This window comes from Ascaphus truei, chromosome 4 (genome assembly GCF_040206685.1).
Source record: "Ascaphus truei isolate aAscTru1 chromosome 4, aAscTru1.hap1, whole genome shotgun sequence".
NCBI lineage: Eukaryota > Metazoa > Chordata > Amphibia > Anura > Ascaphidae > Ascaphus > Ascaphus truei.
In genome coordinates, this window is record NC_134486.1 from 392,378,803 (window position 1) to 392,450,891 (window position 72,089).

Here is a 72,089-nt window from a genome sequence, read left to right on the forward strand (position 1 = left end):
CCTGAGCAGAGCCAACGTCGTTGGGGAGGTAGTTCACTCTGTTTTCAGCCCCAAATTGAGAGTGTTAGAACTTACCTTGGCAGTCTGCATAGGATCCCGGACTCTCAACGCTGCAGACGGCATTCTAGTGTCAGGGTCCAAGGCTACAATGTGAGTGTTATATGTCTTGTACTTTTTAATAAATTAATGTCCTTTTGGTATTGTGCAATGTGCATTTGTTTATTGCATGGGCACTGATTGATTTGGAGGATCACTCTGACTACCAGGTGTGGGTACATCATCCGATCAAGACAAAGGATACCAATTGAGGCATTATTTCTTTTATTTGCTGTAAGTAGGCACTCTCAAGGGATTGTCAAACATTCTGAATTTAAGAAGTAACTGCGCTATGGTCTCCTCTTTTTCTTCACTTACGGAGGCGCCAGCCTTTATTCTAAAACCTCGCCCGGCATACCGCTCTGAATACCGGGTCATGACGCTCTATCTTCTCCAACCGTATAGCAATTGACTCGGGTTTCTATCGGGCGCAGAAAATTACCATTTTAGTGTTGTCTGCAATACCGTCTAGAAACTCAAGTGGGAGATCGCGAGCTGTTGTCTTAAAAGTTCAATAGCAATTCTACCTACTATACAGCCATACAGTTCTGCAAGTCTGTGCGTGTGTGTGTGCAGTAATTGTAATTTGAAGATTTATATTTGAAGCAGAGATTAACGTTACGAGTTAAAACTGTATATAGTAGTCTGAGGCTCCTTAGCCATACACATAAAAAAATATGAGGACACATACTGTACTGTATACAGGATAATAAAGGGAAAATAATTACAGTATTACAAAAATATAACGTCGCGTCCGAGTACAAAATATTTTTTCCGCTCATGCGGATTGGAACCTTGCTAAAACGCATACTGTATGCGTGTCACATTGCTATATGTATTATTTATTAATCAATAATTTTTCTAGACTTGCTCTTCTTTTCATACTGTTTTTATTTAATGCGCATGCGTGTATGTCTCATTGTAACCTTGTTGAAACGCATATGCATGTTATCACATTTATGCGCATGTGTGTATGTCTCATTGGAACCTTGTTGAAACGCATATGCGTGTCATCGTATTTAGGCGTAATTTGAAGTCTGAAAAAAAAAAGAAAAAAAACTTTTTTTGTTTTGTTTCTCGACATGGGCTTGCATAACAATTTTTGCTATTCTGGGAATCAATCACTAGCTTTTAAATTCTACACAAGTCATGCACTCTATACTGTACTTTATGAGGTGGGTGGCATACTGTGATTTGTATTTGGGGGTGTGGGGTTCAAAACATTATGAAGACCTGTTGAAAATATTTTTTTGAACTAATAATCCAGCATACAGCCCTCTCCCCCTTCCCCTCACCCCCCCCCCTACACACACACACAAGGCTAAAGTATTTCTACTTCTTATCGACACCTCCCCCAAACCATTCATTTGTAATGGGTGGCTTTGTGGTTTAGTTTAATCTATAATTTTTATCCTTGTGAATTACATCAGATTTTATTTAGCATACATTTTTAAATCTGTAAGGATTTGTCACCTTCACACTTTCAGCAGTCACTATACAAATAGTGTTGTATCATTGTTTTATTGGCCTATTAAGGAAAAAATCAGGTTAACCCAGTTGATCTCACATGAGACAGAGAAAAGTAGGTATTTTTGAAAATTAAAGTTAACCCCTTTGTTGCATTTTTTTTTACCACAACTGAATAGGTTAAAAAATTAACATCACAATACAGTTTAATTTTAACAGTTTAATTTTATAAGCACATATTCAATAATTTTGTCAGTAATCTATCTGTGTCAAATACTTAATTTTATTCATCCACTTAGTATGAAGCAAAGTAAAATGTGCTAGTCAATATAATCTTCATACGATCTTCGTTTGTTGATCACGGTTTTGAATTTACACCTGCATGATGCTCTAAAAAAAAAGGACATAATTACCATGATTGTTATTATTATGGTCTCAAATATATTCCTTGTTTTACAATATATTATATACAAAAACTTGCACTTTTTCATATATATATTTGATCAGTACATGCAATTTGATCTAGGGTTCTGGTCAGTATATGCTTTTATCTGTTAACATGTAAAAGCAGTCAAACCAAATGCTTAATCTGCAGTCTCCTGGATAATTTATGTCAAGATAGAATGCAGTCTTAATTTTCAATGCAGGTACATTGAAAGCTTTGGGGGCAATAACATTGTACAGTATGTAGATATGGATGACTACTGTATGTTACATTTGTTTAATCTGTCACTCAATATGGTCAAATATAGATTCATTCAAACTTTTGAATTTGTTAGAAAATGAAAGCAAAATGTGTGCTAGAAACTTTTAGCTGAACAAGTTTAATAAAAATTGCAACGTCGAAGCGGAATTCTACATTTTTAATTATAATTGAACCAGAATTGAAATATGGGCTTCGCTCTCTCACGCTTCCTCTCCAGCAAAACCCACATTTCAGGCTGTGGTTATAGTTACAGGGCAAACGCCTTGCAAACGTTACAAAAATGTACATTTTTCAGAGTTCAAAAATGACAGCACATTTCACCAGATTCGCAAAGTTCTTTAGCCTGGACTCATTTTGAATGCTCCATACACCCTCAGAAGTACATACCAACCATCACGCTTTCATGTTTCTTGCACTTGTATTATTATTATACATCCTCATCCTTCTCTGCCTATTGAAGCGTTCTTCTTCCATTTTCTACAGCAGGGGTGCACAATCTATTTCCCCTGCGCCCCCGGCTGGCTCTCTCCCCCCCTTCCTCACGCCCCCCTCCTTATCTTGGCTCAGGCGTTCTGACATCACAATGTTACGTTGTCATGGCAACGTGTGTCACATGAAACGGCGACATCATTTGACTCTGCATTGCCATGCATTTCCAGAAGCCGTCTCAGCAAAGGTAAGTGAAGTAAAGGTAAGTGAAGTTTACAGAAACCTTCCCTGCTCCCCCAGCATTTAATTGAAATGCCTTAGGGAAGCGCGCGGGGCATCTCTAAACCCTGCAGGCCCTAAAGAGAATCTCGACCCCCCTGGAGGGTGTGCCCCCCAGTTTCCACACCCCTGTATCTACTACATTGTAATCTGCTATACCAATAAGAGTCCTATTTTAATGGAGCCCCAAGTGACTTATGTACCTTCTCAAACACACCTTTAAAACATGTCGAGAGATACCTGTGCACAAAACAGAACACATTTGAAATATCTGGAAAATACTTTATACTAATTGGGATATGCATACTGTATATCCCAGGTATCTCAGGTGTGTTCAGTTTTGTGCACAGGTATCTCTCCATGTGTTGTTTAAAGCATATTTCAGGAGTTATATGTCACGTGAGACCACTAGGTATGACTTAAATAATGCCTGTCTTAACTTTAATGGACAATTGGGAATATGCTTTGTTATGGGGAATGGCTCTTTTGCATATCATTAGCACTAACATCCATTATACTGTAGTTAAAGCCCTTTTTCAGATGAAAATATGACTTCATCTAACTTTATTGAGTGCTTAAGCACTTACAGTAGATACTCACCATTTACTTTTTTTATTACAAATATTTTTATTGTTTTTTTGGTGATAGCAGCATTGAGACTGAACAATAACTGAGAGCATCTAATATACATTGAACTTTATACAATATAGCCAAGAACTTCCAAATTTTCACACAGTTTCCTGATCACTAGGGCTCCCTTATATTCAAGTGCTTCTCCTTAAAAGTTGGGTCTTTTCATAGTCTCTAACACACCTTGTTTTAAATCGGGGAAGAAGATAGAGATAGGGAGAGTAAGGAAAGGTGAGGGGGTAGGTGGGGGGTGGTTGGGTATGGGGGGTGGCAGATAGGGTGTGTCCATCCTTCTTCTCCACAGCCACCCCTCCCTCCAGACCTTTCTCAGCTAGGGAATATATACTTTATTAGTAAATCTTAAAGGTGGATCTTTGGGTCTGATTCAACAGGGCCCATGCCATGCATCCCAAACCTTATAATGTTGCTCCAGTTTTTGGTTGAGGAGGCCTGACAGGTGTTGCATAAGTTTGACCTCGTTAACTCTGCGGATTACCATTTGTTTAGATGTGGTTTTTATTTTTTTCCAAGCCGCTGCTATCGAGCAGTGTGCTCCTGTAAGAATGAAAGAGGCTAATTTCCTTAGAGGGGTTGGGCTATCCATGATAGGTTTAGCAAATAAAAAGGACATAAGGTCCATCTGCACCTCCACTCCAGTAACCTCCTGAATCAGAGTCCAGATCATCTTCCAGATTATCTGAATCTGGGGACAAGACCACCAGATATGGACCAGGTCTCCTCTCTGGCCTCAGCCTCTCCAGCAAAGATCTGGTAGGCCAGGGAAGATGTGGCTCAGCCTACTCGGGGTTAAGTATCAGTGAAATAGAATTTTGTACATATTTTCTTTTATAGTTGTGCAAATTGATGTTTTAGAAACTGATTCCCACATGTCCTCCCAGTCCTCTCTATCTATTTCTATGTTGAGGTCTTCAGACCATTTTATCATATAACTGTGGTTGATGGCTATTGCTGACCGTGATATCCCCGAATAAATCTCAGAGATCAGACTTCTTTGATGTGTCCCTATTTCACTCAGCTTTTCAAAATTTGTTAGTCTTGAGAACTTTGATGTTTGCGAGATTGTTGCTAGGAAGTGTCTGATCTGGGGAAAGCTAAATAGTGGGAACTGTTGCGGGTGAAATTTTGTTTGTATATCATGGAATACAGTATCACTCCTTTTTCCATAAGATCTTTCACCATTTTTATATTGACCTCTTTGAATTGTTTGAAATCTTTAGGGTCGCAGCCAGGAGGGAAATCCAGGTTGCCAAATATTGGAGTAAGAAGGGAAGGAGAGGATGTTAGATTATATTTTTCTCTAGTCTTGGACCATATCTTCCAGATGCATCTCATAGCTCCTAGACTTGTCTTACTTGAAGCCATCTCCTCTCCTATCACCATTTACTTTTAAGGCTTGAAGATGTATAAATATATTTTATTCACCACTCTAACTAATCTATCATTAACCGTGATATTTCTGAAAGCAACAGTAAGCAGAAACCGAATTCTATTAGACGACTGGGCATTACTAGGATAGTATTTGCAAAGATGTGTGCTGAGCAATTAAACAGGGTTTTAAAGGGTTTATTTGTTGCCAACCCTGCATAGTATTATAATAGCTCGTTTAGCACAGTATTACCCTGAGTGTATCAATATACCCCTTTTTAAGAGTAACTGTGAACTAACAACAGGCTCCCCAAAACCATTCCAGTTAATTTTGAAATAAACCAATATTATGCAATATTACCAAGATATACCCTTTCCTCTGTTGCCCGACTGCTAAAACTCTGACTCATGCCCTCATTCTCTCCTATCTCATCTACTGTAACCTCCTGCTAACCAGCCTTCCTGCCTGTGACAGAGTGAAGTCAACTCCTATCAGTTACGCCTGGGAGACATATGTCTGAGTGCTTCATCCAGCACTCATAAGGGTTAACTCAGGTGGAAGTTAGGTAGTCAGGAATTAAGCTGACACCTAAGAGCCAGCAAGGTAGATAAGGATCTTGTGACTAGCAGTAGCTGGCTCTCTCAGACCAGACCACATGGATATATGTGCTGCTAGCCAGACAGATACAGCACAATACTTACTGCAGCCAAAGTAAGATTTGTTTCATTTGTTTGCATGACTGCTTAAAAGACTCTTAAGGTTTGGTTATGGTTTAGCCAGCCAGCCTGCTAGATAGGTCTGCTGTGTTAGTCAGTTTCTCCCACTGTGGAGCAGGATTTGATTTGTTTAAAGGGACAGTGTACCCGCATGTTATTTTGCTGTGGAGAAATAAAGCCACTGAACGTTTTCATTTACCCTGAAACTACACGTGTGGACTGTTCCCTGACCTCAGCAACAGGCCGTCCTGTGACAGGTGGTGTCAGAAGTGGGATGACGGACGGCCCCTGTATCTGAAGGGCCACACAAAAAAAAATTAGAGAAATGTTTTCCTCAGTTCCTTGAGCAACAGCTAGCAGTGAAGCAGTGAAACAAGCTGAGCAACAGGCCCAGCAAATAGAATGGCAGGCCAAGCAAGCAGAGCAACAAGCCCAGCAAGATGAGCAACAGGCCCGGCGAGAGGAAAAGCTACTCCAACTGCTGGTCGAAGGCCGAGCCCCAGGCAGACCAGAGATTCCAAATAACCCACCAGTAATGCTGCATAAAATTAAGCCAACCGAAGACTCAGAGGCATTCCTCCTCACTTTTGAAAAGGTAGCCACGGCCCATGGCTGGACAGTTGATCGCTGGGTAACGACTCTGGCTCCACTCCTCATAGGAGAAGCTCAGGCAGCCTACCAGGCTCTTCCAGCAGACGAGGTCATGGACTAACAGCAACTAAAGGCTGCTATTCTGGATCGCCTAGGCCTTACTCCAGATGCCTACCGTCAGCGGTTCCGGACAGTCAAATATACAAACCGAGACAGACCCCGGGTCGTAGCCAACCACTTAGTAGACTTATGTACCAGGTGGATACAACCGGAGAAGCATACCCAGGCAGAGATCCTTGAACAGTTTGTGCTCGAGCAGTTCATACAGATACTGCCCCCCTCCTCCCGGTCCTGGGTAAAAAGACACGCTGCATTTTCCCTGGATTCAGCGGGAACGGTCTGTGCAAACACCAGTTGCTTCAGGTGATGCTAGAGGCAGGAGAGCAGACAATCGAGGGGTCTACAACCCGCCAGCTCAGGAGATCCAGTCAACCCGATCGGAAGACCCTTTCCCATCTCGGAGGGTTCCTGGTACAAACTCCCGCAGAGACGCCCGTCCCGGTTCCGAGGCCATTGGATCACTCAAGGGAGGCCGCCACCCACAGTATTCCCCGAGAACCTGGACTCCTGTCACCCAATATTATAATATTACAATATTACTCTGACAATCTCCACCAAAATACATCAAACCCAGCTAACTTCTGGAAGGTTATCAACAATATATTCCAGCCTCCTAACCATCAACAACCAAGTAATATCACTAAGGGGGATATTACTCTGACAAACCCCACTGACATTGCAAATGCATTCAATGATTACTTTGTGGGGTGTGCCACTAACTTATTAGCGAAACGCAGCACAAACCCCAAACATGAATCTCATCCTGGGAGTATCCCTACAGTCCCACCCCCTCCCAACACTGCCCACAATTTTTCAATTTAGCCCAGTATCTGAAGAGGAGATTACACAAGCGCTCCTCAAACTAAAACTAAGCAGCCAATGTGGACCCGACTTACTACAATCTAGGTTCCTACGACTTGGTGCCCCAGCCATTGCCAAACCAATTGCGTCCATAGTCAACTCTTTCCTGTCTGCAGGCCATATCCCTAAGACCTGGAAAACTGCCAGAGTTGTCCCAATCTTCAAAGGTGGGGACAAAAACACTGTCTCAAACTACAGGCCAATCTCACGTCTCCCAATTCTATCCAAAGTTATGGAAAAATGTGTCCACTCCCAATTAAGCGATTTCTACACCAAGACAAATTTTCCTAGCCAATTCCAGTCTGGGTTTCGTCCCAAACACTCCACCGTAACTACCCTGCTAAACGTTTGCAATGAAATCCAGTGTGGAATGGAACGGGGACAACTCACTGGTGCAGTATTCCTAGATTTTGCAAAGGCTTTTGACACAGTTGATCATGTTATCCTGCTTAACAAACTCCAGAGCTCTGGAATAGGGAAACATGCTTTAAACTGGTTTCAGTCCTACCTATCAGGAAGATCCCAACATGTGTCCATCTCAGGCTCTAACTCCAACCCCCTGGATATCACCTGTGGTGTCCCGCAAGGCTCTGTTCTGGGGCCCTTACTCTTCTCAGTGTTCATTAATGATCTTCCCACAGCTTGTAAGGAAGCCTCAATACACATGTATGCAGATGACACAATCATGTATGCACACAGCCATAGCCTCTCTGACCTTCAACACATACTTCAGTCTGACTTTTTGAGACTCGAAAACTGGATTTCCCAAAACAAACTGTTTTTAAACACTGACAAGACTGTAACAATGGTATTTGGGACCAAGACTAAATTTGTAAAGCTTCCAGTGACTGAGCTCCTGATTAGAACCAACGCTAACACCACCCTAACACCTGTCACTAGTTTTAAATACCTGGGCTTATGGTTTGACTCCCACTTAACATTCGGGATGCACATTGATACCCTGACAACCAAGACCTATGCCAAACTAGGGGTACTTTACAGGAACAAATCCTCCCTAAGTCTCCTGGTCAGAAAGCGTATTGCACAGCAGATGCTAATGCCAATTATTGACTATGGAGACATAGTATATGGCTCGGCTCCTCAAACCCACCTTAGCAAACTTGACACCCTCTACAATTCAATTTGTCGTTTATTTCTCCAATGCAACTATAACACACATCACTGCGAAATGCTCAAAGAACTAGATTGGTCATCACTAGAGTCTAGGCGCAAAGTTCACCTTTCCTGTCTCACCCTCAAATACTTTCTGGGCAAGCTACCCAGCTACCTGAACAAGCTCCTCACCCCTACCACATGCAGCACCTATCACCTGAGATCAGGCTCCAAAAGACTATTCATGGTCCCAAGACTCAACAAAGTATCCGGACGTTCCTCCTTCTCCTTCCGTGCACCCCAAAACTGGAACAACCTACCAGAGACTCTCATATCCACCACCAGCTTAAGTTCTTTCAAATCTAAGGCTGTCTCACACTTTAATCTGGTCTGTAACTGTTTCATACGCTCATAATATATATTTTCTTTAACTGTGCACGCAATGTCTTGTATATAATGTTTACCTTGTTCACTTACGTAACTGTACTTGTAACCATGTTTATTTGTTTTACTCTGTGCCCAGGACATACTTGAAAACGAGAGATAACTCTCAATGTATTACTTCCTGGTAAAATATTTTATAAATAAATAAATAAATAACATCCGGTGGAGAGGATAACCCCACCAACCAGAAGGGAGGATCCCATCCAACAGCGGAGAGGTCCAAACACCGAGCCCCGTCGAGAGCTTCCGCTGATGACCGATTTTGCGGACTCAGGAGATGATGAGATGGACTGTTCATACGGCAGAACCACTGCCACAGCTTGTCTCCAAGGGGACCACAATCCGTGGTTAGTCCCAGCATCTCTGGAGGGGAAAAAAGTAAAAGCCATGCTGGACTCGGGATCTGGAAAAACCCTGATCCTAGAGGGCCTAATTCCAAGCAACAGACTATCTTATGACTCTCCTTGGAATATCGAATGTATCCATGGGGATACAAAGAGATACCAGACGGCAAACGTTCTACTGCGTATCAAGGATCAAGAGGCTAGCCTACTAGTGGGAGTTGCTCCCTGGCTACCTGCCCCTGTTCTAATTGGCCGAGACTGGCCCTACTTCAAAACATTCTTGGCCCAATCTCCTACGGAGCCTACTTCTCTGGTGCCGGAGAAGCCCGGAGACTTGTTTCCTTTTTCCCCTGAGATTTTCCCCCGTAGACACCACGTCCCAAAGACACGTAAACAGAGACGTGCAGAAAAAGAGGACTGGTTAAGAAAGGCTGGGACTCTTGGTAACATTAGTCAGCCCAAAGGACTGCAGGTCATGGCCGGGGATGATCACGGTGGGGAACAGATAGATACGGGAATTTTGCCAGACCTGGATCTTCCTGACTTCCGTCAGAGGCAGAGGGAGGACCCAGCTCTGGCTAGACATATGAGAAGGTGGTACAGGTCAACAACAAGATAATGGATGAACAAGGTGTAAAAGTGTTTCCACATTTTGAACTGATGATTGACATCCTATATCGTGTGAATAAGGTTACACAAACAGGGGAGGTCATTCGACAGATGCTAGTCCCTAAAGGGTTGATTAAAACAGTGATCACCCTAGCCCATACTCTCCCATGGGGTGGTCATTTGGGCAGAGATAAGACCACGGACCGCATCTCGTCCCGGTTTTACTGGCCAGGCATACATGGTGACATCATGAAACTATGTGAGACATGTCCTGAATGCCAGTTAACTAGCCAAAAAGGACAGAAGCCGACTTGGTCCCTCTGCCCTTGGTAGCCGTCCCATTCGAGAGAATTGGGGTAGATCTGGTCGGATCTTTAGAACCCTTTTGCGAAGGGACATAAATTATTACTCGTTGTTTTAGATTATGCCACCAGATATCCTGAGGCCCGCCCTCTGAGATCAGCCACTGCTAAACAGGTTGCTCACAGGCTGTTAGAACTGTTCTCTAGGGTAGGACTTCCCCAAGTAATGTTAACTGAGCAGGGAACAAATCTCATGGCAAAGTTAATGCAGGATGTCCTGAAGTTATTGGAGGTAAAATCCGTCCGGACCTCAGTCTACCATCCTCAGACTGATGGATTGGTAGAGAGTTTTAACCGTACTTTAAATACCATGCTTAGGAAGTTTGTGGACACTGAAAAGCGAGCTTGGGATGAACTTCTCCCTTTCCTGTTGTTTGCGGTACGAGAAGTTCCCCAATCATCCACAGGCTTCTCCCCGTTTGAGCTCCTATATGGATGCCAACCTCGGGGTATTCTCGACCTACTGAAGGAATCCTGGGAGGAGGAGCCCTCCCCCTCCAAGAATACCCTTCAGTATGTCATAGACCTTAGAAACCGCCTAGACATGATTGGTCGGTTTGCTAAGGAAAACCTCAAATCTGCTCAAGAACGTCAAGAGAGGCAGTACAACCAAAATGCTCACTTGAGGGTCTTCCAACCTGGGGACCAAGTGATGCTACTACTACCGACATCAGAGACTAAACTCCTTGCGAAGTGGCAGGGTCCTTTCCAAGTTCTCTGCCGTACCGGGGAGGTGAACTATGAGATCTCTCAACCAGGGTCCAGGAAGGGTAAACAAATCTACCACGTGAACCTCCTGAAACCCTGGAAAACGATGAGATCGCTGTTCATCCACCCTCGGGAAGGAGAGACGGATTTAGGTCCACAGCTTCCAAAGGGTAGTACGTACAATGACCATCAGGTTCCCATGGGAGGGTAGTTAACAATGGAACAAAGGTCAGACCTACTAGAATTATGTGACCAGTTCCCAGATTTTTTTTCTGAGCTGCCAGGGCAGACTGATTTAGTGTCCCATAGGATTGAGACAGAACCTGGCGTAAAAGTACGGTCCCGTCCCTATAGATTGCCAGAGGGCTGAAAAGACCTGGTAGAGGGAGATAATAGACATGTTGGAATTGGGCGTGATCGAGGAGTCCCACAACGAATCGTGTAGCCCTATAGTGTTGGTCCCTAAACCAGATGGGAAGGTGAGGTTTTGCGTGGATCTGCGAAAGGTAAATGCTGTATACAGATTTGATGCATACCCAATGCCTAGGGTGGATGAATTGCTTGACTCGCTTGGTAAAGCAGAGTATATCTCCACCCTAGATCTCAAGAAAGGATATTGGCAGATACCTCTAGCGGAAGAATCCAAATGCAAAACTGCCTTCGCCACCCCTCTCGGTTTATACCAATTCGTCACTATGCCATTTGGGTTACATGGGGCTCCAGCCACGTTCCAAAGGTTAATGGACAAGGTACTACGACCCCATAGGGCATATGCCGCGGCCTACTTGGATGACATTGTCATCTATAGCAGACACTGGCAGTCTCATATAAAAAGCTTAATGGCAGTCCTAACGTCCTTAAGAGAAGCAGGGCTCACTGCAAATCCAAAAAAATGTGCCCTGGGTAAATCCACTACAAAGTACTTGGGCTATGCCGTTGGGGGAGGGATGGTAAGGCCACTAGCGAGCAAGGTGGCCACCATAAAGGAAGTCCCAACCCCACAGACAAAGACACAGGTCCGCGCCCTTTTGGGGTTAGCAGGGTATTACAGGCGGTTTATCCCCAATTTTTCAAAAATTTCTGCACCCCTAACAGATCTGACAAAAAAGAGTGCCCCGACCCAAGTTAAATGGTATTGGGAGTGCCAAGACACCTTTGACATGCTTAAAAAGTGCCTGTCAGAGGGCCCCGCTCTTCGGAGCCCAGATTTTAAAGAGCCCTTCATCATCCAGACGGATGCCTCAGAGGTAGGACTGCTGTCCCAGCAATTTGATGGTGTTGAACACCCCATACTGTTCATCAGCCGGAAACTGTTCCCAAGGGAAGCGAGGTATTCTGTTATTGAGAAGGAGTGCCTTGCGATAAAATGGGCAATTGAGGCCTTGAGACATTATGTTGCCGGAGTACACTTCACCCTGGTCACTCACCATGCGCCCTTGAAGTGTTTAAACACCATGAAGGATGAAAACTCAAGGTTGACCAGGTGGTATATGGCCTCCAACCCTTCTCTTTTGATATTCAGCATAGACCTGGAAAGGACCATGGAAATGCTGATTTTTTTCAAGAGAAGGAGTGGAGGGTCGGGCTTCAGCCGTGTGGGACACTAGCCACACACAAACAGGGGAGGTATGTGACAGAGTGAAGTCAACTCCTATCAGTTACGCCTGGGAGACATATGTCTGAGTGCTTCATCCAGCACTCATAAGGGTTAACTCAGGTGGAAGTTAGATAGTCAGGAAGTAAGCTGACACCTGAGAGCCAGCAAGGTAGATAAGGATCTTGTGACTAGCTGGCTCTCTCAGACCAGAGCACATGGATATATGTGCTGCTAGCCAGACGGATACAGCACAATACTTACTGCAGCCAAAGTAAGATTTATTTCATTTGTTTGCATGACTGCTTAAAAGACTCTTAAGGTTTGGTTATGGTTTAGCCAGCCAGCCTGCCTGCTAGATAGGTCTGCTGTGTTAGTCAGTTTCTCCCACTGTGGAGCAGGATCTGCTTTGTTTAAAGGGACAGTGTACCCGCATGTTATTTTGCTGTGGAGAAATAAAGCCACTGAACGTTTTCATTTACCCTGAAACTACACGTGTGGACTGTTCCCTGACCTCGGCTACAGGCCGTCCTGCCACACTGCCTTTCACCTGTCTTCCCTACAGTCTATCCTAAATGCTGAAGCCAGAATCACTCTACTATTTCTGAAATCTTTCTCAGCGTCTCCCCTGCTGAAATCCCTCTCCTGGCTTCCTATCAAATCCTGTATCAAACACTAAATTCTCCTCCTCACTTTTAAAGCTTTGCACTCTTCTGCTCCTTCTTACAGTACATCTCAGTCCTAATGTCTTGCTATGCACCATCCCAACTCGTGCGTTCTGCTCAAGGATATCTTCTCTCTACCTCTTTTGTATCTAAAGCCCTCTCCCGCCTTAAACCCTTTTCACTGATTGCCCCACACCTCTGGAATACCCTTGCAATCAATACCCGACTAGCACCCACCTTTAAGACCCACCTCAAAACACACCTGCTTAAGGAAGCATATGAGTAGCTCGATGGCTGATAATTAACACCTAATACATTAACCTTGGCCCCTTGCAGATGCACTTACCAGAATACCCTTCTACTGTCTCTGTACGTTCTTTCTACCAACAAATTAGATTGCAAATCTTCGGAGCAGGGACTCCTTTTCCTAAATGTTACTTTAATGTCTGAAGCACTTCTCCCCTTTATGTGTTATTTATATTATTTGTTATTTATTTGATTGTCACGTATATATTACTGCTGTGAAGCGCTATGTACACTATGGCGCTATATAAATAAAGACAGACAAATACAATACAAATACAGTACAATACAAATACAATCACAGGCACGAACCTGGGTTATGTATCCAAGGTACATTAAATATACTAATGCTCCTTGATGAATTAGTATACCTCATCTGTAGAGTCACATTACTGATACTGCTAGCAACTTCTTTAATATATATTCTAAGACCTCTACCACTGTATATCAGGGCCAGATCCTAGTAACAGTGGTCACATCCCAGTATATACCATCTCCCCTCTTTGATTTTAATAATTTCTATGTACCAATTATTTTATTTGTAGAATTGAATAAATGTTATGTTTTAGCTATCTTCATTACTCTGATTTATTAAAAGGTTTTTAGTCTAACTGTTCCCTATTAGACACCGATTTAAGTGTGCACACTAACAAGAGTATCTCCGAAGACTCTCTCCCCAATTCTACAATATTGTTTATCCGCTTTCCTCTGTGTAGCACTTTAACACCGTCCTAGAGCTGTCTATCCCCCTCTGCAATGACAATACAGACAGTCCTCGTTTTACAACGCTTCGCTTTACAACGTATGGCTTATCCAACGCTATGCAATGCATACCTATATTCATTTTTACAACGCCAAAACGGCTTATCCAACGTTCTTATGACGCTTTGCAACGTTGTGTATGTGTGTATGTGTATATACACACATTCACATAAACAATGTTGCAAAGCGTCGTAAGAGCATATATATATATATATAATATTATACTATATAATATTATATTATACTATATAATATATTATTTATTATGTTATATATATATAATACAGTATATACACTATATAATTTGTGTGTGCTGCATATATTATTGCCTGCGTAAAATATTTTGTGTATTTTAGCATTAAAAATGCCTTCAGGAACGGAACCTTTCATTTAAACAGTGTTCCTATGGGAAAACGTGTTTCGCTTTACAACGTTTCGCTATCCACCGCCATTTTGAGTAACGCATTGTGTCGGATAACCGAGGACTGCCTGTACAAAAGTGTCTACATTATTATTTATTATAAATAAACATGCATTTAGACTTTAAGTAGTAATAATCTCAGAAGAATAGGACATTACTGGCCAATAATACCGTGCCTTGGCTTTACCTTGGTCCTTCAATTGCCCCAGCCATGTCCTTATTACCTTGTAATGCTCTGTTTCTTGAGAATTATTACTTAGATAATGTGAAGAAAAAAAATATTCTTACTGCATAAACCTTCATCACAGTCTTGTGGGCATGAAAAACAAGGGGTTCCTTCAGTATAAGGCTTATTGATCCTATGCATCAGATTTCCACTAATTTGAGAAAAGAGACATTGGTTATGATATTGACATTTACAGAATAATATAGTATGTGAAATTAATATCTAATTTGACTGTGTGGTATTCAACAATAGTAAACATCAATCACAGTTATTATGTGATTCCTTGATTCATACAGCACAAGAAACCCGCTGGGTTAATCCTATGGGCCATTAGTCTGGCCGCTGGAATCTCGCGGCATTGGAGAGTTTGCTGTGCACGACTCGCAAGGTAAGTGGTAGAGAACAGGCAGCTACATCTGTATTTTGCAAACAGAGTCTCCTTTAGCCTTATGTTGTCATTTACCTGTTGCACTTATTCCCATTGCTTGTAATGTATTCACCTGCTATTGTAATGCTGTGGACATGGTTGGCGCTACAGTATATAAATAAAATTATACGTACATATAAGGTTAAATTGATCCCTTTAGGGGTCAATGCTAGTAGCCTTCATAACCAACAATTGAGGCTTTTTAGCGGTTATCGGCCAAAAATGACTACAGCGATTCAGAAAACATCGATAAGTGGGCGATAAAGCATTAATCGCCATTTTTTCATCTTGTGCAAAACACATTGCCAAGTGAGCTGCAATAAGTACCTTATCGGCAGGTTTTTAGATTTCTGCAATTCTAGTAGCCTCGATTAGGTTATCGAGGCTAATCGAGGTTCTAGAATGGCGATCTTCTCCCAAATTCCTCTCGCCAGAAAATGTTGGCGTGAAACTGGTGAGAAGCAGCTAAGAAGGCGGCAAGAGGGACTTAGAAAAAAATGCATTTTTCCTGCATGGGATTGATGCCCGGAGTCTCCGGAGCTGATACCAATTAATATCTGCACCGGAGACCCCCAGTATCAATCAGATGCAATAAAAATGCATTTATAGGCAACGTCATTACCTTAGCTGCTAAAAGCTAAGGAAATTAAGGGGTTAACTACTGGGTGTTTAGGCCTTGCGGGGGGGGGGGGTTGCGGGTTGAGTCAACCCCTTCATTACCTTAGCGGATAATATCATTAAGGTAATGAATGGTTAAACCCTCCCGCTACCCACATGGGCTTTGAGAGGAGAAATACAGTAAATAAAATGTTTGCATTAAAGTGAAGATATAACAATACAATCTATATAGTATAATGAGACATAAATTGTCTGCCAAACACACTGTATGCCCCGTATTTAATGTATCAAAGGTTTAGATACAATTATATTGCCATGTTTTTCCTGTTTTTCACTGTATTCTGGAATTTCCTATGATAAATGTTACTCTTATGTCCTCGATATTTTGATTGGGGCAATACAAGTGTTGCCGTACCTGGTTTTTTTTCTGATTGTAGCAATTAATATTCATTCTTATTCTTACTGTTTGTCCTGATTTGTCTATGTAGAATCCACCATTAAGGCACGGTGTGTATTTTATGAAGTACACAACTCAGGTGAAGGATTTTTGAATTGTATACTCCTGAATTGTGTGGTGAATACAGATAAAGTAGGTATCCTGTCTGTAGGTAACATCATGCTGACTATGGCATGATATGCTTAAAAGAACATACATTTTGTACATGTGTAACTCATCCCTTTATATGGTCACCAATACAATATATATATATATATATATTTTAATTAAACTATGGTACCTATTCTATAAGCCTTCATAACCCATTTATCAAGGCATTTTCGCCCAAAATGCCAGCTGCAATTCTGTAAGCCTCGATAAGTGGGCGATAAAGGCATAAATCGCCCACCTCGATTAATTTATCGAGGCTAATCATGGCTCTTGAATGGCGCGTTTCTCCCAAAATTCTCACGCCAGGACAAGTAGGCATGAGGCTGTGGAGAACCTGCTGAGAAGGCGGCGAGAGAACACTTAGAAAAAATGCATTTTTCCTGCATTCTCCTGCATCGGATTGATGCCGGGAGTCTCCGGAGCTGATACCCATTAATATCAGCACCGGAGACCCCCGGCATGAATCCCATGCAATAAAAATGGCACCGGCACCCCATAACAGGGCCTGTATCTAGGGGAGCAGGGGGTCCCCGGACCTGAAATCAACGTGGTTCTGCTCCGGGGAGACCCTGCTCATCTACACTAGTATTAAAATTTATATTAAAATGTTCTGATCGCTGGCGAGATATATGCGCAGGGAGAGGCGACTCTCTCTGTGCAGCTCTCTGCAGCTGGAACAAATCACCTGGTGAGCCCTTTTGAGAGAGGCGATCATCACGTCGACGACTAGCTGCCCGTTTTGGGAATTTTGCTATCGCAGGTAATCGAGGCTTTCTGAATACCGTGATATCAACGCTCAAAAAATTGGCGACGTAAACAGCCCAGCGATTTTTTTAATAGGCTTATGGAATAGGCCCCTTTGAGTTGTGCCCTTGTTCCTCTTTCTTTTCCACAAAGATACCTGATTGAAAGAAATATTTCCAGAACCACACTTGCTCTCTTACAGACAACCACAAGTCTTGAAACGACTGATTTTGAAGAGCTCCGTGTCCTAGACCACAGATCATGGCACATTTTCCTTTTGAAGCAAAACATGTGAAACCTACATTAATACCACCTTTCTACACGTCATAGCCTTCAGAGGAAAGTTGTGGTGACTTCACGGATACCAATCGTGAACTACCTGAAACAGGAGGCTTTTCTGTAAAGATTCCCTGACCATCAGATCCATTAGCTGATGTCACTTTTCCTTTGTAGTTGTCCTTGCCGGCTGCAGTAACACCATGCTGATTATTGCATGATATGCTTAAAAGTACATTGTTTTTGTACGTGCGTTACTCATCCCTTTATACTGTTACCAATATATATACATTTTTAATACACTATGAGTTGTGTGCTTGTTCCTCTTTCTTTTTCTAGTTTCATGTGATGATGAACCATCCTATGTGGACAGCAGCAGAATCTAATTTTAGCTCCCGATTAAGGTCACGTATTGATTTATTTTATAGGCCCGTTGTCCTGTTTTTCACTTTCCCCATCACATTATTACTTTTTAATAGTCACAGTTTTTTCATATAATCTATTTGATGCTAGTTAATTTTTACCTGTACATCTTTGTGGAAAGTTGCTTGTACTGTAAATCCTTAGTTATTTTGCCTAGGTCTTCCACTCAGGGATTGTATGTAACCACTAATAGTACCCATTTTTCTTCCATTTCTCATTGTATTCTGGAAAGTTTTTTATGAGTATGCTAGTGGTTCTGTGCATTTGTTTTTATTTCAAACTGGGGTTGTAACCTTCATTTACTGTATGAAGTTCCTCCTGAGATTATTCAGTTGCTGGTCTCTGTCTGTAGTATCTGAGCAAATGTGGATGTATAGTACTTTATGGCTATAAATAATAGTTTTCTATGCCTACGGTGGAAAATGCCATACCTTACGTATGTACAGTAGGTTGGTCCGTGGCTTTGCGGTATTGGGATATCTGTATTTTCTTGTACTTTATGTAGATTGTGGTGCATAGGAAATGAATATGTGTGGGGGGAATAGTTCAGTTTCAGGATAATTGTTGGATAAAATGAATCCAATATTTCATGAAATTGGATGAGATCCTATTCACTGCCAGTCCAACATTTCAGAAAATAATCTACAGTATGTAATGGAAATAAGCCAAGGGTGCTGCAGGTGGACAAGAAACAATGTTCTAACTCTGCCACAGACATGTTTGCTTATCTGGGTGCAATCTTCGTTCCCATATTTCGTAGGTAGGGGATATTATGTTTTGACATGGAATTAGGTAATGTTAGCCTATTAATATAATAAGAAAACTGAAGGATGAACCTGAAGGAGGATCAGTCCACCAAGGTGCCGACTGAGATGGATTTTTATGAGACAGGAAACAAAGCAGCATAAGCCTCAAGGGAAGTAAGTAAATTCTGAAAATCCAGGACAGTGGAGGATAACTGAAATCTGACGTTGTGAATTTCTAATTGTTCCTAAAGGTGTTATACTGTGAAGTTGGTTGGGAGAGGAATCCAGGAGGGAGAACTTCATTTTAACCTCCAGGACACGTAATACTATATTTCAGAGACGTATAACTTCTGAATGACGCATCAGATATTAGAAATAAAGACAGCCTAGGAAATGGCACAAATAGATGTCTTAAATGAAATTGAAAAATAAAATGACAAAAAAAGTTGTTCTGTGCAGACTACTGCTTCATGGTTTATTACTACTAAGGATGACATATACTGTACTTTTAGGATATCTTGATATTATTTATAAATGCTTACTGTAAGTATGCTCATGCCTCATATGGCTCTATGTATTTTACTGGGATATAATTAAAAATGATAATTTGTGGACATATCCAACATTATGGACAAATATTAACTTGCCCATGAGCTATTAAAGTATAATTTCATGCTAAACAGCACTAGGGATTTGTAAAACTGTCCTTATTGTGGCTGCACTTTTTTTGTATTATTATTCTCTATTTAGCTAAAACAACTGCAATACTTTTTTCATAGAGTTCCCATTGACTTTAATACCTGCCCAAAAACTCTTTTATACAACATGTGGAGAGATATCAATTAACAGACATGAGAAACCCTAGAAATAAAACTATATGAATATCCAATCAGGTTTTTTCACGGGTATCTCGTATGTTCATAAGTACAGATGTACTGTAGTTAGACTTACTGTTTTAGGTACAGTACCATGAGAAGGTGCAATATTACAGCCATGTGAACAATGTGTTCCCAGTGCTCACCCACGTGCCGGCCGCGGTCGACCTGGCAGAATTGTTTGTGTTTTTTTAATGCCATTGCAAATCAGTATGTGTCCAACAGATGGCGAACTGAATATCTTTGCCTATTACCACACATGTGTTGTGTACAGCAACACGACTCATATGTTTCTATACAATATACTGTACAATGTAACAATGTACACTGTAACTAGAAGTACGGTGAATGGCACAAGAACTTAACTAGGGTTTCTATATAATAGACCATTTTTTTATTTGAAGATTGTTTTATTTCCCAAAGCCGTTGTTATTGTTATCATTGTTTAATCCTTGTTTACATTCTTTTTTCAGATTGAGCAGGCTGATCAACGTCAACACCTTGTTTGTGTAGGGAGAACATCCAGCGATAATGGATAATTAAGGTAATGTATGTGTTCAATTCAAATGGCAATGCTTGTACTGTTGAAGCACACAAATTTGATATACGGCATATGCATTCCATACAGTTCAAATAGACTGCGCATGCGCATCATGACACAGCTGCACAATGTAATTGTTGAGCCTGTTTCTTCTGACCCAGCTTGGAGGATTTGAGTGTGTCGTCCTCCCCACTAACAGCCGCCACTTACCCCCCTGAAGCGACGGACCGGTTCAACAGGAGATTCCCAGCAGGCACCCGGATAGACGGCCAGAGACTCTGCTTACAGGGCTCCATTACACCTGCCAGTCTCTTTCACCGGGTCTGCCGCACGTTCAGCCGAGGAGGTTATTACCAGCATTCATCTCCTCCGGGGGGGATGTGCTCCATCGGTGTGGGGACATCGCTTCCAACGGCTCCAAACAGGTGAGGTGGGGGTATTCAGGCCCGCACACACCATCGGCATACCAATTAGGACACTCATACCGTTTATTCATTCATTATTTGGTTTCTATTAAGTGCTTATTTTTTATTGACTGCCTGGCATATTTGTAGCACCACTAGGGGGTTATCCCCATTTTTCTCACTTCTTCTCGATAGGTCAAACTGCACAAGAGACAGCCAGAAGATGATGTTGGTTGAAGGAGATTGTATTCATGTAAGAAGATTGTATTGTTTCGCTGTCTTTGTTTTTTTATCTCTAAGCTCTAATTTACTCTAATAAAAATGTCATAAGTTACAAATACTTTTTAATCATCTGAAGTTTTGTTATGGGAATAAGGGATGGGTTACATTGCTTTTAGATGAAAGACACACTAGCACACTAGCACACTAGCACACTAGCACTCCCTATAATTACTGCAGAGTACTACAACACTAGAAAATGACATTTTGCAGCAGTAGCTCAGTTGCAGTCAGAGGGCCACAACATGCTGGGGAATTACAATTGGTTTTATGTGGCACCAAAAACAGTAAGTCTTACTATATCTCTACGGTATCTCTCCATGGGGCAGACCCATATAACTCTATTAAATTAGGGCAAATAATGTTACTGATTCCCTGACTTTAACGGGTATCCACATTTCTAATTATATGCAAAAACAATGCCCTTTGACAAAAAGCCAAGGGTCAATTTCACATTTCACAAAGTGCTACAAACATTTGGTTTTTCTATACTCAATACATGTGAAAAAAGCATCACAATAATTATATGAGAACTTATATAAAACATTTCGATATACAATACTTACGAGGGACAATAATGGCAAATATACAGATACTTATATCTATTTTCTTTGCAGAATGCAACTCCACATCCAATTAGATAAGAACTATACCAGACAATCTGAAATAAAGAGAAAGTAAGATTTAGTGTAATATAACATTTTGTGTTAATAAATTCAACAAATAAGGAAACCTATGAACTAAAAAAACATAATGCATATATACAAAGAATGCAGAGTTTAATGTTCTAATGTTTCCCCTTTAACAGCATGCTTGTAAGCATTTATCCAACCTTTATAGAAACGTTGTTTGTGAAATCTCCAAATGAAAGAGAGAACAAAAAAGGGCATATAAGTGTAGCCCCTTTGCTAAAATCAGGCCCCTTTTAGCATGTAGGCTATGGCAGCTGCTGGCAGTGTGGGGGTTAAACCCCTTGCACATGGTCCTGCATTTGAGCTGGCTCCTACTGTAGCTAAGATTTATTGTTCAATCTCCAGGCACGCTTGTCTGGCAGGGACTGGAGAGTTCTAGTAGGCCATGTGACCGGTGGAGTGACAGACTTGCTACAGCATGTTTTGCCCAGAGACAGAGAGGGGGAAAGGTTTACACCCCTGGGTATATAAGGTGGGCTCCCACCGTAGGGAGGAGGGTCTGTGCTGGGCTGGTGGAGTGAGTCCTAGGTGCCTGGTGCCGGCACAGAGGTTCCCATGCTGCAGGGAGCAAGGCTCTAGCCCAGGTTTAAGTAGGGATCTGGGGCTGAGCCTACTCTACTCCTATCCAGGTTTAAGTTGGGTCCCGGAAGGAACTGCAGTCTATGCTGTTTGGTATGCTGATCCTGCTGACAATAAAGCAAGCATCGTGTTAAAAGTTCCTGGTGCTCTTTTCTACTTATTCTACTCTTCACTACAGCCTTGGCCTGGATCCAGCAGAGAATCCCTGAGACTAAGGAGGCGCTTATAGTGCCGGCAACAGCGATGCGACATTGCGTCAAAACAAATGCATTGCCGCCATCACGTGTGTTTATAGTAAGCTCGACGTGGCGGCGCGAGGGCTTGGTCGCGATCGTTGGAAGTCCTCTGGAAGTCATCTCAATTTGATTTTCCAGCGACCATAGCCTGACATTGCCGTCGCCAGCACTATAAGCGTAGCCTAAGGGTAAATACTGACTGAACTATACTACGCTGAAGCAGGTAGAAAACCTGTGTACAGTTCAAGGAGAGACTGAATATGTGTACACCCTATCCTGCAGCCGGGGAGGGGGGGGGGGGGAATAGGTGTCACATAAGTAAATACATTTGAGATATTTAAGGGTTCTAGTGTCCATGTGTGGGCCACACCAAGTAAATCCAGAGAGAGTAGACAATCCACAGGTTGTAGGAGACTCAGCACACGAGTGAAGAGGACTCGCGGTCTGTATATTCCTTCACACAGGATAAACAAATAGTCAATTCTTATGTAGTTCAAATCCTCATGTTTACTTCTCAGGAATACAATGTTTCAGGCGTCACACACAGCCTTTCTTCATTCAGGTAAGCGGCTGAGGAAAGGCTGTGTGCAGCCTGAAACTTTGTAATTTTTTTGCATGTTCTTGAGAAGTAATAATGCTGATTTGAACTAAGAATTCACTCTTTGTTAATCCTGTGTGAGAGAATCTACAGACTGTGAATTGACTTGAGTGGTGTGCTGTCCCCTGCAACCTGCAAGTGTTTCCTCTCTCTATTTGTGAAACCTCTGATAATACAGTCAATACAGTATGTTACCCCTTATTTTCTTCCTGAAACGTCCACTGTAATCATGACCCTAACATTTGCCAAACAGCTCTGGTTATAAAAAAAACAAGCCAGATAAACTGTAAATACAATGATCGACTGTAAAGAATACATGATTCATTTTAATAGGACTCAAGAAAGGTCTTTAAAGGTCAGTTTCACTAAGGTCCGAAGCAGAACCACTTGAATGCCACCCAGTTCTGGCACTACCTTTTCATTGACTTGAAGGGCAATTAATGCTGCATCTGAGTTTATTGAATCCCAGATTAAGAGTGAATAAATATTCTTTATTAAGGAAAGCAGTTTTCTACTTTTTATCTAAATAATGAATAATCACGTGAATGGTTAGCAGTGGTTCTCTTTAATAAAATTACGCCCTTCATGCTCTATCTAACTCACATAAAAAATAATAGATTTTTAAAGCTTTGAAACACTGGTTTCCCAGTCAACGTGTCTGTTACCCGTAGTTTCTCTACCTATTGTATAGAGAGTTCATAAAAGAGAATTTTCAAAGATGAAAAATCCAACAAAAAGCAATTGGGACTGTTTTATTTTATGAGTACACTGATATTTGTATTTCTCAGGTTTTAATTTGTTAAACTTCTGACTGAGTATTAAATACACTTAATGGACTTAAAACAAAGCGTGCAAATTTACATAACAAGTGTTATTCAAATTCAATCTCATTTTCTGTCAACAATTGCGTTTCAGAATTTACATCTAGAATAAATTAAAAGGATATTTATGAATTACCACTTTGACTGTGTTGATTTTTCACACACCATGTACAGTAAATATGAATCTATGAATAAATGGCTTGTTCACAACATACCTGGGTATAATGGCCGATTATGTTTTGAGATGATGATGCTCCAATCCCGTAGGAAAAATGCTCACTTTCACTATACCATGTTTTGATTACAGTGCTCCAGTCCTTCTCAGAACTTGACATGTAAATGTTTTCACCACATTGTGCTTTTATAGTAGCTAGGAGAAAGATGTCAAATACTTTATATAACATCAACTATAATATAACCAACATGACTGTACACTGCCCTTATTGTTCTATTACTTGTTATGCAGGGGAGGGTATGTAGCCTACTGATAGGTATATATTAGACCTTTTGTGGAAAGCTAGGGTTGCTCATGATTAGTTTGACTACAAAGGGGCTAATATTGTAAAAAGTGGTGCCATGCTTGGCTAATAGCATTAGCCATTGTAAGAGAGAGAGGAGTTAGGTGTGTTAGTATTTGGAATTGGGGTAAGGGGGTAATTGATAAGAATAGGTACCCTGGGGAGGGAGGTAGGCCCTTTGGGAATGAAAGCAGGGGAGGAGAAGGTTACGCCCTTTTTTACCTTAGAGGTTAATGGCATTACATGACAATGCCTTTATGGCATGCAATGGGTAACCATATGTATCATGAAGGTATGTATGAGACATGTCTTAGGCCCAGCTCAGACAGGCTGCTACGCAACGTGCGCGCGCTTCGGCGCTCTTGTAGGTTTGACAATGGGAGTTGTCAAACAAGAAACGACTCCTGGCGGCGAAGTACAGCGTTGACACTGCTGCACTTGAAGGAGACAACCTAAGTTGAAATTTCAAGCGGCAGCCGCGTCACGTGTATTTCACCAGCCAATTACTTTACATTACACGCTTTGTTTCTTTTTTTTTTTTATTAAATGGATGACGTAAATCCCGCCTCTAAGTCGCATGATTCAGTCTGCTGGGGATGAGCACACGTGGCCCAGCAGACAGAGACGCGCAAACGCGGACGCAATGCAGTGTAGTAGGCTGTCTAAGCTCGGCCTTAAAGTCCACTATGCTAGGAGGTTAATTAATTATTTAACCCTTTCCGGTCCAATGTCAGAATATATCCGGCACTAATAGTTTGCCACTTGCGGTCCAATGTCGGCTCGGAGGAGGGAGGAGGGGGGAAGATGTGGAGTGAGGCGTGAGGTGCCGGCAGCAGCACACGTCCCCCGCATTCCCCTTGCACTTCTCCCAGCAGCTGCACTGATGCCCCCCCCAGCCCTGCACCGATACCCCCAGCCCTGCACCGATTCCCCCCCCCCACCCAGCCCCGCACCGATCCCCCCAGCCCTGCACCGATCGCACCCCCTAGCCCTGCACCGATCCCCCCTAGCCCTGCGCCGATCCGCTCCCCCCCAGCCCTGCTCCAATCCACAGTCCCCCCTCAGCCCTGCACTGATCACCTCCACCCAGCCCCACACCGATACCCGCAGACTGCCCCACGATGCCCCCGCAGCTGACACCAGAGGTAGGGAGGTAGGGGGGGGGGCTGTGAGTGTGGTGTGTGTGTGTGGTGTGAGCGTGCTTTGTGTGTGTGTTGTGAGTGTGTGCGGTGTGCTGTGAGTGTGTGCAGTGTGCTGTGAGTTTGTGCAGTGTGTGCAGTGTGCTGTGAGTGTGTGCAGTGTGATGTGAGTTTGTGCAGTGTGCTCTGAGTGTGTGCAGTATGCAGTGAGTGTGTGCAGTGTGCTGTGAGTGTGTGCAGTGTGTGAAGTGTGCTGTGAGTGTGCAGTGTACTGTGAGTTTATGCAGTGTGCTGTGATTGTTTTCAGTGTGTGCAGTGTGCTTTGAGTGTGTGCAGTGTGCTGTGAGTGTGTGCAGTGTGCTCTGAGTGTGTGCAGTGTGTTGTGAGTGTGTGCAGCGGGCAATGTGTGTTTGTGCAGTGTGCAAAAAAAAATCTGTATGTGTTTTTTTTTTCAAAAATTAAATTAGACCTACTGGCGCACTTAATGATAATTAATTGGATCGCAAAGTGTCAACCATTGATTATGCAAGAAATATATTACATACAGTATCAATTAGACATGAGGCAAATCGGGTGTGTGAACTCAAAACATACCTGGACCTAACACTCCAAAACCATATACAAAGCTTAAATCTGTTAGATTTTTTAAACCAAAACATTATTTAGAACCAGAACACCAGACAGAGTGCCCATCTCTAGGCGTTTTTCTTCATACTGTATCTGTGTCATTATTTTAACGGTTTTGGTTACATGATTTGTTGTTCTGTTTTTAGACTTAATGTAAACACTTCATGTTTATTTTGCTATTTGAATATTATTCTGCATATTTCAAGATTTTTCCATAATATGGAAAAAAAAGTTGCAATCATATAAAACACATTTTTTTCTTATATCTAAGTCCATGTCCAAAACAAATACACAAAATTATATATATATATGTATATATATATATATATATATATATATATATATATGTATATATATATATATATATATATATATATATATATATATATATATATATATATATATATATATATATATATATATATCAATACACACAATTATATATATATTAACATATAATTTTGTGTATTGGTTTTGGACATGGATTTAGATATAAGAAAAAAATGTGTTTTATTTGATTGCAACTTTTTTTTCCAAATTATGGAAAAATCTTGAAATATGCAGAATTGGATATATGGTTGTGCCTAATTGCCTGGAAGTTGTCAAAGCGTGCTGTCTACGAACTAAGGATACTTGATATCATGTAGAGGAATAACTGATTCAGGTCAGCCTAACTTCGAAAGAAAGTACATTTAATGGTGCACACCTGGGCTATTAAAACTTAGCATTTAATAAATGTTGAAATAATAAATTACTGCACATGCTGATTGAAAAAAGTGACAGTGAGAATATGTAAAATATTAAAATCACAGGAGGTGTGGCTGACAACTGATGTACTGGGAGAGACCTCAGAATCTCTTTGTCTGAAGGGTGGGTGAAAATAATCTACCAATTAGGACCCATAATTGGTGTGGTAGATATGTGAGTAACACCTGTTCCCACAATGCTGGTTATGTATAAACCAGTTTTATATACTTGCAACTGCTATATTAGGGTTTATCCATTTCACCATTTGTATGGTATAATAGTGGCTGAATAATAAGTGAGCAACTGTGTAAATAAACAGCAATTGCTACTACTGTAGCAAGTTTGTTGGACACAAAACACTATACATTCACAGTGGTCACAATGCATAGTCATCGGGTCTTGAGTATCTGTAGTTGGTTAAGTTGATAGACAATCAAGCTGTGAATCTCAGCGCAGCTCTAACTGTCTGTCTACGTTTAACTCAAAAAGAAGGTCAGCAGTATGTGTCCAGTGTCTGCCAAGAGGAACGGATAGCTCTCAAGCTGTGTAAATCACAGCACAGCTCAAAGAGGCTGCCTAACTTGACTCAACAAGAAAGTTGCAATCTGTAACCAATGCCTGCATCAAAATACTAGCAGGCCTCTGTTGAGAATGAGCTAAGTCACGATCAAGCTGTGTGAATCACAGCAAAGATCGAACAGGCTGCCTTCATTTAACTCAAATGATCAAATAAGTAACAGACGCCTCCTTCGCAGTTCACCCAGACTGCTTGACTCAGTGGCAACAATGTAGCATAAATCATATGGCAACAGCAAGATGGAAAGCCCGTACTGCCTCAGTAAATTAGGTCAGCCTGCCCCTCCTGACGGGACGTCAGCATGTCACACGCCCTACGCGTTTCTCTCCGGGTGGAGTTTCATGAGAGCCAAGTGAGTGGAGGGTGCCCGCATTGAGCTTTAAATACTGTTATGGTAGTCATGGCAACATATATCAAATCATGCTTAATGTCACATGGCACAGAAGGTCAATAGACAGCGGTATAGAGATCGTGAGCAATGCTTCCCCTCTCACATTGAAAATTGTGCAGACTTCCTTTATTACGACTGCTAAGGCTACGGCCATAGTTGGGGGCGATGGCACGAGTGACGTAGCTCGCTCCAAAAACAAAATGCAAAAGTCAATGCGCACGTAAGAGACGGTGCTGCAGAAACTTCAGAAGACAAAATCATTTGTTTTTACGGTGCGACGGCCGGGTCACGTGCGCGGTTCACCCAATGAGGGCGAACCGCTCATGTGACATCATAGCACGCCACACCCCCCCCCCCGGCACCGCTTTAGCACGCCCTCACCATGCCCCCCATCGCTCAACCCTGCAGGACACAGACCTCAGCAAGTACGGGCGCGTGTGATGTCACACGCCGGTACTACGTCCAAGGCCATAGAATGTTTTTGAAGAGGCAAAGTGAAAAATAATCATGGTCGTTTGTTATAGTTGCCGTGGGACTGATTTGCAGGAACCCAGAGACCAAACCGGAAGTGACACAAGACGCCGACAGAAGCGGCGAAGATTGCGATCTTGGGGAAAGGACACGTGGGTGCAACAACAGTACCTCTGCTCCATTCGTGGTGCATACCTGTACATCTTTTATAAAATTGGTTTTACACTTACCAGAAAGGCTCCAGCTCATCTGTATTCCTGGGAAGCTGTGGAAAAGAAACCTTTACGTGCCTAGTGACCAGGCACTTAGAAGTAAGTGCATATCTCACAATTTTCCCTTTTTTTCTGATTTATTAGAATATGCTATCAAGAAGTTTGCTGAAGCATTTGAGTCTGTTCCAAGAGCATTAGCAGAGAATTCTGGAGTAAGAGCTAATGAAGTCATCTCCAAACATTATGCTATGCATCACGAAGGCAATAAAAATGTGGGATTTGACATAGAGGCGGAGTGTGCAGCAATGAAAGATATGCTGGAATGCAGCGTGTTTGACACTTACCTTGGAAAACATTGGGGAATGTTTGGGAGTAGCACTCCAGGAAGTGTTTTTTTTCTTTCTTTTTTATACATTTTTAATACAAAAACAATCCCCCAACATGAATCCCGCACAGTAATGTTTTAATGAGGCCGAGATTTTTTTATATATATACTGCTCTGGAAAGTCTCTGGAGTAAAAACACTCTTTTTTTTTTTTTAGAGTTTATAAGCTCTACAAACGATCAGATAATGATGCGGATGTGGCAAAATGAAGGCACAACACTAAGGTTTCCCCAGAAACTGTATTTATTAACATCTGAATAGTTTATTGAGTCAGTTTGGATGTGACCTCAGTGCGCATGTGCAACAGCTGATATCTATTGATTTTGTAATTAGGGTGTTGTAAGGGTATAAAAGGGTTCAGACCTCTCTCCCCCAGTAAAATTTGTCCCTGAAGAAGCTCCTTTGCTGGAGGGAAACGCGCGTTGGACGCGCAATGTTGTCAGTCTCCTACTTGGAGCTGTTTTAATGTAGTGTTTGCAGTCTCCTGGTTCTAACTGTGTAGACCATATGAGTTAGTCATTTATTAATTTAATTTCATAGTCAGTGTGCCTGCAATCCTTGCACTTTATGTGAGGCGTTTTCACAGTTCATTACTGTGAATTCACCCCAGCACTGCTGTGCTTGGCAGTCTTATGACACAGCTAATATACCATCATCATCATTGCATGTGCCAGCTCTATCACTTAGATTAATCTCTATGTAAGTGTGCAGTGAAGTTATACTTAGCAGGAAAGCAGGATATTTAATCCTTTGGCCACTTATATACTATATACTATTCACTATCTGGTCTCACCGTTGCTCCAGAGGGGTTAATACCCTGACTCATAGCATCCCCTGTCTTCTACATCCCACCAATATTTACTGGTTTACTGGGATAGTATGACTCTATAATCAATGACACAGTTGCTTGATAGCGATGATTTAATACATTTTTAATTCACGTTACACATTACTTTGGTAATATATGTTTTAAGGAATTTATTAAAAGTTAATTTTTACACTTTGCTGGTGTGCATTTAAGTGAATTCTTTTAGGGGGCACATCCATTTTGTGTTTCCCCTTCCCTTTTTTCTGATTCACTTTTCAGTTCACAGTTTGCACCCACCATTTGATTACCTCACTTATGTACTAAAATACTCTATTCAATTATTATGGTCCTGTGATCACTCCCTACCCTTTGTTGTCTCTTTATTAGAACGTACTTCACTATTTTTGCTTTTTCTGTCTTTATTTCTTGGAGGTGCGCTGATTTTTTCCTGAGTGAACCCTTTTTTTATAGTGTTGTATACTTTATATCTTGAGAATATTTGCAATCAAGTTGAGCTGACTGAGTCTGAAGTGACATGTCTTTTGTCATTTTCAGGAGGGACTCTCATCGTCAGGTAAAATCCACAGATGTATAAATGGAAGCCTATTGTGAAATGATTACTGAATTGGTTTTATTGACATGTTATTACTTGCTGTTATACAAAAAGGCATAAAGAGGTCAATAATGCTGAGGTGTGCCTCAAGCTCAGGGGTACGCAAACTTCCTGTGCTGTGCCCCCTTGGCTGCTCTCCCCCAGTGTCGGCCTCCACTTACCTTTCATCCGGCGTCAAGTGACGCAGAGGGGGTCTTCTCATGTCATGTCACGTGACCCCACTGCGTCATTTGAAGGCACGTTGCCATGGCAACGTGTGGCCTGAAGCCAGCTCAATTGAGGTAAGTGATTTACAGAGGCCTCGCACTGAAAAGCGCGGGAGCTCTGTAACCGCCGCGCCCCCCAGTTTGCACATCACTGCTCTAGATATTATGTGTATGACACTGTTATGTTGAGCAAGTCTATTCACAGTGATGTCAGAGTTTGAAACTGAAGTCAATAACATCGCTTAATAATTACAGTATGTCATAACTGACTTTTAATAGCTCAGGTGTGCATCATTAAATGTACTTTTTTTTAGAAGTTCGGCTGACCTGAATCAGTTTTTCCTCTACATGATACATTTATATATACCCTGCATCTTCAGTACTGAGGAAACAACAAATAGAAAATGCTTTTTTTTTAGGTGCCTCAATACTTTTTTTCACTGTTTCTGTTAAATGATGTGAAACGTTTTCATAAAAGTTTGTAGGAAAAGGTTCCATACTTTGTTCTGAAGCTGAAATGGCAACTTTTTGAGTTAGTCTTATTAAATAGGACATTAATAGGAACATACATGATCTCACGGAGCACAACAATCGCTAAAAGACAAGTGTAACTACAGTATCAAAGAAAAAAAATCATGTAGAAGCTAAAAAGTACAAAATCCCAACTCCTCAAGTTAAGTTTGTTACACAGTACATTACTTCCCAACAGCACTGTCAATGTGTGAGTAAAATGCCTTTTTGTTGATGAGCTGTGAAGTTCTGTGGGGGCCTCACAGTTTTGGAAATCTTATAATGTACCTGTAAGAAGCTCTATTTTTCTTTTCTATATTAGGATTTTTTCCCTTTTGTTGCATATACTAATGATTTACTCTTTGCTTAAGGACATGTATACTGGAGCTAATATTATTGAATGAGACAATACAAATTATTTTAATGGGAAAATCCCCAAAGGTTTAAAGTGAAATAAATGAGATTATTCTTACTTGATTGGAACATTAGTACGGTCGGTTGCAATGTTTTAAGAGTTGCTTTATAATAGTTCCAATGATATACAGTATACTTACTTGTTAATTGTCTTTCTTTTTGTAAACTATGCTTATTTGTACACCTTTTTGCCACACTGTTAGCATTTCTTGCAGCCTCTGTACTCCAAACCTTAATAAAAAGAAAGATACAATAAAATGTGTGTGTGTGTTGTGTAATACATATATATATATTACACTCTCTTGTGTCTGGACGCTTTGATTCAGCAGTAACACTGTGCCTTTGTATTGCAACTCATCAACTTGTTATTTTCTCATGCATTGCTCTGACTGTAGTGTATTCTTGCCTGTCCTATACCACTGTGTAGCTTAGGCATGTATGTGCATCGAGTGTATGTTTGGCCCACTTACCTGTTTGCTTCATTCACTTTTGCCAGCTTTTTTTCATCATGAGCTGGCTTCTGTGTCATTTATTTTGACTGCTCATTGCTATAGTTCCAGACCCTGCATTTTCGTTTTCCATTTGTTTTTTTTCTATCCCGTGCCTCCATACTTGCTGTGTGTTTCCCTTGTTAGGTAGTGGTTTTGGCCCCTTTTTATCTTTTTCTCCCCTGTTTTTATTTTGTAATAAAATCGTTTATTTTCTTGATACACTCGAGTGCTCCTTCAAGGTTTCTTTTTTGTATAGTTTTCCTATTATCTTTTCCTTTGGAGCACCGCTGGCCCCATATATATTTTATTGATAGATTTGCCAGCTTTTCTGAGTATCTTCATTAGTGGTGTGCATGCGGTAGTCTGTGTGTTAATGTATAATGCCATAAGATGAACGATCTGAGGGTTGCCATACTCAAAGGTAATCTTAAAACCCCGAAAGAGAGACGGTTGCATGAATACAAATTTATGCAACTGTTCGGGACACTTAGCAGTGGCCTAAACAGAGATCGAAATTTTATGAGTCATTACTGACAGTAGTGAACTCTCGTCCCATAAGCGCTAAAGGCCATGTCTGTACATACTGTGCTAATTTGTATGCACACACAGCTGTCTCTCACACATACTAATACTCCTTGTTTTTCCATCCCTATACACCAATAGGGACCACTAAGTATCCACACACACTTTTAGTTGTGCTACTAACTCTCACATTTCCACACCCACCCACACCATTTATATCCAGTCCCACTCCACACACACCTTGTGTAAAGCACTGTATATACTGTGGGCTCTCCATTCAATTTTTATTCACACTGATACACATACTGTACACACTCTTTCTTCACTTGCTTTCAGTAACCATTTAACACCTCTAGCCATAAAACACATCCACACCGGGGGAAGGAACAGCACAGATAACATTCCAAGAGACACTGTTTTTAAGTTTACCTTTTGCTTCATTCATTGTAACATCGCCAGAAGAAGAGATCAGTGTATCTCGAAAGCTCGCACAAATAAAAGCATTTCGTTAGCCACAGAACGGTATCATCTATTTATTTATTTATTTTTTTGATTATATATATATATATATATATATATATATATATATATATATATATAAAACAAACAAATTGGAGTAGCGCCTTAGGAAGCTTGATAAGGATAAATCAGCTGTGTAAATCAGATAGAATTAACAAGGCAATTAACCAAAGAATCCCCAAAAGGGCGAATTTGTGATAAAAACAACTGAAATCTATAGCAAAAATAAAAAATATTAAACATAAAAAATAAAATAAAAACCAGATGTCAGTTGAAATTCCAAAAAATTTACTTAGTCCACAGGAGTTTTGCTGCCCGTATATAAGGATCACCAAATCCCAAGGATATCTGCAGAAAACAAGAAGAAAAAACAGGCGCACTCCTGGTGTGATAAAGTATAAAACAGTATTTATGGGATTGTAAAATATAAAAGCGCACTCACAAACAGAGTAAAAATAATAGCATTTATGAGATAAACTCAATCGCCTTGAAGCTGTGAAGGGAATGTATCAGCCTGTCCCATTGGTGCCACCTCTTGTGTATCCGTTGGTTCAGCAAGGTGCACTGGAGCCACTGCAGCCAGATGATGTAATAATCAGCAACACGGTCAGAGACTCCCTCCAGATACACCTCCCACAGCTCTCACTGCTCACCAGCAGGCAACTGCAAAACCGGAAGCGACAGCAGTCCCAAGCAAAATAGCAACAGCTCCAAGGTACTCTCTCCGTTCATGCAGTAATGTCAGCCACAAACTCGCCTCATTGGGAAATGCCCTACGCGTTTCGTCACTAAGGACTTCATCAGGGGTTCTTCAAGGCGATTGAGTATATCTCATAAATGCTATTATTTTTACTCTGTTTGTGAGTGCGCATTTTATATTTTACAATCCCATAAATACTGTTTTATACTTTATCACACTAGGAGTGCGCCTGTTTTTTCTTCCTGTGTTCTGCATATATATATATATATATATATATATATATATATATATATATATATATATATATAAAATACTGGTATACCCCATCCCTTAGCTTCTTTGCATACCCAGTTAATCAACCCCACACTGATGAGACCCATTAAGGTCGAAACAGCTGTCTGTGGGTGGTTTTCTGGGTATGCACCTTAACCCTGGCTGTGCTCAAAGCTGTGACCATGCAGCAAGCTTAAGCCTATAGGGAACCATGTTAAAAATGGTTTTTGAAGCAAAAGATGGCACTGCGTGCTCATTTGCATGTCATTTCAAAGAATCCCTTGCTGCAGTGGAAGTGCTGTGTGCTGGGTGATAATGGTGAAGGGCGGGGTTGCAGAACTGCCTTAGACATGCAGATGAGCATACAGTTATATTTACATATTTGCATACAGTTATATATATATATATATATACAACAAAAAAAGACTAGAAAGTAGCGCCTTATATAACCCTACATGAAATAAATGTGTGATGGTCAGTCAAGAACATAAGCTAAATAAATAATTTGACCCAACAAGTATTTCAAAGATAATCCAAGGGTAATTGTGTGTAATAATACTACTCTAGCTGCAAATAATTATAACATAGATTGTATAAAACAATTTTAAAAAACACTATAATTTAAAATAAAAAATATAAAAAATAAAAATATTAAGACAAATTGAAAAGTGTCCAATTCAGTCCCAAGGTATAATTCACCGAATTGTCTGCAGCCCAAATAAGGGATCACCAGTCCCTGTAGATATCTAAAAAGAGAAAAAAACACAGGCGCACACCTAGTGTATTATCGTAAAAAACAATGTTTATGGGACATAATTTGTTTTGGATATATACCATATGTGCATGACTAATTAATTAGATTTTCTCCCTCTATATATACCGGGAGGTCATACCTAACAGTAACCCCCTGATGAAGTCATTGTTATGACGAAACGCTTAGGGCGTGGCTAAATTGTGTGGTTTACACTCACAGAGCTAAGGACTTACAGGCTGTGTATGAGCTTCCGAGGCTCCCAATGATCCAGTGTTTACTAGAGCTAGCACAGACTTATTGAACTGCTGGTATCAGGAGGGCTATCTCTTCCGGGTGCAGAGGTGACCAGGTTCCCCTTCCGTAGAGCGTGGAGAGGCGACGTCGGAGAACGCTGGTACCTCGAGGTGCATTGAGAGAACCACGCAGTTGGTGATTGAGATTATTCTCATACACGCTTTATCCTTGCTATTTTTGTGAGTGGCCATTTGTCTGATTTTATGTCCCATAAACATTGTTTTTTACGATAATACACTAGGTAAGCACCTGTTTTTTTTCCTCTTTTTATATATATATATATATATATATATATATATATATACACACCCCCCCAATGTCTGTGTGTGTGTGTGTTGTATGTGTGTATATCTATATCTATATCTAAAAAAAATCATAGAACAAGACTCATAAAAAGGCTTTGCTTGGTAAAATAATTTTATTGTGAGTGTTTAAAAATAGGTGCCATATTGCCTGTAACTGTTTAAAGTATATATATGCAACATTCCTCTCTACTCAAGCTAAATTGCCTAAATAGTTTATTAAATTAGATAAATTATAAATAAATGAGTGCAAACATATTGAAAACTAGGTGCTAAATGTTATGGTTTTATGTGTAATGTGTTGTACATAGTTCTCTGATATGAGTATACAGTACTGTAGCTTAAAGAATGCTCTAAGGAAAACGGACTCTTTCCTACAATTGAAAATTGACAATTAAGAATAACCAATGAGCAATAAAAGTTGTGTATAAAACCCAAGGTAGGGATAAGTATGAGGTATCTGCACCTGAGGAAGCAATGGGTAGGGCGTGTAACTGATAGAGAGATTGACAGCTGAATTCTATCACGGAGCCGGAGTCCACAGCAGAGCCGAGATCTCGCGAGACTGTGAACGATCAAGTGATCGCAGGTGAATACTGACGCCGGCATCGGAGCAGTGCTGAGTTTGAGAGACTCAGCTGCTAAAATCTCAAACTGCGCATTTTTTACTTCTAAAGTGTGAGTGCAATACCTGTGAGGTATTTCAATTTTATTCATATTAAAAACTATTTTACACTATTTTGTTTTTCTTTACCTTATCCCTCACATGGGACCCGTTCTTGAGACGGAAGCCGTGTATTTAGGTTAATCATTACAACTCTGAGATCAGATCAGCACACATGTGAAAGGCAGGGTTGCAGACCTGTCTAAGACATGCAATTGAGCATACAGTAATATTTGTATGTATGTATGTATGTATGTATGTATGTATGTATGTACTGTATGTATGTGTGTGTGTGTGTGTGTGTGTGTAGAGCTATCTGTTCCGTGTTAGCCAAGCTATCTGTACCGTGTTAGCCAAGCTTAATAATCAAAATCGAATAGACGATACCGTTCTGTGGCTAACTAAATGCTTTTATTTGTGCGAGCTTTTGAGATACACTGATCTCTTCTTCCGTTAGTGTTACAATGGATAAATACATACACACAAACACACATACATACACACACACACACACACACACACATATATACACATACACACTCTTACATTACTAACATTCAGGGATCATTTAACACCTTAAGTCATAAATCGCATACTGCACAGGGGGAGGGATAGGCTTCAGTCAGATACATTCCAGGATGCACTGTTTGCAAGTTAAACCTTTCTTGCTTTATCCATTGTAACACCGCCGGAAGAAGAGAGCAGTGTATCTCGAAAGCTCGCACAAATAAAAGCATTTCGTTAGCCACTAGTATCTCAGGTTCACCCCGATAGGTTTACTCCACTCCTGTTTACTGAAACAGGAAGTGTAAATGGTCTGATTTTAAAGGAAGCCAGGAGGAGAGAGCTACTACTGGTACTGTATATGCACTGATTGTGGTGCTACATGAAAGATATGCACTGATTGTGGTGCTACATGAAAGATATGCACTGATTGTGGTGCTACATGAAAGATACTGTATGCACAGAGGTGGCTATGGTATAACAGAACAGGGACAAAAAAAATCACTGTGTCATCTGAGAGACAGATACTGTACTGAATTGAAATACTTTATTTTAAAATTAATACAACTTTGCAAACTGATTCCACTTGCATTCCACAGCATACAAAGTGTTATAGGGTTGACACGTCAAAATAACATAGGTTTTAAAATAAATGTATGTGACAGTGTTCAGTATATTAAGTTTTATGTCTTTTTTCAATGAACCATTTCATTGAACATAAATGAAAAAAAGTAACTAATATTATGTAAATAATACTCATTCATCCAGATATACATTTTCTATTTTGTACATTGATGAATGACAAATCATATATTGTTTCAAGCTAATTACATAAGATTATCTAAACATGGGCTCTCAAATAATTCTTGAAAATAGTGAATGAGCCTTGGGCAAAATAAGGAGTATGGAGTTCCAGAGGTAGGTACTGTATCAATGAACGAGCGAGAAAGGTTTCAGGTGTGAGATGACTTTAGACACAAAAAACACATCAAACACATTAAAGATACATTTTCACCCAAAAGTCTTAAACCGGGCAACATTTGCCCTCTTTCAGATGCACAAATAAAATGCAACTTAGTCAAAGTTTGCAAGTAATACGCCAACCATTCAGTCCATGTCCGTGACATTTTATCTTAATGTGCTATTTTGTAAAATTCTCTAAAATTGCTAGATTCGCTAAAAGTGAGATTATATTTAATGTCCGTACACCATGTTTCGCTCACTGTCTGGCAATATTTAATTGAAATCTTGCGAATCTGCAACATTTTAAACACATTTTTTTTTTTACATTCTTAGCCCTTTAAGACTTATTGAAATGTTTCATATAGAATTAAAATTAGGGGAGGAAACGCTAAAAATGTTGTGATATTTTTTATAGTTTTTCACATCTCTTATCAAGTCCATAAGCTTTAGCAGAGTGTATCAGGCAAGCAGATACAGAGCAAGAGATTAGAGCCATGACGTAAAGGAGTCTGTGAAGAGATTGATAATTTCAATGATAAATTAGTGAGATGCGTCTTGCAACAGAGATTAGAAATAATTGTACAAATATAGTCTGTTTGTATCCTCGGCTTTCCTGACCCGGGCCTGACCGTTACGTGAGATTTCCAAAGAAATTTACGTGAGCTATCCGCGATGTAAACTGGGTGAAGTGAGACATGAAGGCGGGCAGAAATTCAAATGTGGCATTATATGCAACAACAGCCAGAAACTCAAGTCGGTCCCTTCTACCTTTAGGAAAAACTGCACACAGAGCGCTGTGAGGCACACAGTTGGTTTGTAGAATAATGCAGTGGTAGAGACAGGAGAGATTGAGGGCATGGGTTTAGTGATTTAGCTGTAGAGTAGTGGAGAAGATTGATTTGAGCAATAAGATGTAGGATTTATCATTCTTAAACTACATTCTTGGGAGATTGGAAGGTTTGCAGTTTTATTGAATATGAAGGGAAAAAAGCTCTACAGGAAATATGAGAACATCAGTCCTAATTTCAGTACCAGAAAAACATATGGATATTTTGTCGGCAACCAGGGTTTGTAGCAGACAGAAGCTGAATAGTGGATACCCAATACATTTACCAAAAGTGCTGATTTTAACTATTTTTGATTATTTTCTTACCATTTTGCGCATGTCAGTGGCAGGTGGTTCCACATGTCTCCTGAGTTCATTGTGAGTATTAACAATCTTATGTTGGTTTACCAGTTTTGTGGTCGACACCTTGAGTACCTAGAAGTATACATTTTTTTAAAGATTGTCTTCATTTTATCAAGTTATTTACAAAATGCTGTAAGCTGAACCTAAAATGTGTTCTGAATCAATTTAAGCAATATGTAGTTATGGGCAAGTGTCGCAGTATGCAGTATAATGTTTTAAGTGATAATTCAATATGTTTTGAGATGGCTGATCATGTGCTATTGGCCACTTCAGAGAATAATGAATTAGACCCTTAATATATTTCTAAGCTACCACCATTATAAAATAGTTGCTGCACCTGACAATGATGTCAAACACCTAGAAACATTATGATTAAATGTGAGTGCAGAATTATTCAATTAAAAATCACCAGAAGAAGAATTGCCTAAAATATTGCTAAGGAAGGTACAGTAATTGAACGTGATAGACGTTTTGGTCTATGGTTTCTTCATTAGGCACACATAACTAATAATACAAATATTATCACAGAGATGCCTTTCAGATGACAATGCATTTGTAAAATGCTCTAATGGAGGTTAACCAAACATTCATAAATTATAAGCGTATGGTTTTGCAATAATATTTCTAGATATGAATTTCAGCAAAACATTGATTTCCTTTTCAACTTTTCAAACCTTTATCAGGCATGGTTCTACATTTTCTTCCATATAATAGAAAGGCCAATAATAGTCTACAAAGGTGGGTAAAACAGACAAACATTGATAGCTACAAAATAAACCAAGCACAAAACAATACAGGTTGAACAGTATACAAACAGGAAAGACAATGTAAGTATTACATTATGACCAGGTGGCGGTTCATTGATCAAATGCCTGGGTAAATACCATACTGTAGATAAATATTGAGCTGGTTTTAAACTATTTCTAGCCTCTTGGATTCTAGAAGGCATACGGTTTATAAAAAGTAAAAGCAATATGACTTAGAGCTTGAACTCCAAATGAAGTCAAATAATTTGGGGAACTGTTGGCAGTCCTCACCTGTGGATTGCAGTGGGTGTATATGGAACTAGGGGGGCTATGCACTAAGCTCAAGGCTTTTGCGTCCGGATGAAAACAAAAAGCAGGTCCGTTAAAAAGTGAGGCCGGAGACGCGATTCACTATGGCCTTGAGTCCATTTTCTAACGTACGGGCTCAAAACAGCCACAGCGAACGTGTTGCTTTTTTCCCCCTGCTAACGTTCTTAAACTTTACGTACGATAGCTGATAGAAAAAAAAACCGCTTGGAACATTTGCATTGAGATTTGTCATCTCCATGCAAGGCTGTTACAGGCGATCGGACACTAAATAAATATATTTTAATAATAGTGTACATGAGCAGGGGGTCTCCTGAGCTGAACCGCATTGGTTTCAGGTCCGGGGGCCCCCTACTTCAGGAGGTACAGGCCCCGTTATGGGGTGCCAGTATCCCCTGCACTTTCAAGCTCCCGCGTCACGTGACCGGGATATTTACATTCTGCAGGGGATACCGGCAGCCCATAAAGGAGCCTGTATCTCCTGAAGTTGGGGGTCCCCGAGGCTGAAACCAATGTGGTTCAGCTCAGGAGACCCCCTACAGATCTACAAAAAGGCCAGGGTGTGGCCGAAGAAGAGAAGAAGACCCCGGAAGACAACGGAAGAAGATACAAGAAAGAAGAATACTTGTTATGGTTTATTATTTTATGGGTTCCTGTGCGTGGATTGGTTCGAGAGTAAGGTGTTCAACGGGAGTCGGTGAGTTGGTCAAGTAATGGTAAGTCAACAAAAGAAATGTTTTTTTTTTTAACTTGTACATGTTTTTTTTTAATTTTTACATATGATATATTTTTTTTATTACAGATCATTTCTTGCAACTGTATGTATGTATGTATGTATGTATATCTCGATCGATATATACATACAGGGTAAGAAATGATTTGGAAGGAAATGTTTGTTTTGCTGTCTTTAAAATGTTTTTGGATTTGCTGCTATGCATAAATGTGTATGCAAAGTATTTTGGAATTAGATAGATGTAATTTTTGGTGTTGTATGCTGTATTTTAGGTCATGGTGAGGCTTGCTTTTGTATTTTGGATTCTTTTTGGTACTTATATTTTGTCTGATGGTAACTTGTTTTGTTAAACAATTGAAATAGTTAATTGTGTAATTGTTATGGATGGTATTTTAATTGTTTTGGGATTTGATTAATGAATGCTAATTGATTTCTGATGACTTTCTTGGTTTAAATAGTATACTTGTTTGGATTTAATGGTATTTTGTTTGGAATATTTTATTGTTAACATTGATTGGCAGAGTGTACATGGTGCATAGATTTTATGCATCATGTATACAATGTAATTTCAATGTTTTGATTGGCATTTGATGCTTTTGATTGGAAGATGAGATTGATTTTTTTAGGAAATAGGATTTTATTTTACTGTGGCTGATATGGAGAAGTGGTATTTTTATTAGAGCATGCTTTTGTTAACCCTTAAACATGTCTTTGTATATTGGTTCATCATGTGTGTATATGTATATATATATATATATATATATATATATATATATATATATATATATATATATATATATATATACATGTAGAGGTATCAGTATCGTGTTAGCCGAGCTTCAATAAACAAAAAATAAATAGATGATACCGTTCTGTGGCAAACAAAATGCTTTTATTTGTGCGAGCTTTCGAGATACACTGATCTCTTCTTCCGGCGACGTTACAATGAATGAAGCAAGCAAAAGCTATACTATAAACAGTGTCTATTGGAATGTAATGCACAGGGGGCTGCTACTACATAGGTGAGACAGGGCAGGGGCTAAACAAGAGAATGAACCTGCACCGCCACAGCGTCACACACGGAACAAGAGAAAGTCCTGTTGGCGAACATTTCTCTGACTCTGGCCATAAGATGAACGATCTGAGGGTTGCCATACTCAAAGGTAATCTTAAAACACCGAAAGAGAGACGGTTGCATGAATACAAATTTAAGCAACTGTTCGGGACACTTAGCAGTGGCCTAAACAGAGATCGAAATTTTATGAGTCATTACTGACACAAGTGAACTCTCTTCCCATGAGCGCTATAGGCCATGTCTGTACATACTGTGCTACATGTGTGCACACACAGCTGTCTCTCACACATACTTATACTCCTTGTTTTCCCATCCCTATAGACCAATAGGGACCACATAGTATCCACACACACTTTTAGTTATGCTACTAACTCTCACATTTCCACACCCACCCACACCATTTATATCCGCTCCCACTCCACACACACCTTTTGTAAAGCACTGTATATACTGTGGGCTCTCCATTCATGTTAATTCACACTGATACACATACACACTCTTTCATCACTTGCTTTCGGGAACCTTTTGACACCTCCAGCCATAAAACACATCCACACCGGGGGAAGGACAAGCACAGATAACATTCCAATAGACACTGTTTATAGTATAGCTTTTGCTTGCTTCATTCATTGTAACATCGCCGGAAGAAGAGATCAGTGTATCTCAAAAGCTTGCACAAATAAAAGCATTTCGTTAGCCACAGAACGGTATCATCTATTTATTTTTTGTTTATATATATATATCATCATGCAAATATATATATACACATACATATATATATATGTATATGTATGTGTATATGTATATGTATATGTATATGTATATGTGTATATATACACATACACATACACATACACATACACATACACATACACATACACATACACATACACATACACATACACATACACATACACATACACATACACATACACATACACATATATATATATATATATATATATATATATATATATATATATATATATATATATATATATATGTATATACATATATATATACATATATATATGTATGTGTATATATATATTTGCATGATGAAGCCACTGTACAAATGAATGGGTGAAGGGTGGTCTGTGAGGTGACCCGTCAGGCCCACCGGGGACTCCTGTGGGCCTGGGGTATTAACCCTGTATGTAAAATAATAAATCATGTATTTATGGGGGGGCACAGGGGGTGGGTTATGTATTAATAAATATAATGATGTTTATTGTGGGGCTGTGTATTGTTTTTCTTGTGGGTACAGGGGGTGGGGGAATGGAGTATTGTCCCCAAGGGTATGTGAGAAGGCCTCCCGTCTGTGTTAGTGGGTGAGGGTGGTTTGGCCTCACGGGATGGGTTGAGGGGGAGGGTATGTAGGCCTCCTGAGTGGTGGGTGAGGGTGGGTTAACCCCTTAATGACTGTAGCGGTTAATGACCGCTAAGGTGATTAAAAAAAAAAAATGAAAATGTGTGGTGCTTCTAAGAAAAACCTTTATGAATGTGAATATTAATTTCATTTACACAAACTGTTCCTGAGATGATAACCCCTTTTGATGAGATGAATGGGAAACTCACTCCTCCATATGCTCTGACTAGTGGGTAACGGCCCCCACAAGCACTGCAGTAAGGGGCCACACATGATTTGAAAAAGTGTCCCAGCATATATGTCAGATTGGAGTTATACAAAATTCTACAGAGTTCATAGAGAAATAACTCACTTTTTGGAGTGGATGTGATCCCATGTGCTTCTTCTGCCAGATAGGGGTGTGCATCCGATTTTTCTTGAAGGTTAAACGTGAAGAACAGAGATAAAAAATTGGCACCGTTGCTCAGGAAGGGCAAAAAAGAGTAATTAAGCCAAGGAGAGGTTTGACCCTTAAAAAAATATATTTATTGGAGCCAGCATGCAGATACAGCTACATAACGGGGTACACAGGACCCCCACCAACGCGTTTCGAGCGGAGCTCTTTATCAAGGTGACTGATATCTGTACTCACCAGTCTGCTTTAAATATCCCTAACATTGTGCTGGCATCCATTCGCAAATCACTTCCTGGAACTCCCACTCCGCATGTGTCACTCCGTGGGAGTCCCAGGAAGTGATTTGCGAATGGATGCCAGCACGATGTTAGGGATATTTAAAGCAGACTGGTGAGTACAGATATCAGTCACCTTGATAAAGAGCTCCACTCGAAACGCGTTGGTGGGGGTCCTGTGTACCCCGTTATGTAGCTGTATCTGCATGCTGGCTCCAATAAATATATTTTTTTAAGGGTCAAACCTCTCCTTGGCTTAATTACTCTTTTTTGCCCTTCCTGAGCAACGGTGCCTGTTTTTTCTCCTTTCTTCACGCTAAGGTGATTAAGGGGTTAGGGGCTATTTTTATTCTTGTGTATGTTTTGCAGCACCGGAGGGACATGGGCAGGATGAAGATGAGGATGAAGACGGCCTTCATCGTGGGTGCCTGTAAAAGGTAAGTGTAATATTGTTTACTGTATTTTTTGTAATTTATATGTATTTTAAATGGGTAAATGCATTATTATCCATATGTGGATAATAGTAATTTTGCCCATTACTGTATTGTATGTGTTAGGGGGGTGTATTTAGTTATAAATATTGTTTAGTATTTTTGGAGGCACAACATTGGTGAGCCAGGGACCAATGCGGGGTCAGCTAGGGACACCAGCGTGACCCCCGGCCTCCCTCGGGGCCCCCGCGGGATCAGCCGGGGACACCCGCCGGCCTGTTGTATGGGTTTTGCGCATGCAAAAATGTAAACAAAGACATTTTTCTATGTCCAGCTTTTTTTGCGGCTACCTTGAGCTGACGTGTTTTCTTGAATGCAACCTTCGCGTTCGCTAAGGTTGCGTAGCTTAGTGTATCCCGCATAAGGGCAGAATTGAACCCAAACAGGTTAACGAACGTGCAAAGTTGAACTTAGAAAAATTTCCTGAAAAAAGTCCGTTTTAGTACACAAAGTGCCTGTTTGCGTGTCTCTGTGAATCGCGTTCAGCGCAACATCACGTTCTTAGAGCACTTTGCGTTCTAAAAACGACTTATCGGAGCTTAGTGCATGACCCCCTAGGTACTTTTTAAGATAGCTGGGACCCTGATAATATAGAGCTTTGAATTTCAACAAGCCAATCTTGAAACAGATTAACCATCCTACAGGCAGCAAACACAGAGAATGGAGAAGTGTCACGTGACAAGAATTGGTCTGGTTAGTTAATAGCCTGACCATAGCATTCTTCACCAACAGCAGGCAGAGCAGCTCTGTCTCTGGAAGTCCCAGGTAAACTGCCTTACAGTAGCCCAGGCATGAGGACATAAAGGCCTGAACCAGGAATGGGAGATCCTCTTGAGGAAATCAAGTACTTAATCCTGGCTATATTCCTCAGGTGAAAGAATTAGTATTTCATCACACATGGTTCTTGCATTGCGTCATAATCAAGGACAATACCAAGAATTAGCATTCTGTCAGAGTTTAGCAACAGAGAAACCCAGTGCTTAGGACCCCAGTGCTTAGGACCTAGCTGCAGTCATGTTGTCATCAGATGGAAAGTTCCCACCACAAGCACCTCTGTCTTTTCATGATTCAACCTCAAACAACTTGTACTTATCAACTGTACAAGCGCAAATAGAGCCATTGAGGACTGATAAAAATGGGTCCTTAGTACCCACTGTGAACATATAAAGATGCGTGTCATCTGCATAGCAGTAATAACCCAAACCATGTCAACTGATAATGTTACCCAGTGACAGTGTGTACACTGCAAAAACCTTGTAAGATAAGGCCTCTGGCACTACACATTACAGGGGCATAGTAGAGATAGGTATACTCCTGGAAACACTCTCTGTGACCTTCTAGTGAGAAAATATGTGATTGAAGTGAGTATTCTACCATCCAATCCACTGACATTTTCCAGGAGCTTCATTAAAATCCCATTGTCTATGATATTAAATGTTGTAGAGACGTTAACGAAGACCAAGATTAAATTCCCACACGCACATGCTGCGTTCCTGCTCTCGTTCCTCTGAACGTCTCTGGAGGAAATCTCACACCCTCGCAGTCTTCCTTCACTACAAATTTATGCAATCCTGTTTCAATTATGCCCCTCTCAGGCTAACGATGTCCAAGAATAGTATGTGTGGGTGCACAGCAGAAAGGAGCAGGTCACGTGGCAATGAAAAATATTTATTAATGCTGCATATTAAAAACCGGTGGAGGATACAACACTCCTACGCATTTCGTGCTTGTGCGCACTTTATCAAGGAGTTAACTAACTCCTTGATAAAGTGCCCACAAGCATGAAACGCGTAGGAGTGTTGTATCCTCCACCGTTTTTTAATATGCAGCATTAAATAATATTTTTCATTGCCACATGACCTGTTCCTTTCTGCTGTGCACCCACACATAATATTCTTGGACATCATTGGACTTTGGATGAGGCTGCACGCCTGTGGACATTAAGGGGCAATAGTGAGTACTTAATTCTGTTTATGACACTTTATAAGGGGGAGGAAAAGTTATTACACTTTTATCCCACACCCTCAGACATTATTCAGTCTATCTATGGCAATATTTAGTACTACACTACTAATATTTATACACCCTAATTTGTCCACATCAATATGGATTTATGGTGGAACCAAGCATTTGAGCTCCCACATATCCAAATAATCACCCTCTCAGGCTAAACAAACCTACTTTTCTTCACTAATCAACACGCAAAAGTTTAACCCATGATGACTCTTTCCTGTCTGACTCCCTACTCAGACCACCCTCAGCTGCCTCTTCTTCCTCCATCTCACCGAGGACTTTGCTGACTATTTTAAGGAAAATATAGAATCCATACGTCAGAACATCCCTTCTGTTTCCTCCTCCCACCCTACACCGCTTCCTATCTCTCCTCCTGCATTCCTTGACTTTTTTTCCCCTGTCACAGAGGAGGATGTGTCACTGTTGATCTCCTCTTCTCCCTCTATCACATGCCCTCTTGACCCCATTACCTCCCATCTCCTAAAACCTCTTGCTCCTACTATAATTCCAATGCTCACACATATTTTTAACTCATCCCTCTACTCGGGTACCTTTCCCTCCTCCTTTAAACATGCAACAGTCATACCATTACTCAAAAACAGCAAGGTTGACCCTACCTGTCTTTCTATCTATCAACATGTCTCCCTCCTGCCTTTTGTCTCTAAACTCATTGAACATCTTGTATTCTCTCGCCTGCTCCATTTTCTCACCACCTATTCTCTCCTAGACCCTTTAAAATCTGGCTTTTGCACTGCTCACTCCACTGAAACAGCCCTAACTAAAATAACTAATGCTACCAAAGACAGAGGTCATTACACTCTGCTCATATTAATCAATCTCTCTGCAGCATTTCATACCGTGGACCACCCTCTCCTCCTTCACATTCTCCATACTATTGGTATTCGTAACAAAGCTCCCCTCTTACCTCTCCCATCGAAACTCCCGGGGTCTCTTCTGCTAATACCTCCTCCTCATATATCGATCCCTCTGTGGGGGGTACCCCAGGGCTCTGTCCTGGGACCTCTCCTCATTTCTCTGTACATATTCTCTCTAGGTGACCTAATCATATCTCTTGGGTTCAAATATCACCTCTATGCTGACGACACACAAATTTACTTCTCAACCCCTGACCTTACACATGCTGTACAGACCAAAGTTTCTGAATTTCTCTCTGTGATATCATCCTGGAAGGCCCTCCACCAACTTAAACTCAACAGATGCATGCGGAACATGTGCACAAGGCAAACAAGGCATGCAAAAGCACAATATTACTCTGACAATCTCCACCAAAATACATCAAACCCAGCTAACTTCTGGAAGGTTAACAACAATATATTCCAGCCTCCTAACCATCAACAACCAAGTAATATCACTAAGGGGGATATTACTCTGACAAACCCCACTGACATTGCAAATGCATTCAATGATTACTTTGTGGGGTGTGCCACTAACTTATTAGCGAAACGCAGCACAAACCCCAAACATGAATCTCATCCTGGGAGTATCCCTACAGTCCCACCCCCTCCCAACACTGCCCACAATTTTCAATTTAGCCCAGTATCTGAAGAGGAGATTACACAAGCGCTCCTCAAACTAAAACTAAGCAGCCAATGTGGACCTGACTTACTACAATCTAGGTTCCTACGACTTGGTGCTCCAGCCATTGCCAAACCAATCGCGTCCATAGTCAAATTTATCCTGTCTGCAGGCCATATCCCTAAGACCTGGAAAACTGCCAGAGTTGTCCCAATCTTCAAAAGTGGGGACAAAAACACTGTCTCAAACTACAGGCCAATCTCACTTCTCCCAATTCTATCCAAAGTTATGGAAAAATGTGTCCACTCCCAATTAAGCGATTTCTACACCAAGACAAATTTCCCTAGCCAATTCCAGTCTGGGTTTCGTCCCAAACACTCCACCGTAACTACCCTGCTAAAAGTTTGCAATGAAATCCAGTGTGGAATGGAACGGGGACAACTCACTGGTGCAGTATTCCTAGATTTTGCAAATGCTTTTGACACAGTTGATCATGTTATCCTGCTTAACAAACTCCAGAGCTCTGGAATAGGGAAACATGCTTTAAACTGGTTTCAGTCCTACCTATCAGGAAGATCCCAACATGTGTCCATCTCAGGCTCTAACTCCAACCCCCTGGATATCACCTGTGGTGTCCCGCAAGGCTCTGTTCTGAGGCCCCTACTCTTCTCAGTGTTCATTAATGATCTTCCCACAGCTTGTAAGGCAGCCTCAATACACATGTATGCAGATGACACAATCCTATATGCACACAGCCATAGCCTCTCTGACCTTCAACACATAATTCAGTCTGACTTTTTGAAACTCGAAAACTGGATTTCCCAAAACAAACTGTTTTTAAACACTGACAAGACTGTAAAAATGGTATTTGGGACCAAGACTAAATTTGTAAAGCTTCCAGTGACTGAGCTACTGATTAGAACCAACGCTAACACCACCCTAACACCTGTCACTAGTTTTAAATACCTGGGCTTATGGTTTGACTCCCACTTAACATTCGGGATGCACATTGATACCCTGACAACCAAGACCTATGCCAAACTAGGGGTACTTTACAGGAACAAATCCTCCCTAAGTCTCCTGGTCAGAAAGCGTATTGCACAGCAGATGCTAATGCCAATTATTGACTGTGGAGACATAGTATATGGCTCGGCACCTCAAACCCACCTTAGCAAACTTGACACCCTCTACAATTCAATTTGTCGTTTTGTTCTCCAATGCAACTACAACACACATCACTGCGAAATGCTCAAAAAACTAGATTGGTCAACACTAGAGTCTAGGCGCAAAGTTCACCTTTCCTGTCTCACCCTCAAATACTTTCTGGGCAAGCTACCCAGCTACCTGAACAAGCTCCTCGCCCCTACCACATGCAGCACCTATCACCTGAGATCAGACTCCAAAAGACTATTCATGGTCCCAAGGCTCAACAAAGTATCCGGCCGTTCCTCCTTCTCCTTCCGTGCACCCCAAAACTGGAACAACCTACCAGAGACCCTCACATCCACCACCAGTTTAAGTTCTTTCAAATCTAAGGCTGTCTCACATTTTAACCTGTTATGTAACTGTTTCATACGCCCATAATATTTATTTTCTTTAACTGTGCATGCACTGTCTTGTATATAATGTATACCTTGTTCATTTATGTAACTGTACTTGTAACCATGTATTATTTGTTTTACTCTGTGCCCAGGACATACTTGAAAACGAGAGGTAACTCTCAATGTATTACTTCCTGGTAAAATATTTTATAAATAAATAAATAAATAAACATGTCAAAAACAGAGCTCCTCATATTCCATCCCAAAAACCTGGCCCCACTACCTCCTTCCACATTACTGTTAGAAGTTCTTTAATACACCCAGAGGTACAAGCATGCTGCTTAGGGGTGACACTCAACTCCTCTCTCACATTCTCTTCTCACATTCAAAACATATCTAAAACTTGTTGCTTTTTCCTCAGCAATATTACAAAGATACAGCCTTTCCACTGTTGTTCGACTGCTAAAACTCTGACACAGGGGCTCCTTCTCTCCCATCTCGATTACTGTAACCTCCTACTGTCTGGCCTTCCTGCCTCTCAACTTTCTCCCCTTCAATCTATCCTAAACACTGCTGCTTGAATCACTCTACTCTTTCCTAAATCTGTCTGAGCGTCTCCCCTGCTGAACTCACTGTCCTGGCTTCCTATTGAATCCTGCATGTCAAACTCAATTCTCCTCCTCTCTTTTAAAGCTTTACACTCTTCTGCCCCTCCTTACATCTCAGCCCTAATTTCTCGCTATGCATCAGCCCAACTCTTGCGTTCCGCTCAAGGATGTCTTCACTCTACCCCCTTGTATCTAAAGCCCTCTCTCGCCTTAAACCTTTTTCACTCATTGCCCCACACCTCTGGAATACCCTTTCCCTCAATACCAGACTAGCACCCTCTTTATCTACCTTTAAGATTCACATTAAAACACACCTGCTAAACGAAGCACATGAGTAGCTCAGTGGGTAATACTATACACCTCATACATAAAGCATAAACGCACTTACCAGAATGCCCTCCTACTTTCTCTGTACGTTCTTCCTACCTACCAAAGCGTTCAAACCTTGCAGCAAAATATTATAATTGAATCACATTCACAATCAAGGGTCAAAAATTACAGGCATTTGGTGGCTTGCTAAAAAGTATGTCTGAACTTTTTTCAATCCTTGATTCCAAAGAAATGTATGACTATGCGGCACTGTCATTATTTCAGCTCAACAAGGTGAGTGGAAGAAAGAATGGAAACACTCCAGGAACAGTTCAGCTGCATACTATATCAACGTCTCTCTGCTTCAAAACAGAGACACAAAAGAAAAAAAAATATTAATGAAAGTAATGTTTTTTTTGTTTGATAAACCTGTTTTTTTTACTCTATTTGACAGTCTATTTGACCCTATTATCTTAAGCTCCCTTTTAACCCTTCTACCATCAATATGTGTCTATCTTGGGCACTAACTCCAATCCCTTGGATATCACCTGCGGTGTCCCGCAAGACTCTGGTCTGGGGCCCCTACTCTTCTCAGTGTTCATCAATGATCTTCCTACAGCTTGTCAGGGAGCTTCAATACACATGTATGTGGATAACAAAATATTATATGCACACAGCCCTTACCTCTCTGACCTTGGACACTTACTTCAATCTGACTTTTTGAGACTTGAAAATTAGATTTCCCAAAACAAACCGTTTTTAAATACTGAAATAACAATGAATAAAAATAACAATGATATTTGGGACCAAGGCTACATGTCTAAAGCTTCCAATGAATGAGCACCAGATTAGAACCAACGCAAATACTATCTTAGAACCTGTTACTAGTTTCAAATATTTCGGCATATAGTTTGACTCCTACAGTATTTAACATTAGGGTTTCACATTGATACCCTGACATCCAAAATCTATGCCAAACTAGGTGTACTTTATATGAACAAATCCTCCCTATGTCTCTTGGTCACAAAGCGCATCACACAGCAGATACTGATGCCAATTATAGAATATGGGGACATAGTATATGGCACGGCACCCCAAACTCACCTTAGCAAACGCAATACACTCTATAACTCAATTTGCTGCTTTGTCCTCCAATGTAACTACAACACACATCACTGTGAAATGCTCAAAGAACTAGATTGGTCATCTCTATAGGGGATAGGTGCAAAGTTCATATTTCCTGTCTTGCCTTCAAAAACTTTCTGGGCAAGCTACCCGCCTATCTGAACAAGATCCTCACTCCTACCACATGCAGCACTTATCACCTGAGATCTGACTCCAAAAGACTGTTCATGGTCCCAAGGTTCAACAAAGTATATTGCCGCTGCTCCTTCTGTTACCATGCACCCCACAACTGGAACAATCTACTGGAGACTCTCACAGCCGTCACCAGTTTAAGTTATTTTAAAACTAAAGCTGTCTCACATTTTAATCTGGTCTGTAACTGCTACATACACCTACACAGTATAATATATATTATCTTTAACTGTGCATGCAATATTTTGTTTATAATGTACAGTATAACTGTCCACTTAATGTAACTATGTATTTGTAACCATGTATTTGTCATCATAACTCTATGCCCAGGACATACTTGAAAACGAGAGGTAACACTCAATGTATAACTTCCTGGTAAAACATTTTATTAATAAATAAATAATTTTCTGAATACTTTCACAAATTATATAAAATACTGTATTACATCACTTGAAGATTAGAAGGAATTGAAATTAGGAAGTAATTGGCATGTAAAGAGCCTATAATAGATTGCTACATACATCCAAGAGTTCTCAAGGAGTTAAGCTCAGTAATAGCCAAACCATTATATTTAATATTCAAGGACTCCATTTCAACAGGCTCAGTACCACAAGATTGGCGCAAAGCAGATATGGTGACTATATTTAAAAGGGGAGCTAGATCACAGCCGGGGAATTACAGACCTGTACGTCTGACTTCAATAGTGGGGAAACTTCTTAAAGGTTTAATACAGGATAATATTCAGGAATACCTAATGGGAAATAAAATTATTAGTAACAGTTAGTATGGCTTTATGAAGGATAGATCATGCCAAACTAACCTTATTTGTTTCTTTGAGGAGGTAAGTAGGAATTTAGACCAGGGTAATGCAGTTGATGTGGTCTACTTAGATTTTGCAAAGGCTTTTGATACGGTTTCACACAAGAGGTTGGTGTACAAAATAAAGCAAATTTAACTCAGTAATAATATATGCACCTGGATTGAAAACTGGTTAAACGACAGACAACAGAGGGTTATCATAAATGGAACTTTTTCAGGTTAAGCTAAAGTTGTGAGTAGAGTACCTCAGGGATCGGTAATGGGACACCTGCTTTTTAACTTGATTATTAATGACCTTGAGGTTGGCATCGAGAGCAAAGTCTCTACTTTTTTGATACTAAATTGAGTAAGGTAATAGAATCAGAGCAGGATGTAATTTCTCTTCAGAAGGACTTGGAGAGACTGGAAACGTGGGCAGGTAAATGGCAGATGAGACTTAATACAGATAAATGTAAGGTTATGCATTTGGGATGCAAGAATAAAAAGGCGAATTACAAATTAAATGTATTTATTTATTTATAAAATGTTTTACCAGGAAGTAATACATAGAGTTACCTCTCGTTTCAAGTATGTCCTGGACATAGTTAATATGACAAATAATACATGGTTACAAATACAGTTACATAAATGAACAGGGTATAAATAGGGATAAATTGGGGGAATCCTTGATGGAGAAGGATTTAGGAGTGCTTGTAGTCAGCAGGCTTAGCAAAGCCCAAAGTCATGCAGTAGATGCAAAGGCAAACAAGATCTTATCTTGCATCAAATGGGCAATGGATGGAAGGGAAGTAAACATAATTATGCCCCTTTAGAAAGCATTAGTAAGACCACACCTTGTGGACCACACCTTGAATATGGAGTACAATTTTGGGCACCAATCCTAAGAAAAGACATTATGGAACTAGAGAGAGTGCAGTGAAGAGCCACCAAATTAATAAAGGGGATGGAAAATCTAACTTATGAGGAGAGGCTAGCTAAATTAGATTTATTTACATTAGAAAAGAGGCGTCTAAAAGGGGATATGATAAATATACAAATATATTCAGGGACAATACAAGGAGCTTTTCAAAAGAACTAGTCATCCCACTAGGCAGTACAAAGGACTCAGTGCCATTCTTTAAGGCTGGAGGAAAGGAAATTTCACCAGCAACAAAGGAAAGGGTTCTTTACAGTAAGGGTAGTTAAAATGTGGAATTCATTACCCATGGAGACTGTGATGGCAGATACAATAGATTTGTTCAAAAAAGGTTGGACATCTTTTTAGATAGGAAAGGTATACAGGGATATACCAAATAAGTATACATGGGAAATGTGTTGATCCAGCGATTAATCCGATTGCCAATTCTTGGAAGGAATTTATTTTTCCCCTTATGAGACATCATTGAATTATATGAGTCTGGGGGTTTTTGTTTGCCTTCCTCTGGATCAATAAGTATAGATAAAGGATAACGTATTTGTTGTCTAAATTTAGCATAGGTTGAACTTGATGAACGTACGTCTTTTATCAACCTCATCTACTATGTAACTATGTAACTATCTAACATTTCAGTTTTAGGTATGTTTTAGGTTTTTATACCAATAGATCAACGTTATAGTTCTTTATCAACATAGTTGTACATCATCTTGCAATGCCCTGCAAGTCTTTTCTTCACTGTCAGAGGAAGATACTGTTCTTCTGACTGTAAAAAATATATAATGTTAGTCATTAAAAATACTGTACATCTTGAGAACCAATATTGGAACTCTAATATTAGTTAAAAGCCAGCACGTTTCATGAATGACTGTAGATTATGTAACTTTCAACACTGTAATTTCACAAAAATATATTTGCAGCCATAGAAGGTATTTGCTATCATGCCAAGATTTATTCATTTGTCGTAATGTAAGACATTTCAGGAGATGTACATTTCTTTATAAAAAACATTAAAAAAGTATGATATACTTATTATCATGTGCTATAATTTCAAATATTAGTTAAAGCATCTACTGTAGATTGCAAGTAAAGGAAATACTTGACACATTCTGCTTTTACAATTCCCTCATAAATTATTTAGTATTATTTCTACAGATACAGCCAAGGTTATTGTGGTCACTTATGCGTTATTGAGCGATTTTCTGTGATATTCTGCCATCCTTGGCTACATCTGTACATTGTAAATTTATACTAATTTGTAGCTATCGTTTTAATGTATAAAGAAATGACATAAAAATACAATATATAGACAAGTCATAATGTGTTTCCAATGATGAATTCCATCCGTCACTTTTCAGAAAATGAAATAATGTATTCAAAAAGCAAAGTTAATCCATTTCATACAATATAATACAAAATATACATTTGTTTTCTTCAATAAATTGCTGTACTTACCTTTCCGTCAGAAAAATGAAGCATTGCAGATAAATACAACATGAAATGTAAGGGCTTCATCACAAAATGTTTACTTGATGATATTCTTATCCTTTTTTTAGAATGACTGTGAGAGCAAAAAGTGAAGAAATTAACAGAAATCCAGTTGCAAAAGCAATTTTAAACTTCAGGGGGGAGAGACGGGGCACACGATGATTGGTTGGAGATCTCGACTATAAATTGGCTGAATAGCAAACTCATTTATTTTATATGTCCCAGATGATGAAAAAGTCTGAACAATTTAAACTACCACGATAGAATTAGTAAATGAATAATTTCGCTGCCATCGGACTTGGCAATGCACTAGCATTAAATTAAAGGTTTAAAGCCCCAATTGTTTTCGTTTACAGTTTATAAAGCAACCTGAAATATAAACACTTCCCACAGTACAAGGGTGTCCAGCGGATATCAGAAATAAATTATATCAGCTAGAATGTTGTCGTTTCCCACACTGGTACAGTATATATCAAAGAGGGCTTGACAGATCAACTAAGGGAATCAAGAGGTGAAAACTGGGTAGCGGTGAGAGGGAAGCATAATTGTCAATGACTAGGATCACATGTCATTGTAATGGAGATCATAGAATGTGTATGGAGGCAAGGGCACACCCACTAAAAGTGTGAACAACAGCCAGAGTAGACCAAGACTGAGGAAAATCTGTAGAGCGGATAAGAAATGACAACCATGTTTTAAACATTTATATGATCCATAATACACTGGCGACACACTTTATTCGAGCTCGGCTAGTCCCACGAATTCGGGTATACCCGGGTGTATTGAGGTTTGTGACTGTTTTCTGCCCGAGTGCATTGAGGTATTTTCCAGGCAGGGATTGAAGCATTTTATTCCTGCTGGCTGCAATACTGCACAGTATATATATATATACTGCATTACAATTCAGGAATTTATGCCATCTGGTAGACACGCGAAGCATTGCAGCCTATTAAATCCTAATCATTATCATTTAACAGATCAGCCGCCCGTCAGCCAGGCATGAACCCAGGCTGGGAAGGCAAACGCAACGGGGCTTGTCAGAGGTGAGGAGCGGCGCATTCCAGGTATCTGCCAGGTACATACTGGGTATTTGCTCGAATAAAGTGTGTCGGTGCAGTATATATGTTTGTATGACGTGTAACTTTTTGTAATTATAGGGTTAAGTCCTAGGCTCAGTACATTGCTTTTAGGCTATTCCCAGAAACAAAACTCATTGATAATTAGGTTCTGGATGTATTCAACGCCAGCTATTGATAGGTCTTAAATATTGCAGCATTATTCTCATGCGCTAACATGAGCAGAGGTCTCAGGATCTGCATTGTTAGGTAAACTGCTCATTACCATATAATTTGCATATCTGTATGGAGTGTGTCAGTTAAAATGTATCGATCCACTATTTTTAATTTGAATGCGATAACATTGTAATACTCAGCACCTTTGGGGGATACGTGTTGTGGCTATCTATACGTAAAATGGCGATAACGTAATGCTAAAAATGTAACGCATTTCTGTGTATCTACCCCTAGCACTGCTGTGCTACAAAGACTTTTTTTACATGCTTCAAACAAGTTATATTTTGCCAGTGTTCTCATATAGATTTTAGTTTAACTCACTGAATAAACGTACTGTGCAATGTTGATTTATTTTTATTTAAAAATGTTTTACCAGTTAGAAAAACATTGAGAGTTACCTCTCGTTTTCAAGTATGTCCTGGGCATAGAGTTAATATGACAAATAATACATGGTTACAAATACATAATTACATAAGTGAACAGGGTATACATTATATACAAGACAATGCATGCACAGTTAGAAATAATATATATTATAGGCATATGTAACAGTTATAGTTGCAGTGTCCAGGAGTCAGGGAGCGCAGACACCAGGATGAACATACTGTATGAGGAGAAAAAACAATAACACAAATGATAGTGCAATCCTGTATGGTAGGGAAATAATGCAACTGGGAATGGGAACATACACAGTGAATAAGACAAATGTATACAAATAGCCACTGCTATGTTCCTATGGGGTGGGAGGCTGAAGAAAAATAAGGTGTGCACATGGCACAGTGGTTAAAATCAAGAATAGCCACACAGATGTAGAAAATCGCAAAAAAAGGTTTTAGTATATGAACATCAGGAGGCACACGGATGCAGTGGGAACTTACAATCAAGCCCCAGAAATCAGGCAATGAAAATAGAGCTTAGTCTGTGTCCGTTGTGGGAGATGTAACCTGTATGCGTAGTGGCTGCTGCAGGGAGATCAGGCTGCACCGGCACCTCCTCCACTGTCAGCCACCGCAGGACTTCCGGGTTTGGTTCTCTCCACCAGTCTTCCGCACCACGTGACTGCGTCACACTACGGGCACAGCAAGCTTCTATAGGACAGGAACCAGAGACTCAACGCAAGTACACTTCTGCTTTTTGCTATCAGCTTCCTCGGGGGTCTTTGGTGCCTGTTAGTGGCTGGCCTGCTCGATATACAGAGGCACAGCCAATCAGGAATCATGTATGACGTCATCCTTCCAATCAACTGCCTGCAGTTATAGACCAGATTAAAATGTGGAGGGGTTTCGCGCTTGTCTTTTGCAGATACAGGTGCGCCGACGAGTATTCTAAAACTTGCCATGGAAAATCTGGGGCTATCACCAACAAGACCCAGGTACATGCTGGGTACATGCTGGGTACATGCTGCAACATTTCAGTTACATTTCTGCATGGCTGCATCTGTAGTGTATGTGAGCAGGGGTCTCCTGAGCTAAACCACGTTAATGTCATCCTTGGGGACACCTTGCTTCCCGAGATACAGGCCCCCTGTATGGGGTGCCAGTGTAATTTTACACTTTTTAGTCTTTCTTTTGATTTTCTAACCAGCAGGATAGCCATACCTGTGTGTGAGTGTATATATCTATATACATATCTATATATATATATCTATATATATATCTATATATATATATAGATATATATATATATATATATCTTAATATATAAATTTGCAAGGTTAGTGCTAGATGCAGTGAATCTGATTGGTCCTCAGCCTCTGGCCAATCAGATTGGTGGCTCTATGATGTCACTCAACTGCCACTCTCTTCCCCCTCGGCCACACACACACACACACTCTCTCTCTGTCCTCCCCCCCCCATCACCCACCCATCAAACTCACCCTCACGTGCGCCGCCCTGCTCTGGCTCCCGGACTGAGGGGAAGCGCGGCACGGCCCTCCTGCCCAAGCCGCCAACGCTCAATTCCCTCCCCGGCGCTCATTTCCCTCCCCACCGCTCACTTCCCTCCCTCCCCGGCGGGGGACAGGCCGTGGGCAGGCAGCCTCCGGAAGGACCCCCTTCCTCCTGCAGCTGCCTCCGGTAAGATGGCGATGCCGAGTGGGTGGGCAGCATCCGGAAGGACCCCCTTCCTCCTGCAGCTGCTCCCGGTAAGATGGCGGCGCACAGCGGACAGGGGGGGGGGGTGGTATTCAGTCAGGAGAGAGGGGGGGAGTCAGTCAGGAGAGAGGGGGAGAGGGAGTCAAGAAAGGGGGAGAGGGAGTCAGGAGAGAGGGGGGAGAGAGGGAGCCAGGAGAGAAGGGGGGAGGGAGTCAGGAGAGAAGGGGGGAGGGAGTCAGGAGAGAAGTGGGGGAAGCCTGAACAGCTGTGAAGAGGGGGGGAAGGGAGTTGAGAGTGAGGATGGGGGAGCCAGAACATTACATCATGGGCAACGCCGGGTATATCAGCTAGTATATATATATATAACTATAGATAGATATATACAGTATCTATATCGACTAAATTTACGGTGGTATTAGTTTCTTTTAAAAAAAAATACAATATTTTAACATATTAATTTGCTCTTTAAAAATATTTATATCGTACTAAATGTTACACATTTTGTATGGTATATAAGCAAGTGATATTTGTATAGCCAAAGAAAAGTATGGGCAGAAGGATGCATAGGAAAAAACACTGAGAAGTAGTCTATCAAGATGAAGAATTTAAGCTGATGAATCATCTGACATATTAGGACCTAAACAAAGTCACAAGCTAGTTTTATTCTTTGTTTTATATATATTATTTCCCTTAGCCAAGTTTATCGCTGAATAATGATCTTGAGTCAAAAGTTAGATTTACTTTAATCTTTTGTTGCTTTTGGGTCACAACAACCCAGCAGTTATAAGGCAATATGCCAGTTCCAGAATATACCCCTTTTAAGAAATGATTGTCTTAAAGTCCCAAAAATCTATCAGTTTAGTTATTTAAAGATGTTAACTACTCAAAAGAGAAATATTTGAGCAATTACATTATACCTAATTATTGAAATGTCAATCCCCAACAATGCGCTTATTTTTTTAACTGCTTTTTAATTTCTTTGTTAATGACTTTTAGGTTGGCATAGAAAAAAATCTCCATCTTTACTGATGACACTAAATTGTGTAAGGTAGTAAAATCGGAGCATACTGTAATTTTTCTACATAAGAACTTGGATAAGGTGGAAATTTGGGCAAGTAAATGGCAGATTAGGTTTGATACAGATAAATGTAAGGTTATGCATTTGGGAAGCAAGAATAAATAGGTTACATACAAAATCAAATGTATTCAAATCTTGATGGTGAAAGATCTAGGAGTGTTTGTAGACAGCAGGCTTAGCAATAGTGCTCAATGTCAGGCAGTAGCTGAAAAGGCATATCGGATATTATCTTTAACTAGATTACCAAGATCAGTAAGTGATAAATCTTCAATACTGCACTCAAGACCACTCACATATAAAATGTAACTTTTAATTAGGTACAGTATATTAAAATATTATTCCAAAATAACCTAAAAATTAAACAACTCAAAATAAAAACAATCTTATGATACTCAAAAGATATACAGTATGTACCAACCAGGTCCTGTATAACATATAATGGGGTACTAAGAAATACTCCACCTATGCTTGTGCCTATAAACAACACCACTATTTACACATTTTCCCAACAACTTCTACACCCTTCAATATAATTACCCCCACAAATCCTCTTATTTATATGTCTCTGTCGCTCTCTTCCTCCTTTTTGCTGCTCGGTATATTTCTCCTAGTTCTGGACTCAGCAATATACACAGTACACGCCTGCTCCCGTCCACACCTCCCTGCCTCCTCCTCCTTCTCTGCTAATGGTGTTAACTCATCTAATTTAATTTACCAAACCTTAAAAATTGCCTCTTAAAGGAAGCATCCCAATAGCCATGACAAAAGGCTACTGTCCCACACACACAGTCACTCCTACCAACCCTTGTGGCCAAGCAGTGCCATGTACTGAATTCCCTCACCTGCTTTCCAACCTTTCCAACATACTGTAACAATTAGATTGGAAATTCTCAGCAGGGATTTCCTTTCCTATTGTCTAACTTTGCTGTGCTTATTGTTTTATTATTTATTTTATTATTCCCTGTACTGTATTGTCTTTATAAAGCACTAAGTACACTGTAAGCCCTATTTTAAATAAAGATATACACACATACATGCTATAATCTAGCATCAGTCATGATATGGGCATACTTGTGGTTCAAAATTTTTTTTTTTAAATGAGGCAGTGGTTTTCTGACTAACAACTTTATTTGCGATCTGATTATTTATAATAACACATGTTTTCCTCTTTAATTTTAAGATCTACCACAAGCTCTAGGGTATGGCTATGGGCATTACTTTTCGCCTACAGGTGCCAATCTGTACCTGGGCCGGTATGAGAATCTGAGAATGTTCACGGACGAGATATATGTATACACACAACATCTAACATTCTGGACCCGCTATTTGAATTATATACTCCTGGTGTGGAGAGGTACATCCAGTTGGTTGAGGGAATTTATCAAAGTAATCATCTCTAATGATCATATCCTTAAGATCACTTCCGAAATTGAAAAGAAAATATTGACTTTCTTGGATTTAGAAACCAGTCTTGATGACAGTAATTGTTTACAGACTAGAATTTTCAATAAGAAGATGGCAACAAACAGCCCTCTAAGGGCTGATAGCATCACAAACACTTACTTAAGGATTTTGCTTATGGGCGATTTGTAAAGGTTTAAAGAAATTGTTCAGATGAAAAGGAATTCAAAAGTCAAGCAGACATCATGCAGCAAAGATTTTTAGAAAGAGGATGCTGCCAGAATTGCATACAATTATAATTTAATAGAGAAATATGAATACCCAGAGGGTGTTGTCCCCTTAAGCAATACCATTGATAATAGAGATATAAGATCAAGAGTGGGGATTTCAAGTACTTTAAATAGTCAGTGACAGGACATTCACAGTATGTTGCAAAGACATTGGCATATGCTTTTTGAGGATAAGAACCTCAGGGAGGTCCTGGGGCATAGACCTAATTTGGTTAGCAGACATGTGAGGAATTTGAAGGACATCTTATAGTCAACTAGGAATGTCAGCTGGTTACATAAACAAACTAAAGAATCATTTAAATGTCAGAAGTGTAAGGCCTGTCAAAATCTGCTACCTTGCAAAGTATTCAGTAACTGTAGCAGCACTGAAAGATATGGCATACACTATTTTCAAATTGCAAGACCTCTAGTGTAATTTATATGGGTGTTTGTGATTAATGTAAGAAGTATGTGGGGAACACACATCACCAACTCTGCAGACAGTTACTGAACACATTTGTAGTATTGTGAATAAATATGATACACCTACATCCCAACTAGACATGAGCGAACCTGTCGGAATCCGTTCAGTGGATTCTTGGAGCTGGTTTTATCAAAATATGATCCAGACAACAGAATCCGATTGTGCCTTAACAAAATCTCTGGATTATCGCCATCAGATCCATTCCAGACTGATTTAGTAAAATTCACCTTTGGATTTCATGTTTCTCAGAAATGTTTCTCAGGGATTCCGATTCTCAGAATCAACTCAATGTAATTCTTATGTAAATCCTTTTTATGTGAATCATTGAAATATATGGTACTTTGAATATCTCATTCGCATATCTACCAGGTACCTCAGGTGTGCTTCTTTTTAAGAACAGGGAGAGAGGGAGAGAGGGAGAGAGGGAGAGAGGGAATAAGAATTTAATGGGACCTATTCACAAAGCAGTGATAAGTGGTTTAATTGTTGATAAATGCCCTTATAGCGTGATACTGCCTGCTCTGCTATTCACAAAGCAGTGATAACAGTGCAGTATCACGCTATAATGGGTTTTTAACGACCATTAACAGCCAGAGGCAAAAAAGTACCTGAAATGCCAAAAAAAGTAAAAAACACTTTTTTTGCCATTATTAGCTACTCACAAAGCTGTGATAAGTTTATTGACCATTAAAATCTCTCAATATTTTAGCACAGCTAAAGGCTGCTGCTAAAAATATTGAGAGATGCATAAAAGCATTTTTTTTTCTGCAAAAGATTGATACCAAAGGTTGGTGAGGGTCCCTGTGAATTTCCTGGCGCCCCGTGGATGTCTGGGGGTCCTCGGGGGATCCACGTGGGTGTCCAGAGGCCTCGGGATGGTCACTGTTGGTGTCCGGGGACCACCAGGTGGTCCTGACAGGTGTCTGGGTGCCCTGTGGGTGGTCCCTGCAGGTGTCTGGGTCCTCAGATTTTCCCTGCAGGTGTTTGGGGGCCTCCAGGTGTTCTCTGTGGGTGTTCTGGGGTCATCAGGTGTGTGTCTGGGGGCCCCACGGGTGTCCAGTGGTCCTTGGGTGGTCCCTTGGGTATCCGGGGGGTCTCCGGTTGGTGTCTGCGGGTGCCCCCAGGCCTAAGGTATCAATCCGGTGCAGAAAAAAAATTGCCGTAAAAGTGTTGTCAGATTTTGTCTACAGTAGGTAACAGGGGTCCAGAGTTGCTGGCTACCCCAAAGATGCATCCGGGAATCATGTCAGATTCCCAGGGACATATAGACACATCACTCCGGTCAAAATCCTTGCTTGAAAACAGTTACGCTACATCGCCAGCTTTCCCTGCTTCAGCACAGACCAGAAAGGTAAATCAGGGCATAGGGATTTGTATATCCCAAGTACAGTCAAGGTTCCCTAAGTTAGTGAGAGTCCCCCAGTATATGCTCAGGTACCCCAGATTGAGTATAGAAGTTCTGGGGGGTTCCTCCATTTACTGTATATATTAAATTGCGAGACGTTTTATGAAACCTAAGTCCAAGTTTCAGTAAAGGAACGAGCTACAGCCCTGGGAGTGTGCCTAAGAATTTTTGGGTTCTAAAGAAAATTACATTTCCTTAAGGGAAGGAAATAAGGCTCTGGGATTGCAGCTACTGTTAGCATCTTTTCATTTCACTTCAGGATTTAGAAGAAAACATGGGAAATATGTTTTAAGTTTCATAAAATGTTTAATAGCAAATGTGGCTATAAGGTTTCTACAATTTAACTCAGGTTTACAGTGTATGAGGGATATGGCTAGTGGGAATGAAAGTATATAGCCCCATTCTACCCCTCATAGCCCAAAAGACTTAGACAAAATAAAAAGTTTAAAAGTATATTTTTATTAAACTGAGATGTTTGTAAATGCATTATATTTATAAGCTGGGACTTTCAAAGACGGTACTCTGAGGGTGGCTAGTGGGCTACAAATTTGTGGTGCCACTAAGTTTGCCGTAGGTCTGTACTTCAAAGTCACAGATACTGCCAGAGTTGTTGAAGCCATTTGGACAGGATGGTAAGGTGGAGTACCCTCGTCCGGGAAACAATGTCAGCCATCGCGGCCAGCATTTGCCTTCCCAGACTTGGTGGCACCTAACCTAGTGGGTGGCTTCTAAATAATAAGTGGCTAGGGTGACAAATTCACGCATGCCCTCGTTGCATTCAGAAGAACCGCTTGCCTGGCTTTGGAAGACTGGCAGCCCTCTGATTGGCTGGTTGTAAAGTTCCCAGGCTCGAATTGGTTGTAGTATTTCATGAATGAATCTGAAATACTATAAGAAACCCAGCAGCACTCCGGACCTCAGAATCTAAGCGCCAAGACAGCAGCGGCAAATTTAAACTCACCAAAAGATGCTCTTAGAGAAATAGACGCGAGCTGGCACCAGAAATTTCAAGGCAAGAAATTTTCTAAGTCCCTTTTTGCGGGGCCAATTCTGAAAAGAGAACGTAGCAGTCGTGGCTGGAACTACACGCTGAAAAGAGTACCAGGACATTTGGTACTTTCTCCCGGTCAAGGGATTTTGGCATCTCCGGAAGAGATATACAGTAGCAGTGGCGTCTGGTAATGCATGCTGAATTGAGTTTTGCGGGTAACTCTTGGTCAACCTAAAGACTTTGTTTTCTGTGCTATTTCAACTAGTGAAGAAAAAAGAGTGTAAGTGCAAATAACACTACAAAATCGTGAACAACACTAAATAAACATAAATTTCAAAGGGAATGGTGACGATAAAAAACATTTATACTGTCCTTAAAAGAAAATGCAGCTCCCAAACAGGACTCAAACCCAATCCAGACAGAATAATGGCAAAAATACAAGGTCACATATCCAGGGACATAAAAAGAATTAAAAAAAACAGCAATAGTGCAACACTGTATAATAATTTAGAAAAATTCAGATTACTCTATAAATGTTAAACTCACGTGTTCCACGTGACAGTCAGGCAGTGGGGTTATATAAAGTAACCGACTCATGGACCATCAAGGTATGTTCTTCACACCTCCAGAGACGATTTCCCAATTGGTCAGAAAAGAGATAGCGGGAGGGGAATCCCACATACAAGAACCCGAGCAAATATAATGTAAATTGCTTTAATTATTGAAAAAACACAAAGTAATGCACTTACAAAAGTGTCTTTGAGGTGAGCATTCAGACCACCCTTGGTCAAAACACAGGAACTGGACAGACAGCACTCCCAAAACGGCCCTTGAATCTTCTGCACAGCCAATATGCAGTCACTGGGTTGAATGATTGGAACCTATTCTAGCTGAAGTCCACCGACTGTGAATGAATGCCCCAAAAAGTATCTGTAATGCAAGACTCCGCCCTACGAGTTTCGTCTGTAATATACTTCCTTATGGGCTAATGGAATATGTGATCCCCCTCTCTTTTAAATGTACCACCACCACCCAAAATGTACTTGCATCATCATTGGCGTCACAACGCTCTCTGGTGTCCGTCGCGTCATCGCGGGTTGACGTTCCTGACGTCACAACGTTGCCTGGAGTCGAGGCGTCCCGAGCATGATCCCTCAGTGATTTCCTCGTAGCAACGTTAGTTGTTTGCACTGGTGTCATGGAGGCTGTCACTAGCCCCCAAAAAACTACCGCACATATGCTGCCTCATTGTACATGATCAGCCATTATCAAGGCTGCTAACCACTAATGAATGCTAGGATATCCATATGCAATTAATACAGTAAAGATTATGCAAATATATTAAAACAAAAACAACATTAAAAATGTAAAACATATATTAAAATACAATAAACAGATCATTAAATTATTTGCATCTTCTACAGTACTATACTTAATACATATTTGAGATAATAGTAGCATTTAAAATACAAAAAATAAATGTTAAAACACAATTGATGCCACATTTAAAAAAAACAAATCTTAAAACATATCCAGTCAGAACCCACTGTCATTGATTCTTAAAGACAATTAATATATATAATGTCCATAATTATACAATTATAAATATGGCTTACCACTAGAATTGCTTTGTAACCAAATCTTCAATAGGAAGAATAGATAAAATACTTTAAATTTAAAACCAATCAAAGTGTGTTCAAACTAATATCTAAAAAATTACAATTGCAACAAGCCAATATAATGATAACAAAGAAAAACATATATTAATGGTAGTGTTGTAAGGATCGGGGAGTCACGCCGCCCTCGGCGTGCTCCCCACTCACCTCCGCTCCCTGCTGCTACTGGTAAGGACACTGCTTTGTTGGGTACCACTCCTCAGGCGATTCACTTGTGCACACCCCACTCCAGGCTTTATGCCTCTACTGTGGGTTCGCGTTCTCACGCCGACGTCATGGGGCACTCGGCGGGCACACGCAGCGAGCGTTCGGCGCACACAGGTCCCTCCTTCTCAGAAATTATCAGGAATACTCATCCCACATGATTCCTGCTCTGGATTCACCAACCACATCCCTCGCTGCTGACGCACCTCGCAGGTTTCTCATTGGTTGCACGCTCCTACTTATGCTCAGCTGCCCCACTGGCAAGTTGGCTGAGCATAATTCAATGTTCCGTTGTGTTCATTACTTCCTTGCGTCCACAATCCTTTCTTGTTCTTCTGTTCCTAGCTCTCTGTTCCTTGCAGTCACGTCTTGTCCTCTTGTTCGCAACTCTCTGTTATCGAGCCGGCTTGTTTTGGACTCCGCTCTTCTGTACTCCTGACCCAGGCTATCTACGACAATCCGCACCTCTCCAATTGGTATGCTATCAGAATTAGTGGAGGGTTTATTCTTTCTCATTTGGGGCCTATTTGTGGTTTTGTGGGTTCTGGGAGCAGGGAAGTACCCTTTTGCTCCTTTTGGGACTGAGGGGAACGGGCCTGAAGAAAGGTTTTTGATGTTGCGCCCCCCCCTTTTTTGCCCCCCCCCCCTGTTTTGTTCCACTTTTTTCCTCCACACACCCCATATATGGTACTACCTTTATGTTATTGTAGTTTTCCATGTGTGGTATTGTATGCTTGTTTTGATTCATTTGTGCATATATTAAAACTTACCTTTTTGGTTCCATACCAGTGTTCTGATTTCTTTATATAGGGAGTGCTGGACTATTCAGTATTTAGTATGTACAGTATGTACAGTATGTTGCTAGTAGTTTCTATATGTATGTGTTTTTTTTTAAACTATACTGTATTTCCTAATTTATCAAACACATATACATTTCCAATTATTTTTTTTCTTATTTCTGTCCTGTGACCAAGTCTCCTCAATTAAATTCAACCAAGCTCGTTTGGAGTCAACTAAAACGTTTTTAATAAGGAAGATTGCCAAGCCAAACAAAAAAGAACAGTTTGTCTTGGAAGCTGCAAGGCTCTGTCATGCTTTATTTTTTTTTTTTAACTAAGTAGCAAGAGTGTATCTGTGCCAGAGCATCACTCCTGAGGTGGAGAGTAGAGTGAAGCCCCTAATTTATATGCACTCACTTTTCTGGTGTACAAATATTGGTTGTGGCTAAGGACGTGTGGGGGATGAAGGGTTAACTAGTGCAAGATGCAATAGATAACTGGTGGTAGAATATAAGAACTTCCCAGACTGGAGGTAGTGAATACCTGTAGTGTTTGGGTATAATTAAAACAAGTTTAATGAACTAAATAAAATACAAGGGCCACAAAACAGATACCCAGAGAGGGCGCATTAGTGAGTAGCTAAGCTGACTAGTTCTAGACAGCTACCTTTGCTACTAATCCACTCAGTGTAAGAAAATATGCCAATGTATCAGGCAGTCTGTATGGCTCTCCGAGTTGATGGCTTACCATGTGAGTGTAACGGAGCACGGCCACGTGGGAGGTAACCGCTGATGAAAAAGTATATCACCGTTGTGACAAATTCATCAGCAGTTTACAGTGGTGACTAGGGATGGGTCAAATTATTTTGCAAATTTGGATCTGCAGCGGAATCGACCAGGTCCTTTGGTCAGCGGATTTCAGCAGATCAATGTCAAAAAGGGCGATTTGCTTTTTGTGGATTTTTTTTTATTATTGCCAATACACTCTGCATATTCTGCAACCGGGGACGGATTTGTAGAATCCAATTAATTGATTCAGCAGTCCGGTGGCGGCTCCTTGAGAATCCGTGGATTGCATTCCACAAATCCGTCCACGGGTTGTATACAATGGCCGGATTTTGAGGAATCCGCCCGGAGCGTCTCGTTGTTATGGCAATGGGCATTACGTGACGTTGCGCAGCCATGTTGATGGAATTTGGAGGGGAGGTTACAGCCAAAGGCAAGATAAATAAATATATAATAAAAAGATCTAATTTTTTTTTGTTATCTCTGGGTTAGCCTTCAATAGAAGGTGGTAACCCTTGCTGCATTGTGTGTGTCTGTATGTAGATGTGGGCTCTGCTGAGTGTATGTGTGTATAGAGGTGGGGGCTGCAGTGTGTGTTTCTGTATACAGATGTTGGCCCTGCAGATAGTGTGTGTGTATAGAGGTGGGGGCTGCAGTGTGTGTTTCTGTATGCAGATGTGGGCCCTGCAGAGAGTGTGTGTGTATAGAGGTGGGGGCTGCAGTGTGTGTTTCTGTATACAGATGTGGGCCCTGCAGAGTGTGTGTGTGTGTATAGAGGTGGGGGCTGCAGTGTTTTTCTGTACACAGATGTGGGTCCTGCAGAGTGTGTGTGTGTATAGAGGTGGGGGCTGCATTGTGTGTGTCTGTATGTAGATGTGGGCTCTGCTGAGTGTGTGTGTGTGTATAGAGGTGGGGGCTGCAGTGTGTGTTTCTGTACACAGATGTGGGCCCTGCAGAGAGTGTGGGTGTATAGAGGTGGGGGCTGCAGTGTGTGTTCTGTACACAGATGTGGGCCCTGCAGAGTGTGTGTGTGTATAGAGGTGGGGGCTGCAGTGTTTTTCTGTACACAGATGTGGGCCCTGCAGAGTGTGTGTGTGTATAGAGGTGGGGGCTGCAGTGTGTGTTTCTGTATACAGATGTGGGCCATGCAGAGTGTGTGTGTGTGTGTGCGTGTGTATGTGTGTGTAGAGGTGAGGGCAGCAGTGTGTGTGTGTGTGTGTATATAAAGGTGGGGGCTGTAGTGTGTGTTTCTGTATACAGATGTGGGCCCTGCAGAGTGTGTGTGTGTGTGTGTGTGTGTGTGTATAAGTATATAGAGGTGGGGGCAGCAGTGTGTGTTTGTGTGTATAGAGGTGGGGACAGCAGTGTGTGTTTCTGTATACAGATGTGGGCTCTGCAGAGTGTGTGTGTATAGAGGTGGGGGCTGCATTGTGTGTTTCTGTATACAGATGTGGGCCCTGCAGTGTGTGTATGTGTGTGTGTGTGTGTGTGTGTGTGTGTGTGTATAGAGGTGAGGGCAGCAGTGTGTGTGTGTATATAGAGGTGGAGGCTGCAGTGTGTGTGTGTATAGAGGTGGGGGCTGCAGTGTGTGTGTATAGAGGTGGGGGCTTTGCTTGGGACCTTCAACTCTTACAGCCAGGGCATTATTGGCCAAGAATGCCCAGTTCGGAGCGGGTGGTCCCTCACTGTGTATGTGTGTATGTGTGTATGTGTAATTAAAATAATTAACAAATTAAAATTAAATAAATAATTGACAAACTAAAATTAAATAAAAAACGTAGGCATTAATTAAAATTAAGACATTTTAAAAATGTGACATTCCTGACCTTGTATGTAGGGTCTCTTGTTCTCCTCGTGGCAGTCAGTGACATCACTGCCATGCAGGGCCGCAGAGAGCTTTCCCAGCGTGCAGGACCAATGTTTCCACCGGGGGCCCCCACCCACATTTCAGCGGCATTGCGAGAACCCCCACCCTTCTCATACATCTCCTCACTCTCACCCCACCTCACACTCCCCAGTCACCCTTTCCTTCCTCTCTTTTACACCCACACTCAACCTCCCTCCCCAATATACATGCACACACACACACACACACACACACACACACACACACACACACACACACACACACACACACACACACACACACACACACACACACACACACACACACACACACACAGTGACACACACACACACACACACACACACACACATACACACAGTGACACACTCACAGTCACTTACCTACACACACAGCCCATCTCTTCTCATACCTCCCCCTCATATCTCCCCATCCTCATCTCATATCTCCTAATATCTCCCCCATCCCTCCTCATACCTCCTCCTCATACTACCCTTCCACTCATATCTCCTTCTCATCTCTCCCTCTCCCCTCCTCATATCTCCTTCTAATCTAATATCTCCCCCTCACCGGCTCATAACTCCCCTCCTCATATCTCCTTCTCTCTTACTATCTCCACCTCCGCATATCACCCCCATCCCTCCTCATCTCCCCCTCATTCCTTCCCCTATCCTCCTCATATCTCCCCCTCCTCACATCATACCTTCCCCTCCTCATATCTCCCCCTCCTCATCTCCTAATATCTCCCCCATTCCTCCTCATATCTTCCCCTCCTCTCCCCATGCCTTCCCCTCCCCTCCTCATGCCTTTCCCTCCTCATGCCATGCCTTCCCCTCATCATGCCATGCCTTCCCCTCCTTATGCCTTCCCCTCCTCATGCCTTCCCCTCCTCATGCCATGCCTTCCCCTCATCATTCCTTCCCCTCCTCATGCCTTCCCCTCCTCACGCCATGCCTTCCCCTCCTCAACTCCTATGACATACAGGAGATACACAGACAGGACACACAGGACATACCTCAGCTCACTGCATCCGCACCCCGGTACTAAGCCCCGCCCCCGGCATACTCTGACCTCCAACCAATCCCCTGCTTCTACTCTAAAGCCCCGCCTACCCGGCATTCGACTATTGGAAAAGAAAAGAAAATACTAACGGCCGCCGCATCCTCCTCACGCTGCCCCCGCGCATCGCCGCCACCTTGCGCAGGGAACCAGTCACGAGGGGCAAAACCCGGGACATTTCCGGGACTGGTTGTCACCCGGGACAGGCCAAAAAAAACGGGACTGTCCCGGCAAAATCGGGATTACTGGTCACCCTAAGCCTGGGGTATCGTTTGTTTGCCTCTGTGCAGCGCATCCACCGGCGAGGGATCTCAGCGATGTGGAAGGAGCCCCTCACCGGAACCAATATACACAGTAATTACATATGGGTATATAACAACAGTATTTACTGACATATAATTGACAACACAAGAATAACCAGGCCCTGCAAGGCCGCACCCACACAGTTATACCTCCCAGGTGGAACCCCCAAAGTACTGGAGTGCCTGGGCACTTAACCCCTTAGTGTCCACAGACTAGTCCGTTCCCAAAGAGCATGTGTGGGATAGCACTACCCACAGTGTGTTTGGCCATTGGTACACGTGACTAATACCACCCTGGTCTCAGTCCAGACTAGGTCAACAAGGGATGAACTCTGTGGATCCGAGACGTGGTCCCGTGCCGCGATCTGGTGGATCCTTTCCATGCTGCTCCTCAAGCAGTGGTCTCTGGAGGGGCCTCCAGCTGGATTGTACCCTTTAAAATAGTCTCTGATAATGTGGCCTGAATCTGGTCCCAGACCGCAGGCTGTACTTCACCACTTGTGCAGTGTTCTGCTGCTGATGTCTCTCACGACACGCTACTTGGAAAGGGTCCCTATCTAAGGCCTTTCCCTGCAGCATACAAAAACTACAGTGAGTCGGGGATCTATATTGACCTGGGGGGAAATTTGGCCTAGTCCAGTGGAGCACTGCTCCCAGGACATTACCTTCACCCTCTCCATCTTGCTCCCGACTGCCTGCATTGCGCTCCAAGCACATCAAATGTAACAAATCCTTTCAGGTCATCCTAGCAGCCCTATTGGCTGAGCTGCACCACCTGATATAAGCATCCTGTTGCATTCTGGGAAATGTAGTTCCCTTGCGGAGCATATACAACATGGCCGCCGCTCTTGCCTAGCTTCTGCGCATGCTCCCTGCTCTACACCGAGATGTCTCTACTCCTCTGCGCATGCGCGGCAAGATAAACATGTTGACGCCCTCCTATACATCAGCTCCGGCAGCTCCAGGTGCCCTAGCGGCATTCTCTTTCTCCTCCTGCAGCCACCCTGCACCTCCCCACCCCCACCGGTATCAAGGGGGAATCCTCGACCACTGCCGCAGCTACCTTAGCCTCCCCCTGCTTCACACCTGCATCAGAGTTAAGGGGGAGCAGGGGGACACGGCTATATATAAACTCCTCTAAACAGAAGAGGGGAAAAATAAATCTCACTCAACTGAACAGAATATAGTAACCCTGGGAAAACCCACTTCTCAACTGTTCTTCCGCCACACTTTAATTTTTCCTGCCTCACTGGTGTCATTGCCCTTCTTAGCACTCTACCTATATCAAGTACCACCTCCCCCTGACCTTGGATTCCTGAAACACTTTGATGCTGCATGACCTTCCTCCTCATGAGATGAACACTCATACTGGAAGTGGATAGATATGCCCCACATACGCTGTGACTCATTACAGAGCCAGCACACTTGACTACTTGTCAACCCATTTGACTACTCTGTGTGCCCCGCACTGCTGACCAGTCTTGATAAGAGAGGGAGGCTGAGTAGCCCCTAGAGACAGCCAAATGTCCATGTATTTTAAGTCCTATCGACTCTGCCTTTGGACATCCATTTTCTGTATGAACAGATAATACACCAATAAGTGTTATAATGTTAATGAAAATACAGGATATACACTTCAGACCAGGAAAAATCTCCATAAATTACGTAATTTTTGCTGACCTCAATAACACATTAAAGCAACAATTTATGCTGATTGCCTTTTTTTACTTTAAGAAATATCTTCTTTCCCTTTCTGAGGCTGTTTGTATTTTTTTTAATTGGCTGTTCCATTCAGGAGATGCAAGCATTTGAAATAATAAGTGTTCCGGAAGTCAAAATAGAACTCTTTCCGAAGCCCAGTGCTGTTTGAGTTTACTAACACCTGATGCTAGAAATTATTTTTTTTACACTAACAAAAAAAGTTGTTCTTTTTTTTTTTGTAACGAGCAGGATATTTACAG

At 41.1% G+C, this 72,089-nt stretch overlaps 1 protein-coding gene across 1 annotated transcript; it reads right to left on the reverse strand.

The window, feature by feature from the left end:
• Positions 1-1,802: 1,802 nt before the first annotated feature.
• LOC142492191 (cysteine-rich secretory protein 2-like) lies at positions 1,803-54,520 on the reverse strand. The gene is made up of 7 exons (XM_075594864.1): positions 54,414-54,520; positions 38,457-38,564; positions 31,458-31,548; positions 23,915-24,069; positions 21,340-21,434; positions 14,896-14,984; positions 1,803-1,953 (listed from the first exon to the last, which is right to left on the reverse strand). Exons 1-7 carry the CDS (start codon positions 54,471-54,473, stop codon positions 1,922-1,924), a joined length of 630 nt encoding a protein of 209 aa, XP_075450979.1. The 5' UTR covers positions 54,474-54,520; the 3' UTR covers positions 1,803-1,921.
• Between the last annotated feature and the right edge of the window lie 17,569 nt (positions 54,521-72,089).

Excerpts from the sequence above, each read along its gene's own strand:
- LOC142492191 (XM_075594864.1), bottom strand. The coding sequence starts at position 54,473 with ATGAAGCCCTTACATTTCATGTTGTATTTATCTGCAATGCTTCATTTT. Across the intron at positions 24,070-31,457 it reads AAAAGAAAGACAATTAACAA|CTACTATAAAAGCACAATGT; the intron begins GTAAGTATACTG and ends TCTTTCTCCTAG. Across the intron at positions 14,985-21,339 it reads ATTTGCCATTATTGTCCCTC|TGGAAATCTGATGCATAGGA; the intron begins GTAAGTATTGTA and ends TTCTCAAATTAG.